Source organism: Solanum lycopersicum, chromosome 5, assembly GCF_036512215.1.
Source record: "Solanum lycopersicum chromosome 5, SLM_r2.1".
Lineage (NCBI taxonomy): Eukaryota > Viridiplantae > Streptophyta > Magnoliopsida > Solanales > Solanaceae > Solanum > Solanum lycopersicum.
Window position 1 is genome coordinate 51969968 of NC_090804.1, and position 72089 is coordinate 52042056.

Consider the following 72089-nt stretch of genomic DNA (forward strand, 5'->3'; position numbering starts at 1 on the left):
AATTCACCTGAAACTACTAATTTCATTGTTACAATAGTGAATTATGTTATATAAATCAAGAAAAAATATGTTTACAAACAGTCCAAGGTCTTACACCATAAAATCTTCATAAGCTATTTTGTCACCTTAGGATGAATTAAAACCCTTCCCTAAGGCCACAAGTATTGACTCCAAGACCTAAGAATCAAAGTACCTAAGTAGGGGGATCAAATTGCTCACCTTTACAATTTTTTTTTGATGAAAAATTGTTAAAGTTCTCCCTAGGTCGCTCTTTCTTTTCCCTAAAACGTTCTTGGTTGATTATGGGCGATTTTGATGAACTTTTGTACATTTAATGCGACTAACATTGCTATAGTGGCACGATGTAAACAAGTTTTCAAGCATCGCCCAAGTACACTACTTTAATAATTTTCACATCACGATCTTCCCCAAAATAGACTTTCAACCTTTAGTCATTGACCTTGAATTTGATACTTAGCATCTTAAATTTCAATCTCCCCATTACCATACACTCTAGTTACCTTATATATACCAGTCCACTTTGATTTTAACTTTCATGAGAAAAATTTCAACCTAGAATTGAAGAGTAAAACTTGTTCACATTCCCAAAACTCTTCGTGTAGGATTTTAGCATCATGGGATCATTTGATTTTTTCTTTGTAGAGTGTGGAACACTCATATGACTTTAAGAAAAACTCACCCAATTCAAATTGTTTGTCAATGCAGTTCCTTGAGCAATTTCCCAATTCAAATTTACCTTCTTCAATGCCTATAATTCTTTGTGCTCCAATTCAATGAACAAGTGATATGCTTTTCCAAATACTAATTGGTATTGAGACATTCCAATAGGAGACTTGAAGGTTGTCTGATAAATCCAAAGTGCATCATCAAGCTTGCTAGACCAATCAGTGCGGTTAATATTCTCTATTTTTTCCAATACATTCTTGATTCCCCTGTTAGACACCCCAAATTGTCCACTGGTTTGCGGGTGGTACGGTGTAACACCTTGTGATTTACACCATACTTAGAGACAAAGGTGTTTCAAATTGAATATAACAGAAAGAGAACCATCAGTACTTATAATAGACCTTGGTGTCCAAACCTTGTGAAAATGTACCTCTTTAGGAACTTAGTGATACTCATCCCTTCGTTGTTAGGGAAAGTCATGACTTCCACCTTCCTTGAGACATAATCAACAACCACTAGAATGTATTTGTTACTGAAGGAGCTAATTAATATTCTCATGAAGTCAATTCCCCCTACATCAAAAAGTTCAACTTCAAGAATTTGTGAAAGAGGAAGCCCATGCTTCATTGAGATACCATTGCATTTGGCATTGTACACACATTTTTCAAATAACATGTGTATCCCGATATAATGTACGCCAAAAATATTCACCTTGAAACACCTTTGATGTGGTACAGGTTCCAACATAATGTATATCTTAGGGTGACACATGAAAAGCCTCAAGGATATATTTTACCTGAATTTATGGAATACAAACCCTGATGACGTGATCAGTGCACTCTCATAAGAGATAAGATTCATCTCAAACATATTTCTTAACATTTAATAGGAACCTCCTCTTCTAATAGTTGTTCAATCCCCCAAGCATTAATTCACATACTACGAAATTTGCATAATCAACATATCATGACATAAAGGCTTAAGAGATCATCATCACGAACTCATCAAAAAAGTATCATCGATGTCCATTTTCTTATCCAATGCAACACTTGGCTCCATCCTTGATAGATGGTTAGACACTTGACTTTTACAACCTTTCCTATATTTCACTTCAAAGTCATACTTTTGGAGAAGAACTACCCATCGAATCAATGTAGGCTTGGCTTCCTTCTATGCTATCAAATATACGAGAGTTGCATGATCAGTATGCACTACAACTTTGTTACTCAACAAGTACGCTCTAAATTTCTTAGAGACACACACAATGACTAGAAATTCTTGCTTTGTTAGTGTGTAATTTTTTGTGCGTAATTCAATGTCTTGCTAGTATAGTATATGGGATGAAAGAAGTTATTCTTGCGATGCCCAAGAACAACACCTAGTGTAACTCCACATGCATTACCCATCATTTTGAATGGAAGACTCCTATTGGGTGCAATTATAATTGGGGGTGAGAATAACTTGTCTTTCAAGCTCTAAAACTCTTTCCTACAATTTGCTTCAAAATCAAACACACTTTTTTTTCCAAGAAACCCACACAAAGGAACAACCACCTTAGAGAAATCCTTAAGGAATCATTAATATAACCCAACATTGCCTAGGAAGCTCCTTACACCTTTCACCAAAATTGGAGGCTACTTAGCAATAATGCCAATCTTAGCTCGGTCAACCTCAATTCCTTTTCTAGAAATTTTATGCCCGAGGACTATCCCTTTCTTTACCATGAAGTGGCACTTTTATTGATTGACATCAAATTTGATTCAACACATCATTGTAATACTTTTGCCAAATAGTACAAGTATTCTTCAAACAAGTCTCTAACAATGGAGAAATCATCCATGAAAACTACCATAGATTCCTCTACCATATCAGAAAATATAGACGATATACCTCTCTTCTGAGGACACATTGAACTAAACTTATACTGATTAGTTGTCCGTAATAAGAAAGATCACACTTGTATCCAACCATTTTATGATTTCTTTCTTCACTACTTCTTGCACCGGAGATTTAACCTTCGTTGGTGCTCTATGTTTGGCCTACAACCTCGAGTCTGACGAATTTTATAAGTAAAAACTCCAGGAAAATCCCCACTTAGATCAACCCAAAGCTCTAATATGTTTCTTCAAACGTTGATCAATACATTCACTTGCCATTCTTCTAAGTCATTTACAATTATTAACAATAATGTATTATCAACCCCCAAGAAGATATATTGAGGATGTGGATAAAACACTTTCAACTCTGATTTTGGAAGTTCTATTATAGATGGCTTTACCGGTGTCGCTTCTCGATTTGACAAATCAATGTATAGCTTCTTTAGATTAAATGTGAAAGATCCCATACCAACAAAGGAAACAACCACCTCATCATAGTCACTTATCTCTTCTTCGTCATTATTAAGTAATACCATATCCAATTATTCTCCACTATAAGTCGCTTCACTGATACTTTCTACGACTTCATCAATTTGGTCCAGGTGAGAGACTACATGCATATCACTTGGGTACTTGATAGACTTAGAAATGTTGAAGTTGACTTCTTCTACGTTTACCCGAATTTTTAGCTCTCCCCCTTGACATCAACTAAAGCTTTTCCGATAGCCAAGAATGGCCTACCAAGTATAATGGGGTACATCAACATCAACATTAATTTCACAATCCAAAACCCTGAAATCAGCTGGTGATACAAACCCATCTACCTTTACTAGAACGTCAAACACCACCCATACTAGTCTTTTGATTGACCAGTAGGTTTTGGTTCTCCAAGCCTAGGTTTATTGAATACCTTCAAAGGATTCTTTCTCCAAGGTCACATAAAGACTTGAAAAAATTGATGCATTCTGATGATGGATGGTATGGTGAAAGACCTCATATCATCGTTCTTCATGATTACATTATTGTTCATGATAGCAGTATAAGTTTGACAGAACTCAATAGTTTCAAACTCTATCAATTACTTTTTTGTGACCAATTCCTTTATAAACTTTACATAATTGAGAATTTCAAGCAATGCATCTATTAAAGGTGTATTTGACGACAAATTCTTGACTACCCCAAGAACTTTAGAAACTTGGTGCTATTGTCTTTCTTCCTGAATCATTGAGGAAAAAAGAGTTATTTTGATTGGTATTACATTACCATCTCTATCATTTGCTCTTAGATTATTTTTAACATCCTCCAAGGATGGTTCATCCTCTTGTTTTGGTGGTTTGTGATTGGAAACGACATTTCTGTAGCCAAGTTTGTAAATCAATGACTCATTGTGCAACACCTTCCCACTTTGAGTTACTATAGTCGACACTTGGGTGTCAATTGTTGGATCAATAGTCACATAATGAGACAATACTTCATTTGAACTTGAACACACAATAATGGTAAGTTGGCCCATTTTTTCTTCAGTTGCTTAATTGATTGTGAATGAAAAGTGATTGTATTTGTCAATGATGATAAATCACTCATCATCTCACGTGATACCATATCGGATCTCTCCACCTTATCAAGATTCTTGGCTATCAACTCTTTGGTCCAATCACTCTCCAAGTTGGCTTGTGTTCTCTTTGTTTTGGTTAAGTTATGAAGTGACACATACCTTCCTTTTATTACATTCACTTCATTCCCAAGTTTCACCTTTATCATACCAATCAATATCTTCTGAACTACCCTCACTACTTCCATACCAACCTTGATTTCTGTTTAGCTTTTAATACCTTAATTATACGAAAACCCCTCATTGGGTCACTTCTCGATTGAATGCCCTCATTACATGTGCTCCCAAACTTAGCATCCCATAATTTAGCCCTCAACTTATATCAAGTGCATTTAAAAATTTAGTATAATCCCCTATAACATATGTTGATGACACTTCAATTTGAGTTAGGTGACCTATAAACTAAAAAATTAAAGGTATATAAGTCTTCTTTTCAATGCCACCAAATTTGCGCTAATTAGAATTTCGAGTAAGGACTTATGCTAGTTTTGTTGATGCCCTGGCAGTCACAATTTCACAACCAGCATGACAAGCCTTGGATTATTTCACGAACCATGCAACCTTCAATGAAGGGGCTGCTGCGATTTTTTCTCCTAAGATTTCATGCACGTGTTTCAAGGGTTATTTTTGTCCTTTTCCAAGCTTCTTAGCGCTATTCTAAGTCATTTTCTTTTGGTAATTTTTCCTCTCATAATCATCAATTTATACATTCAAGTCTCCATAGAATTCTCTCAAAACTCACGCAGGGTTCCTCTTATCCATCAAGAACCTTAAATATTTCAAGTAAAAAAATTCAAGAATAAGAAGCCTTCCTTTAAGGTTTTCACAAGTTCTTCCACTCTAAGAACTTCAAAAAAGAATTTCTTTACTTAAGATATCCAGCACCAAAATTCCAAGACCAAAGACTTCCTACAAGAAAGCTAATGTTCTTCTCCGTGCTAAAAAAAAACAAGTCGCCACCAAAGTTTTTAGTCTAATAGATTTATGATCAGGTATGTAAGGCTTCAATGAGAATATTCCTTTACTTTCATTCCTAAAGATTTTAATTTCAATGATTTTGTGAAATGTGTAGATAAAAGTTATGATTTTCATATGGACTACAATTTTCCTCACAAGCTTATATTTCCTTTAGTTTATTTTAACATGATATACTTAGTCATTCAAATCCTTATGACTTTTAACCGTGAAAAGTTGCATGATATGAACTTCAACCTCAATACGTGTTATTTTAAATATGACTTTTGAGTTAAGTTTCACATATGATTTAGATATATAGATGTTTTTCATACATATGCGCATTATTTATATATATGTTATTCTGGGAGGACCATTTAACCTCAAGAGGATGTGAGTTTGGAAAACTTAAGTCCCATAACTACGTGCCACCATAGGTTTATGTTTCACTACTTTTTTGACAGTTGACCATTTAGCCCTGAGAGACTCAACACAGAGATAGATATGGTTCTATACCCTAGCAAGGTATATGGTAGCCCGTCTAACTAGGATTATAAGTTGGACATCATGAACTCACATGGTGTATGTCAATTATATTATATGAAACTCCCCAATTTATGCATCTTTTATTATATACTCTTACTTTATTTGATTAATTTTTTAGTATACTATTTACATATATGATTATGCAAGGCTACTGATAGATTTTATAAGTTTTTGAAAGAAAATTTTGAATGTCTTTTAGGTATGAACTCCAACTTTCTTCTCTTCAAAGTTCTCAATAGACATGTATATAATTTTTGGACACCTTATTTTCACAACCCTCATTATGTCATTTTCATGATTAAATCTGTGTTCCTTACTTAGTACATTTTATGTACTGACGCATACTTCCTCGATGGTGCATCGTTTTATAATGTAGATTCGACGCCCGTTCTAAAACTTGTTGCTAGTGAGATTGCTAACATTTCCAATTAGCATATGGTGAACCTTAGTTCTTCTAGGGCAGATTTATTTAGAGTTCACAATTTATGTTATTTTTTACTAGTTGCTCAGAGTAGCTTTAGTATTAGTAGAGGCTTTATAGATATTTAGTCAAAAATTTGTATTTAATTTCCAAAATGGTAATTTCGTCACAGTACCTTTTAAATATTTGTTTATGCTATACGAGTTCGTCCTTTGTACTAGTTTTCTCATTTCCTTTCAATTTGAGTCGTATGTTTCATGTTAGACCTAGAATTAGCTCGGGAGGGCTCGTGGTTTCAAATATAGTATTACATCTACGGTGTAGACTCGGACGTGATGCCTCCTTAGTAAATTTGTCCTTGGTGATAATATTTTTCTTTTGTTGGTATAGTTTTCATTCTTCAATTCAACAAGATACATGTATACATATATTCCACGTCTAAAATAGCTAATTACACGTACTTGTAGTTTTATTCTTTATTTTGGCATTTTCTTTTATTACTATTGTCCTCTCAATGCAAAATAATTAATACGTTTTATATTGACCCAATTTTTTATTTTTGATGGAAGTAATAGTAATGATAGGGTGGGGGTGTCGAAATGTGAAAGATGACATCATCTTCAAAGAAATGTGTAACAATATGTTGAACTTCCCATGAAAGGAACTTGTTTGATTTATTAAATTTCTGTTTACATAATGTTGCAACTATTTTTTTTCATCTTAAACATTAATCCCTATTTTTTATCGATCGATGTCATAAAATTCACATATCTAATAGTATATAATTGACAATTTGTAATGACCTGTTTAGTCGTTTTGAGCAGCAGACTTTGATTCTGGAAAAACTGGCAGAGACAACGGACCCCACGACGAACCGTCATGGGCACGACGGACCGTCGAGGGGGTCTCGTTTCAAAACACTTAGAAATTCTGAAAAATGGGCACTGAAATCGACTCTCTGAACTTCGTAACGGAATGGCAGGACGGACCGTCACAGGCGTGACGGACCGTCACAGACTCTTCAGAGAATTGAGTCTCTGAACTCTGTGACGGAGCAGCAGGACGGACCATCGCAGGCACGACGGGCCGTCACAGGCTGCGTAATCCAAGGCTGAGTCGGATTTCTTTAAGTATTTTAAGGGGCGTTTTTGACTATTCTTGCTTTAATTATAAAGTTAGTGGGTTAATGTTAATAAGTCTAATTACTTGGGGGTTAAAAGAGGTAACCTTAAGTTAATTAGTGGGTTACTATTGCTATCTTTTATACTTAATTATATGCTAATTAGGGTAAAAGAAAGAAGGGTTTGAATAAGAAAAATAGAAAGAACAAGGAGAGGGAAAGAGAAATGATCGAGAGAAGAGGGAAACGAAGAAGAACAAAGCCTTGGGAATTTGCTTGCTTAATCACTAATCTTCGGTGGAGGTAGGTTATGGTTTTTATACAATTCGTAGTAAACTCTTAATAGCGAATGATATGTATGGGTAGTATTGTAAACCCTTCTATATGCTTGATTGTATGCTTGCATGAATGTCATTATGTAATTGTGATAAAATAAGCATGATGAAGCTATTGAATCCTAAATCTTGAGAAACCCTAATCTACTTTGTTAATGATGATGCCTTAGTGTAAAAGAAGGCTTGATGAACGAAAGTAGTGAGATTAGGGGATCGGGTGCCACGTTCCGGTACCAGGATAGTATATGAGGATCGGAGTGTCACGTTCCGACACCAGGATAGTATATGGATCGGGTGCCACGTTCCGGTACCAGGATAGTATATGAGGATCGGAGTGTCACGTTCCGACACCAGGATAGTATATGGATAGGGTGCCACGTTCCGGTACCAGGATAGTATATGAGGATCGGAGTGTCACGTTCCGACACCAGGATAGTATATGGATCGGGTGCCACGTTCTGGTACCAGGATAGAATATGGATCGGGTGTCACGTTCCGACACCAGGATAGAATGAGGATCGGAGTGTCACGTTCCGACACCAAGATAGTATATGAGGAGCGGAGTGTCACGTACCGACACGAGAGGAATAAAGATAATGAATCTTGAAAGATGTTAATATACTCAATCTAATGAACCTAATTCCCAAATGAGTATGATGAGGAGGCGTGAGTCCTCATTGATGTGCTTGGTGTTGTAACCAAGGGTTATGGTAATTGTAAAGGCTGCATGCTAAGGATATTAGTTGATTTTATGATGTTATATGATATATAACTGTTTTCTATTTTGAGCTGGCCGATGATACCTACTCAGTACTTGTGTTTGTACTGACCCCTACTTGTATTTGTTTTCTTTGTAAATTTTGGAGTGCAGCAAACGTACCGTCGTCTTCAACTCAACCGCAACTCTAGCCAGTCTTTATTTACTCCGAATATCAGGGTGAGCTAATGCTTCTAGCTTGGACGGGATCCTCCTTTTCATGTCTTGATGCCTTGAAGTTCCGGCATGGACTAGCTGTTTATGTATTTTAGCTTCTTAGATACTCTTAGATTTAGTAATTTGAAGTAGATGTTCTTGTGATGATGAATCTGAGGATGCTTACGATTTTCTGGTTGAATGTCACGAGCTACTACACAAGGTGGGTATAGTAGAACGGTTTGGTGTTGAGTTTGTGACTTATCAGTTTCAAGGGAACGCCAAAATGTGGTGGCGGTCACATGTTGAGTGTCAACCAACAGAGGCACCACCTATGACTTGGGCATCATTCTCTAGCTTGTTTATGGAAAAGTATATCCCCCGGACTTTGAGGGATAGGAAAAGAGATGAGTTCTTGAGCCTAGAGCAAGGTAGGATGTCGGTTACTGCATATGAGGCTAAGTTTCGTGCATTATCCATGTATGCCACCCAACTTTGTTTCAGTCCACAAGAGCGGATTCACCATTTTGTGAAGGGGTTGAGATCAGAGTTGCGAATTTCAGCCTTACAGGTAGCGGCTACAGCGAAATCTTTTCAAGAAGTGGTAGACTTCGTGATAGAGGTAGAGGGAGTGAAGCCATATTACTTCACCATGGCATCGACATCAAAAAGGTTTCGAAAGGGAGGTGAGTTTAATGGTTCTTACTCTAGAGGACAGGGTTCAGGAGGTTACTCAGTTCGACCAACTCAGTCTTCACTACAGACTGTAGTTGGGGGTCCACCTCAGACCGGTCAACACTTCTCTGAGAGACCTATGCTTGAATTCAGAGAGTGTTATGGATGTGGGGAGACTGGACACATTAAGAGGTATTGTCCAAAACAAAGTCACAGACCTCCAATAGTTAGAGGTAGAGGTGGTCATGGAAGAGGCCTCTATTCTGGAGGACGAGGTGGCCGAGGTAATGGTGGTCACCAAAACGGCCGGGGTGATGGGAAAAATGGAGCCACTACAGCACAACATGGTAGGGGCAACGGGCAGACAAATGATAGGGCCCATTGTTACGCCTTCCCTGGGCGGTCTGAAGCGGAGACATCGGATGCTGTTATCACAGGTAATCTTTTGATTTGTGATTGCATTGCTTCTGTATTATTTGATCCTGGCTCCACATTTTCATATGTATCTTCCTCATTTGCTAATGGTCTTAATTTACATTGTGAATTGCTTGACATGCCTATTCGTGTTTCTACTCCGGTGGGTGAGTCTGTGATAGTTGAAAAAGTATATAGGTCTTGTTTGGTGACTTTTGTGGGGAGCAATACTTATGTAGACTTGGTTATCTTAGAAATGGTTGATTTTGACGTAATTCTGGGTATGACTTGGCTTTCTCCGAATTTTGCGATCTTGGATTGTAATGCTAAAACAGTGACGTTAGCCAAGCCTGGGACAGATCCGTTAGTGTGGGAGGGAGACTACACTTCCAATCCGGTTCGTATCGTCTCCTTTCTTCATGCTAAGAAAATGGTTAGTAAGGGTTGTCTAGCTTTCTTGCACACCTCAGGGATGATACTACCCAAGTACCTCCAATTGAGTCGGTTTCGATAGTTCACGAGTTTTTAGATGTGTTTCCTGCAGACCTTCCTGGTATGCCACCGGGTAGAGGTATTGACTTCTGCATTGATCTTGAACCGGGTACTCGCCCCATTTCTATACCCCCTTATAGAATGGCTCCCACGGAGTTAAGAGAGTTAAAGGCCCAAATTTAAGAGTTGTTGAGCAAAGGCTTCATTAGACCAAGTGCATCTCCTTGGGGTGCTCCGGTACTATTTGTGAAGAAAAAGGATGGGAGTTTTCGGATGTGCATAGACTACAGACAGTTGAACAAGGTAACTATTAAGAACAAGTATCCCATTCCTCGCATTGATGACTTGTTCGATCAGTTACAAGATGCTTGTGTCTTCTCTAAGATTGACTTGAGATCCGGTTATCATCAATTGAAAATACGAGCAACGGATATGCCAAAGACTGCTTTTCGGACCAGGTATGGGCATTACGAATTTGTAGTGATGTCTTTTGGTCTTACGAATGCCCCTGCTGCTTTCATGAGCTTGATGAACGGGATTTTTAAGCCATATTTGAATCTCTTTGTGATCATATTTATTGATGATATACTGATATACTCAAAGATCAAGAAAGAACATGAGGAGCATTTGAGAATGGCACTGGAAATGTTGAGGGAGAAGAAGCTCTATGCCAAATTCTCCAAGTGTGAGTTTTGGCTAGATTCAGTGTCCTTCTTGGGGCACGTGGTGTCTAAGGAGGGCGTGATGGTGGATCCTTCTAAGATTGAGACAGTGAAGAATTGGGTAAGACCTACTAATGTGGCAGAAATAAGGAGCTTTGTTGGTTTTGCTAGCTATTACCGTCGATTTGTCAAGGGATTCTCTTCCATTGCTTCCCAATTGACGAACTTGACTAAGCAGAATGTTCCATTTGTATGGTCGGACGAGTGTGAAGAAAGATTTCAGAAGCTCAAGACTTTGTTGACCACTGCACCAATTCTTACCTTGCCCGTGGAAGGTAAGAACTTCATTATTTATTGTGATGCATCCTATTCTGGTTTGGGTGCAGTACTAATGCAAGAGAAGAATGTAATTGCTTATGCTTCAAGGCAATTGAAGGTGCACGAACGTAATTACCCGATTCATGATTCGGAATTGGCTGCGGTAGTGTTTGCATTAAAGCAATGGAGACATTATTTATATGGGGTTAAGTGTGAGGTCTATACGGATCATCGTAGCCTACAGTACGTATTTACTCAAAAAGATTTGAATTTGAGACAGAGGAGATGGATGGAACTATTGAAGGACTACGATATCATTATCTTGTATCATCCGGAAAAGGCTAATGTTGTGGCAGACGCCTTTAAGTCTAGCTCACTTTCAAGTTTCTAGATGTCCATTGGCTAGAGAGGTTCAGACTCTAGCTAACGACTTGATGAGGTTAGAAGTAAATGAGAAGGGATGATTGTTGGCTTGTGTGGAGGCAAGATCTTCTTTTCTTGACAAGATTAAGGGAAAATAGTTTGAGGATGAGAAACTAAGCAGAATCCAAGATAAAGTATTGCGAGGAGAGGCTAAGGAAGCACAAATCGATGAGGAAGGTGTTTTGAGAATCAAGGGAAGGGTATGTGTACCCCGCGTCGATGATTTGATCAACACTATTCTTACAGAGACTCATAGTTCAAGGTATTCTATACATCCTGGTGCAACCAAGATGTATCGTGACCTAAAGCAACACTTTTGGTGGAGTAGAATGAAGCGTGATATTGTTGATTTTATTGCCAAATGTCCAAACTGTCAGCAAGTAAAGTATGAACACCACAAGCCCGGAGGAACACTTTAGAGAATGCCCATTCATGAATGGAAGTGGGAAAGGATTGCAATGGATTTCGTGGTTGGTCTTCCAAAGACAATGGGTAAGTATGACTCTATTTGGGTGATTGTTGATAGGTTAACTAAGTCTGCTCATTTCATTCCGGTCAAGGTGACTTACAATGCAGAGAAGTTAGCCAAAATCTATATCTCAGAAATTGTTCGGTTGCATGGGGTTCCACTCTCCATCATATCAGATAGAGGTACGCAGTTTACTTCTAAGTTTTGGAAAACATTGCATGTGGAATTGGGTACTAGGTTGGACCTTAGTACTGCGTTCCATCCTCAGACCGATGGTCAGTCTGAGCGAACGATTCAAGTGTTGGAGGATATGCTTCGTGCATGTGTGATAGAATTTGATGGTCATTGGGATAGCTTCATACCCTTAGCAGAGTTCTCCTACAACAATAGCTATCACTCAAGCATTGATATGGCCTCATTTGAGGCACTATATGGGAGAAGATGTAGGTCTCCCATTGGGTGGTTTGATGCATTTGAGGTTAGACCTTGGGGTACTGACCTTCTGAGAGAATCGTTAGATAAAGTGAAATCTATTCAAGAAAATTTGTTTGCGGCGCAAAGTAGGAAAAAGGAATATGTAAATCGAAAGGTTAGAGACTTGGAGTTCATGGAGGGTGAACAAGTCTTGCTGAAGGTTTCGCCCATGAAAGGGGTAATGCGGTTTGGTAAGCGAGGTAAACTTAGCCCAAGGTATATTGGTCCATTTGAAGTTATGAAGCGCGTAGGGGAGGTGGCTTATGAGTTAGCCTTGCCTCCAGGGCTATCCGGAGTGCATCCGGTATTTCATGTGTCTATGTTGAAAAGATACCATGGGGATGGAAACTACATTATCCGTTGGGATTCAGTTCTGCTTGATGAGAATTTGTCTTATGAGGAGGAACCTGTTGCTATTCTAGATAGAGAAGTCCGCAGGTTGAGGTCAAGGGAGATTGCATCCATCAAGGTTCAATGGAAGAATCGACCAGTCGAAGAAGCCACTTGGGAGAAAGAGGCTGATATGCAAGAAAGATATCCACACCTCTTTACAGATTCAGGTACTTCTTTTCGCCCTTGTTTTTCTTCTTATGATCGTTCGAGGACGAACGATGGGTAAATTGGTATCTATTGTAACGACCTGTTTAGTCGTTTTGAGCAGCAGACTTTGATTCTGGAAAAACTGGCAGAGACAACGGACCCCACGACGGACCGTCATGGGCACGACGGACCGTCGAGGAGGTCTCGTTTCAAAACACTTAGAAATTCTGAAAAATTGGCACTGAAATCGACTCTCTGAACTTCGTAACGGAATGGCAGGACGGACCGTCACAGGCGTGACGGACCGTCACAGGCGTGACGGACCGTCACAGGCGCGACGGACCGTCACAGACTCTTCAGAGAATTGAGTCTCTGAACTCTGTGACGGAGCAGCAGGACGGACCGTCGCAGGCACGACGGGCCGTCACAGGCTGCGTAATCCCAGGCTGAGTCGAATTTCTTTAAGTATTTTAAGGGGCGTTTTTGACTATTCCTGCTTTAATTATAAAGTTAGTGGGTTAATGTTAATAAGTCTAATTACTTGGGGGTTAAAAGAGGTAACCTTAAGTTAATTAGTGGGTTACTATTGCCATCTTTTATACTTAATTATATGCTAATTAGGGTAAAAGAAAGAAGGGTTTGAATAAGAAAGATAGAAAGAACAAGGAGAGGGAAAGAGAAACGATCGAGAGAACAGGGAAACGAAGAAGAACAAAGCCTTGGGAATTTGCTTGCTTGATCACTAATCTTCGGTGGAGGTAGGTTATGGTTTTTATACTATTCGTAGTAAACTCTTAATAGCGAATGATATGTATGGGTAGTATTGTAAACCCTTCTATATGCTTAATTGTATGCTTGCATGAATGTGATTATGTAATTGTGATAAAATAAGCATGATGAAGCTATTGAATCCTAAATCTTGAGAAACCCTAATCTACTTTGTTAATGATGATGCCTTAGTGTAAAAGAAGGCTTGATGAATGAAAGTAGTGAGATTAGGGGATCGGGTGTCACGTTCCGGTACCAGGATAGTATATGAGGATCAGAGTGTCACGTTCCGACGCCAGGATAGTATATGGATCGGGTTCCACGTTTCGGTACCAGGATAGTATATGAGGATCAGAGTGTCACGTTCCGACACCAGGATAGTATATGGATCGGGTGCAACGTTCCGGTACCAGGATAGTATATGAGGATCGGAGTGTCACGTTCCGACACCAGGATAGTATATGGATCGGGTGCCACGTTTTGGTACCAGGATAGAATATGGATCGGGTGTCACGTTCCGACACCAGGATAGAATGAGGATCAGAGTGTCACGTTCCGACACCAGGATAGTATATGAGGAGCGGAGTGTCACGTACCGACACGAGAGGAATAAAGATAATGAATCTTGAAAGATGTTAATATACTCAATCTAATGAACCTAATTCCCAAATGAGTATGATGAGGAGGCGTGAGTCCTCATTGATGTGCTTGGTGTTGTAACCAAGGGTTATGGTAATTGTAAAGGCTGCATGCTAAGGATATTAGTTGATTTTATGATGTTATCTGATATATAATTATTTTCTATTTTGAGTTGGCCGATGATACCTACTCAGTACTTGTGTCTGTACTGACCCGTACTTGTATTTGTTTTCTTTGTAAATTGTGGAGTGCAGCAAACGTACCGTCGTCTTCAACTCAACCGCAACTCTAGCCAGTCTTCATTTACTCCGAATATCAGGGTGAGCTAATGCTTCTAGCTTGGACTGGATCCTCCTCTTCATGTCTTGATGCCTTGAAGTTCCGGCATGGACTAGCTATTTATGTATTTTAGCTTCTTAGATACTCTTAGATTTAGTAATTTGAAGTAGATGTTCTTGTGATGATGACTTCCAGATTTTGGGGATAATAATAGTTGTTGAATATTTAGAAGTATTGAATTGGTTTTTATTAATGAGTTTAAGTCTTCCGCATTACTTTCTGTTGATATTATATTGAAATGTTAAGGTTTAGATTGGTTGGTTCGCTCACATAGGAGGGTACGAGTGGGTGTCAGTCGCGACCCGATTTGGGTCGTGACACAATTAAGACTGGCAAACGGACAGGACCGGGTCAACAGGACCGGTTTTATCGGTAACCGGACCGGTACCGGTTTTTTCTTACCGGATTTTCTTATCGGTACCGGATTTTACCGGACCGGTTTTACCAGAAAAGTCTCCCTGTTCCGCCCGGTCCGTTAGTAACCGGTTTGGAACCGGGTTGGACCGGTTTGGAACCGGGTCTTACCGGTTTTTCCATTTTTTTTAATTATTTTAATTATTATATAATATTATACATTTATATTAAAACTTCAATTAAAAACTTTAAAGTTTATAATAAGTTTGAAATTAAATTTATACTTTAAAGTTTATATTGAATTTAAAGTTTTATATTGAATTTAAAGTTTTATATTGAATTTAAAGTTTTTTAAACTTTATATTGGATTTAAAGTTTGAAATTACATTTAAACTTTAAAGTTTATATTGAATTTAAAGTTTTAATATAAAATTTTATTAAAATAATTAAAAATTAAATTTATAAAAAGACATGAATAAAATAGAAGAGACTATTATAAAAGAAAAAATCAAGGCGAATAGCCGTATATTTATTCAAATAAATAAATTATACAATACAAATATTAGAAAGAGAATAAGAGTACATAATTTAAGAGGAATTGAATAGTAAATTAGTAATTATTATACTAACAATTCCAATTTTTTTAAAATTCTTTTTGTAAATTTTGTATCATTTGAAAAGAAAGATTTTTTGAAATTGGCATTTGTCGTTCTTCGTCCATTGCTTCCATGCCATCATCACTATTCTCACCAAATATTTCATCTATTTGGTCTTCTATATGGCTACTTAATAGTGGTAGTCCGGTGTTTCTTCTTTCGGCATTGACCCAATCTCGAAACAATACCGATATTTCCAAACTGTCCTTTGCTAATGAATATCGATGATCTCCAATCATAAATCTCGCTGCACTAAAGGCTTGCTCCGAAGCGACCGATGATGCTTGAATCGCTAGCACATCTCGAACAATCCTAGAAAGTGTCGGAAATTGTTTTTCACGATTCTTCCACCAATTTAATATTCGAGGTTGAAGTTCTCCTTCGTCACGCCTAATCTTTTCCCGTGCCTGGTTGAAATATAAATCAAAATCATTATTAGTTTCATCACTTTCAAGCTCAAGATATTCATCCATGATATCATCCGTATCATCACTTTTAGGCTTAGAAGATGAAGGTTCAACTATTGGAATATTTTTTTCCGTAACTTTATATGCATTATATAAATCTTTAACTTTTGTATAAATGCTACTTATACATTGTTTAACACTAGGAGTTTCATCATCTTTAATTTCTAAATTTTTATAAATCTTTCAACCATTCTTTCAACACCTCTTAATTTATAATTTGGGTTGAAAGTAGTAGCAGTCAAATAGATTTGAGGAATAGGAAAAAAATATTTTTTGAATTTTTCAATCATAAAAGCAACTGAATCTTTAAAATGTTCTTTTCCTTTATATTTAGCAAATTCAATTGAAATAGCACAAATATTTACTAAAACAGAAGAAATAGTAGGATAGTATTGACCAGAACATTCATTTGTTGCTTTATAAAAAACTTTTAAAAAATCAATCAGTTCTTCAACATTTTGCCAATCTTCAAAGCCAATTCTTAAATTCGGATCCGCATTATGAGCATTAAAAACTAATTGTAGCGGTTCTTGATAAACATAAGCAACTTGAAGCATTTCAAATAAAGAATTCCATCTAGTGCATATTTCTTTTAGAATTTTTCTATATGCAAGTCCACATTCATTACAACGATTTTTAAATTCAGTAATTCTAGCTTTTACTTTAGCTTTAAAAATCCAATTACAAGCAAGTCTAATTTTTTCACAAGAAACTCCAAATTGAGAAATACCATCTTTTACTATTAAATTATAAACATGTGCGGCACACTTAATATGAAAACAACCATTATCAATTGGACAAAGTCTAATTTTTAAATAATCAACGGCACTTAAATTATTAGAAGCATTATCTAAAGTGACACTCATTATTTTATCACATATTCCATAATATTGTAAAATAGAGCCTACTTTTGATGCTATATAAGAATCGGTTTTATTTTCTTCAACATATTTATATGCTAATATTCGTTTTTGCATGTTCCATTCATGGTCAATCCAATGGACAGTAAGTGTAAAATAATCGTTACCATTAGGACTACGTCCCATATCAGAAGTAATAGATAACCTACCATCATAATAAGCAAATAAACAACAAAGAAAATGAGAATATTCTTTTTGATTTTTAAAAAGATCACTTTTAATTGTATTTCTTGGAATACCTTCATAATCTGGGTTATATAATTCTCGAATATAATGAACAAAATCAGGATGAGAAGGAAATGAAAAAGGTAAACCACAAACAGCAACCATTTTAGCTAATTCTCTACGATCTTTTTCTTTATTATACGTGCGGCGTGTGCTTCGACTAGCCGGGTTAGACATATTTAATACACCTTGAACCATATTAGAACCTCCAACACCCATAGAACTTTCGGGTATGAGTGTTCCATTTCTATTAGCTCTTTCTATATCATCTAGGCGAGCAAATTCTTTATTACACCTTCGTAAATGTGTTCTTAGTCGTCCCGTTCCCCCTTGCGTACCCGTAGTTACATGTTTCATTACCAATTTATATTTAGTGCACGTAACAGTAGTTTTCTCCTCATTTTGTATCAAAAATTTCCATACTAACGATCTTTTAACACGTACGACGGCGACATTTGAAAAAGTAGGTAAAGAGGGGACTTCGGTAACCGGACTAGTCGGGGTAGGGGTCTCTTCATCTTCCTCATTTATTTTTACTTCTTCTTCTAATTCTTCTTCAAAATTAGTATAATGTCTATTTAAAGACTCATGATCTACTTCATTTTCAGAATTAAATTCAATTGGTCTTGGTGACGTAAAAAAAGTTTCATTAACACAAGTATAATCATTAGTATTAACTAAATATCTAGGTGGCAAATTTTTAGAACAAGAACTACTTACTCCTCCCTTTTTATTTTTTAATTCCGACATTGGTCTTTTACCACTATTTCTTTCCGAATTCATGTTAAAATTTAAAACAATTAAATATTAAGAGAAAAACAAGCAAAATAATATAATAAAAGAGATAAAACAACTAAATTAATAAAAAAATAACAATTAAAGTTAATAGTTGGAACGAATGTACCAAACGTCTACGTAAATGTAGACGTATAACGAAAGCCGGATTTGATAGATGCCGATTGTAGCTTCCGAAATTCAAACTTCAACTCAATATCACAATATAATAATTAATAATTTATGAGAGATTTATAATTGAGAGTTTGAGACTTTGAGAGATTGTATAAGATTGTATAAGTATTGAATTTGTGATTTAAAATGGAAAAAAAATGGTATATTTATAGTGTAAATGGGTTAGAAGGGGGTGGGGGGGGGGTCATATTTGACCGTTTTGGGCCCCAGCCCAACGGCTAGAAGGGCCCAACGGTCATATAAAATGGTAACATTAAAAATATAAAAAAAATAATAAAAAACCCGGCTAAACCGGTCCTTACCGGATTGGACCGGACCGGAACCGGTTCTTACCGAACCGGTTTAACCGGATAAAAAACCAGGAACCGATCCGGCACCCGGTCCTGTATACTAAAAGACCGGTTCCTTACCGGTTCAACCGGTACCGGACGGACCGGTACGGAAACCGGATTGGAATCGGACCGGACCGGCCAAAAACCGATCCGTTTGCCAGCCTTATTGACAATTGATATACGTTGATATCATAAAAAATACTCATATATAGGAAGTAATTTTCAATCCCAAAGATAAAGAAATAGAATAGCTAAGACACAACACCTTAGGCAATCAAATTCAAAGGGATGTGCCATTGAACCAATTCCAAGCTTCATCCACTTTAAGATTCTATTTGGATGCATGTTGAATTTTTGTAGCACATAACTAGTAGTTATCAAACATTAAACACTCAATATAAGTATCAAATTAAGAAGTGTCAAGGTGAATTGTAGAAGTAAATAAGAATTTCTTATTTATGATAATAATATGAAATTTTTTGATATATGTCCTATTAATTTTGAATTTCAATAAAAATGAATTAACAGTATCTTTTTTCCTTTATACCTTATGATCATTTTAGTCATGGCATTGCACCACCAAGGAAAAAATAAATAAAAGATTCTCAAATAATTGAATACAAGTATATTTAACACAAAATAATTATAATTTAAATTTTAATATTCTTCTAAAAATACCAATAAGGCAATAATTAATGCCAAAGTGGCAGACAAATTTGAACCTTTCAAATAAGGTTTCCACTATCTAAACCAAACAAAAAATGTTATCTCCAAAAATATTAAGATTTTCATGTTTTTTATTTTAAGAATATTGTCTTTATTAAAAAATGAAATTAAAATTTTAAAAATGTTTAATTAACATCCATAAACAATATTCCATTTTTTTTGACATACTTCATTTATTGATCATAAATTTAAATAATAATTAAATCAGATTTAGAGTAAATTTACTTTATAAAGTATTAAAATTTAAAACTCCATCATTAATATATTAAAAATTCACCTAATTTGTACATTGAAAAGCAAAAAGTGTTAAAATATTTAGGAGGGGTGAGAAATTAATATTCTACTCATAATATTAACTTTAGCTTTACTTTCCTCTGAAATCATTCCATTATCTATATTTGTATTTATTTATTATTCATTTTTAACTACACCATACAGTATCTTTGAAAGTTTAGTTGCAATAGTAAGTAACCTATACTTTTCCGACGGCTTCTTCCGCCGTAGCTCCGCCGTCAACTTCCAACAACCACCCTCTGAAAAATCCCATTTTTCTTATTTTCAACTTCCCTCTTTTGTTCAATTTAACTTTTTTTTACTTCACATGTGCTTGCTCAGCAGAATGTGTGACTTGGTCAAGATTCAAGATCTGAAGCAAATTTAGGGATCAACAACTGTTTTTCTGATCTGGGTCTTCTCTGTTTCTCAGTTTGATTCTAGTATCTGTAAGTTCAGCTTGAATCTTGACTTTTGGTACTTAACTCTTTTTAGATCTTGTATAAGATATTTTAGTTAAAAGTATTGATTTTTTTTAATCTTTAGCTTAGATCTTATTGATGTATGGAAGATTATGCTGGATATCTTGGTGATTTCGATCTTTCTTGCTGAAGGGTTTTTTTCTTTTTCTTTTTTGTTAAATTTGAATAAGAGTTGAAAGTTGTTGACTTGAATTTGAGCATATTCCAAGAGTTAGTGTCCTTGATTCTTGCAAAGTTAATAACTTTAGCTCATTTTTTCATTTATGTTTTTGTTATATTGAATTTTTTGTGTCCAGAGAAAATGTAGAAGACTTGGAGTGTTGGAGAGTAGTTAATTTGAGTACTTCAATGAAACTGGTTTGAATTTATATGGGGATACCTTGTTGTTGTTGTTGTGGCTGCTGCTGGTTAATATTGTTGTTGTTGTGTTGTCTATTGTACACATTAATAAATTGTGACAGTAGTTCTTTTGTTGGTATAGAGTAAGTATGTCGGATAGTTAGATCCTATGTTGCTCAGACTCTCCAAAAATGTTGTCTCACTCATGTCGGATTCTCCAAAAATGTAGTACTTTTGTAGTGTCCGATATGCACCCGTCAACATTTTCAAAGAGTCCGAGCAGCATAGGTCAGATCTAAATCTTATTTCATATTGTCCTCTGAAAAGGTTGATAGATATGATCTGTTGATTTTGTGAATTATATTCTTGATTTTTTGAAGTTGGTTCTGATTTTAATTTTGCTTAGTCCTGGATTGTTGAAAAACAGAATTTTTAATATAGGCAATGCTTGTGTAATTGCAGGTGCATAAGAATGTTCCAACTGTAATTCGCTGTGAGATTCCTAAAGATTTGTTGGTGGATAAAGTTGTGGTTTTTGAGATGGAGAAAAATGTAGAGGAAGCACTACAAGCTAAAGCAAATGCCGAAAGGAAATTTGCGGAGAGAGATTTTGTGAGTGCAAAAAATTATGCTTTAAGAGCTCAGATGCTGTGTCCTCAGTTGGATGGCATATCACAAATGGTAGCGACATTTGGTGTTCACAGTGCTGCGGAGATAAAGGTTAATGGAGAACTTGATTTCTACACGATACTGGGTATGGATCCATCTGCAAACAGGGCTAAGCTGAAGAAACAATATAAGAGGATGGCTGTGTTACTCCATCCTGATAAGAACAAAAATGTAGGAGCTGATGGTGCGTTTAAGTTTATTTCTGAAGCATGGACTGTTTTGTCTGATCGTGCTAAAAGAAGCGCTTATGATCAGAGGAGAAATTTATTTACTCTGCATACTTCTGGTGTTGGCAACTATGCTAATTACTCCAACACTCCAGCTTCTCATGGAAGGCTCGATACATTTTGGACTGTTTGTACCTCTTGTCAGGTTCAATATGAATATCATAGGAAATATGTGAACAAAAGGCTGTCTTGTAAGAACTGTCGTGGGGTTTTCATAGCTGTTGAAACTGGATTGGCCCCTGTAAATGGTTCCTATGCATTTAGCCCTTGGCCTTATGTGCCTGAGAATGGATACAAAAGCCATGGTTGTGGGGTTACGTATGTTCCAACATCGCCTGCTTATTCTGCAAATAGTAGGGTCACAGGACATCATTCTAAGCATGGTTCGGAGCATGCTTCCAATTTATCCTTTCAGTGGAGCTCCTTCCCTGGAACTTCTGCCGGAGTTGTAGATCCAAATGGTTCATCCACTGGCTTCAGTTTTATCCAGCAGACAAATACGAAAGCCTCTGGAAAAAAAGCTAATGGGAAGCAAGAACTAACCAAAACAGTTGCTGATGGGTCTGTGGGTAGTGATCAACTGCCCCGCAGGCCTGGTAGGCCTCCTAAGAAGAGAAAAATTGATTTGGAGAGTACAAATGGTTATGGTAATGGTGATGTGGCTTCAAACGCTGCTGCAGAAGTCATAATGGCAGATGGAAACGGGAGTGAGAGTTTGAAAAGAAATGCTAAGCTTCCTACTCCGGAAGTTCCAATCCGAAGATGGCCTACGGCTCCTGCATTTGATCCAAGACCGTTGTTAATTGACAAGGCAAGAACAGATATCCGCAAGAAACTGGAAGAGATCAGGTTGGCTGCTGTAGAGTCCGAGAAAAAGAGAAAGGCACATGCTCAATTTGGTGAATCGAGTGAAAGACCTAAAAGAGAAGGTCTTGGTCTTACTGCTCATCAATCGGATATGAGGAAAACTGGGTCCATGAGTTTGACTGTCCCAGACTCTGACTTCCATGATTTTGACAAGGATAGATCAGAGGATTGCTTCATGCCAAAGCAGATATGGGCTTTATATGATGAGGAAGATGGTATGCCTCGCTTGTATTGTCTGATCCGCCAAGTTATCTCGGTGCAGCCCTTCAAGGTTCATATCAGCTACTTAAGTTCAAAAACAGATAGTGAATTTGGGATAGTCAATTGGTTGGATTCTGGTTTTACCAAGTCATGTGGAAAATTTAGGGCCTTTAACTCTGAAGTTATTGAACAAGTCAACATATTTTCTCACCTTCTAGGTGGGGAGAAGGCTGGAAGAGGAGGGTGTGTTCAGATTTACCCAAAAAGGGGAGACATTTGGGCCATTTATCGAAATTGGTCGCCAGATTGGAACAGGAAAACCCCAGATGAAGTGAGGCACCAGTATGAAATGGTGGAGGTCCTTGGTGATTATTCTGAAGATTTTGGTGTTTGCATTGCTCCTTTGGTCAAATTAGATGGATTCAAGACAATATACCGACGAAACACGAATCAGGATGCCATTCGGAAGATTCCCAGAAGAGAAATGTTGCGATTTTCACATCAAGTGCCATCTTGTTTACTGAAAAGAGAAACAATGAACTTGCCGGAGGGGTGCTGGGAGCTCGACCCTGCTGCTACTCCAGATGATTTGCTTCAAGGGGTACATGACGTACAGGAGGAAAGACCTATTCAAACTAAAAGGTCTTCGGGAGTTGATCTAGACGAGATGTCTCAGGCTGAAACCAGAATATTGGCTGAACAAGATCTTAGACAACGAGAGTACTCTGCTGTTCCTGATATGTTCGATGAGGCTACACCTGGCTTGGAGATTCAAGAAAACTCGAATGAACATCAAACTCTGTTCAGACCATCCACCGAGCTTCCTCAATCTGCAAGGCAAGCTCATTCTTTTGAGGAACCCAGCAAAATGCACAATCACAGTGCTACAACACCAGGTGAGCATCCGCGAGCTGTGATGAATGAATAGGTTAATGAAATAAAAAAGGAAATTTGGTTCCGAGGTCCTTTTTTTTCATAATCATTCTAACAGTATTGAGATTCAGATTGTATAGAGAATTATACACACAACGAAGGATGATTCTCAAAATATTAGATAGCTGGCAGGATCCGAAGTGATCTGTAACACTTGTACTCAATTGTTTCTAAGTTGCTATAGGTTAATGAGCGACTTGTACTGATAACTCTGATTTATATCCTTTACAGAAGTTTTCGGATTCATATCGTTTACACATGTTCTTATGTATTTGCTATCTTCAGAAATGCTGCATCAGTCAGCGAGGTACCTGTAAAGGGTCACATTTTGCATTCCCGATATGAATGTTATGGCAATACCTCCTTTAACAGCAATGCTTTGGAATTTTCTTATTCAAACCGAAGTACTTAAATCTGGAAACTAGTAATCCATGATGCATTCCATTATACTCCTAATGGCAAGAGTACGTATGACCTGTAAGGAAAGAAGACAAAATGTGAAGGAACGTTAACTAATGTTCTTTTATTTGGATAGAACCGTGAAGAATGTAAAAACAACAAAATGTTATTAAATAGGAAAAATTACCTATCTAAGGGTGTGTCTGTACGAAGTAAAATTTAGACTCATATTGTTAGAGGTGAGGATGGGTGGTAGGGGTGTTAGATCGTGGGATGAGGGTTATGGGGGACAGGGATAAAGGTAAGGTGTGTTGAGAGTGAGAAAGGCATAATCAATATAGAATGTCACTAGTAAAGAAGTAACTTAATTTCTATAGTAGACATCCTATCCATATATAATGCATTGCACAACACCCCATTGGAGGTCCACCGTCCATATGTGAAGTGCCTAGAAAAAAAAGGTACATATCAACTGTTGCCTAGTTTAAAACCTCAGTGGAACCAAATTTGTCTAAGAAAAAAAAAATATAAAAAAATAATATAAATATATATATACATATATATATATATATATATATATATATACATACACACACACACACATGCGCGTATTCTTCTCCTGATCTAAACATCATTCAGGCCTCATTTGTTTGCACTTAATAGAGGTCTGAATCTTAATAATTTAGATTCAGCCCATTAAGTATGTTTGGTTTTCAGGGCTGAATCTGAATCATTCAAATTTAGCCCATTAAGTTCATTTGTTTTATTTTTTAAAAAACATCTTAATAGTCTGAAGAGGTCTGAACGAATCAGATCTATAGGAGAGTGCTAACAATATTCAGACTCATATGATAAGTTATCAAATACTAAATCACAACTTTTCTGCTTTGGGCGTGCCTTTTTATTTCAAAACTAAAAACTTTCTTTCTCACTTTTCTCAATCAAACATCATTTTTCCTTACTGGTAAGTTTTCATAAATACTTTCAAGTACTTTTTTTTTATATATTAATACTTTTCTTGTATTGATGTGTGTCAAGAACACTGTTGCAATAATATTTTTGGTGCATTGTTATTTATCAAAGTTTTTGAATGAAAAAATAGTACTCCAAATTATGATTATTAGAAAGAAATTTAAAAAATTCTTTATCAAAAGTGATATATTTTGTTGAAATGAAAATTTTATAATATTTTATCAATATAGTGTTGAATTTCACTTCCACATTAAGATACTGAAAATAAACAACATTAATTATTTAGTGTGCAGATTTAGAGACCACATCTTAATATTCAGAAGTGTATTCAGATCAAAACACTTAGATCTTAATGCAAATCTTAATATTCAAATATGTATTCAGCTTCAGACCTCTTAATCTTAATAAAACAAATGGGGTCTTAATCTTATAGATGATACATTTTAACTGTGTGCACCATCTTTTTAAAAATGTTATTATTGACGGTATTGTTTTGAAGTCATACATAGAATATGACTTTGAGATATGTTGAGTCTTTGAGCTTAGTCAAATATATTTTTGCATATCACTTTATTTGTGACCTCATTATCGCAGAAAGATTACTCATTCGACTTGTTTGTAACAACAATCAAGTGACATACATTTTTACAAAAGAGACTTCTCTTGAGTCATGATCTTTCCAATTTCTCCGAATGTTATTTTGTATAGTTGACGTGTGTTCATTTAATTTTTAATGGACTTGATTAATTTTCTTGATCAAATATCATTAACCATGGTTATATTATTACTATTTATCTCTCCTCTCTCATCTCTCTCTTTCTTTTTTACTTTAATGTGCAACAAATCTTTTCTCAATCAACAAAGAATTTGCTATGTTAACAAAAACAAATCACTTTTTCTTTTCATTATTTTCACACTGTAATAAAAGAAGACAAAATTCAAAGGATGAACTTGGGCTATAAAATTTAAAAAATTCAACCCATGAGATGACTTCTTTGAAGATTGGTTCGATCAAAGGCTGAACTTGGGCTTAAATTTTTGCTAATTTTAGGATGTAACTGAACATACTGTTTGTAAGAAATTTAAAGTGACAAAAGAAATTACAAGCACAAATAAAATATGAAGAAACATAACTTTATTCGTCAAAATTGTGGGTACAATTATGTTCCTCCCTTGATTCTCCTCTCATATGATTTATCCATGATTTGAGGGTCGTCAGTGGTGTATTTCTTGAACAAGAATAATTTGGACTTAATCTACATAATTTGAAGGTTGTTAGTGGCGTATTTCTCTAATTAATATGATTTGGACTTGATCTACATAATTTGAGGGTTGTTAGTGACGTATTTTCTCAAACTAAGATGACTTGGACTTGATCTACATACTTCGAGGGCCGTTAGGCGTATTTCTCAAATTACTACGATTTGGATTTGACCTCTTCATGAATATTCCATCAATTTGTGGGATACTCAACATCTTGATCTCTAAATGAAATTTTCGAAATGTCTTTTGACTTGATTTAGTTTCCTTTATATAGTCATTAGGGTTTAGGGTTGAGTAGCATCTAAGAGGTCGTTTGGTACAAAGATGCATAATTAGTTATTACTAATGCATGGATTAGAAATGCAAGGATTAGTAATGTAGGATTTAGTCGTGTTTGGTTTGTTGTTTCCCATTTAATCTTATGTTTGGTTCAAAATTCTAGAAAAAGTTTCTTTCCTATTATACTCTTGAGTTATTATGAGATTTTATATTTTGATTTAGTTTGTCAAGTTAAATACTAAAATATATTTTAAAAAATTATTATTAATTTTGGGGTGTGATATGTCACCACAGAGATTCTGATAGCACGATATATTTTTAATTTTTTTTGTTGATCAAATATACCTGAAACTTAACATTGATATAAGGTTACTTAAATTGTTCAAATACACAAAGCTTATTAAAAAAAAGATATTTCAAGTGGTCAATCGACGATTTATATTTTTTAAAAAAAATTAAAAAATCAACCCAATATAACAAATCAAACATGGAGAAAAAATATTAATTTGTGAAATCATCAAATTACGTTGAATGAACTTGGAGAATTTAAAAGAATATTTATAGATATTCTCATATAAATTAAAAAAGAGCATTATATTACAAAAAAAAAATTAGGAAAAGGATTTGGGGATAGTTTAGTCATTTATGGGTCTTATCCAAGGATTGTTAAACTTTGGCTTAGTTATCCCTCCCCTTTTTAAGAATTAGATAAGACCTTATATGAGGTATAACTTATCCATATATTAGGTTACATAAAGTAACCAAACAATGTTTTTGTTGGACTAAATTTTAATCCATAGAATATTTTGATTATTACCTCCTACCAAACGGGTCCTAAGAATTCTAAGTGAAACTGAACACACCTTCTAAAGTCCCTATTCGAATTCACGTCTTGTAGAGTCCTACAAAATTTCAATGTCTTCAAATGCCTCCTGCTTCAAGTTTTGTCGGAGTGTAGACTCGATGAAACTCAAAGATGAGGCTTGAAGTACTCATCTTTCCACCTTTACAACTTCGGATTTTCAGATTTGATTTATGAAAAAAGAGATGAAGGGCAGATGTGGTCCTACTGAGCGTGTCAATTTGTTTGCAACAAATTTTAAAGTGACAAAAAAAAATTACAATTACAAATAAAATATAAAAAAATATATATAATTTTATTCATCAAGATTGCGGGTACAATTCTGTCCCTCACTAGATTCTCCTCTCATAAGATTTTCGGAAAAGGGTCTAAAATACCCTCAAAGTATTGAAAATGGTACAAAATTACCCTCCATCCACCTATTTGCTCCAAAATACCCTTCCCACCCACCTATTGGGTCCAAAATACCCTTGTCATCCACCTTTTGGTTCAAAATTGACCACTTATTTAACGGTTTTATATTTAAACTATTTAAATATTTTTTTAAATACGTGGAGCTCAACTATTTGTTATAATTTAACTTATTAGTATAATTTATAACTCAATCTACTAACCATCCATTACTAATTAAACCCTTCAAATTAATAAATCACTCAGATTATTAATGCAACAATAGAAAAGACTGCCAATTGAGTGTTTTTTAAAATTTGAGACGAAAATATCTATAGAAGTTAATTATCATACATTCAAGTGTCTAAATAAAAATTACCAATAAACTTAAAAGTCTAACTATGTTCATCTTAATTATTCTTACGTCCCAATTATGTGATGTTACTTCATAGGTAACTTTTTTTCAAAATAATAAATTAAAAGTTTTAAAACAAATCATAAATATTAATAAAATTATATTTTAAAAAAGTGCATGAATTAATTCGGGGTGTATTACTTCTTTACCTTTAATCATAAATTTCTAATTCAATCTTGAAAGAGAATCAAATTGAAAGTGTCCTCCTAAATAAGCGGCTTAACATAAATTTAATTGGGGCTTCGATTCGGACTCGAATAATTTTGGATATCATTTTCATTAATCTATAATTTCATCGTGTTTTAGTAGTGTTTATGACGATTTTAATATTATAGTTGAATTATTAATTGGGTGGAGTTTAGTTAGTAATGGGTGGGTAGTGGGTTGGTTTATAAATAATACAAATAAATTAAATTATAACCAATAGTTGAACATCAAGTATTTTAAAAATATTAAAATAGTTTAAATTTAAAATCATTAAATAAGTGGTCAATTTTGAACTCAAAGGTGGATGACAAGGGTATTTTGGAGCCAATAGGTGGATGAAAAGGGCATTTCGGAGCCAATAGGTGGATGAAGGGTAATTTTGTACCATTTTCAATACTTCAAGGGCATTTCGGAGCCAATAGGTGGATGAAAAGGGCATTTTCCATGATTTGAGCGTTATTAGTGGCGTATTTCTCGAACTAGAATGATATATACTTGATCTACATAATCTGATGGCAGTTAGTCACGTATTTCTCGAATTAATATGATTAGGAATTGATCAACATAATTTAAGGTTTTTAGTGACGTATTTTCTAAAACTAAGTTGATTTGGATTTGATGAACATAATTCGAGGGTAGTTAGTGACATATTTCTAGAATTAATATGATTTGAATTTTACTTCGGTCAATTTGCGAGATATTCGAGATGCCTTTTAACTTGATTTAGTTACCTTTATATGGAGCCATCCCATATTTTTGGTCAAATTTTGTTTTTTAATTACTACAAGTAATTTTTAAAAAAGAATAGTAATTAGAATTGAAAATAAATGATTTTGTGGTAGGAAATTAGTAAAAATTGCAACCCTTTTTGACTTTGATATATTTAACTGTCATTAGTGACATAGGCATGATTTTCTCCTTCTATAAATAGAGCATTCTTGCTCATTTGTAGAACACACCATGTTAACGAGAAAAAAAATCATTTTGGGAGCAAAGTGAGGTATTCCATAGACTATATAAGAAAAAGTTTTGAAGAAAAATAGAGTGTGAGCGATATATTAGTGAGGAGGAAACCAAAAGAGTATTGTCCCTTTTGAGTGTGTAGTAGTCACTTTGAATATTGTATTCATGACTACACAGTGTAAAATTCCTTACTATAATATTATCAGTTGATCCTCTTGGACCGTGGTTTTCCCCTTATTTAGAAGAGTTTTTACGTAAAATTCTTGGTGTGATTATTTTTTCATTTTATTTTCATTACTTTTATCATATATATTTTTGTGTTTATCCGCATTTTTCAAAAAAAAAAAACTAGTATGAGAGCCAAGGTTTTATCTAAATATGCTATGTCATTGCAGCACAGTCTGAACTTCCACATCAGAAAAATTTACTTTAATTTGCGATAACAATATTTTTTGGGAAAAAATGATGGAAGCCAAAACAAGTAGAATGATTACTTTGAATGGTGTTAATTATGTCATTTAGAAGGGGAAAATGGAAGATCTGCTTTATGTTAAGAATTTTTACAGACCAGTATTTACCACTGTAAATCTTGACAATAAAATACATAAAAAGTAGAATTTGTTGCATAGACAGGTTTGTGGATTCATTAGGCAATGGTTCGACGATAATGTGTTGAACCCTATTTCTGGAAAAACACATGCTCAAACCCTATGGGAGCATCTTGAAAGTTTGTATGTTCGGAAGACTTGCAACAACAAAATGTTCTTAATAAAGTAGATGTGGAGTTTAAAGTATCATGATGGATTTCCGATGACATACCATCTAAATAATTTTCGGGGATCATAAACCAATTATCTTCTATGGGCATTAAATTTGATGAAATTCAAGGCTTACTTCTAGTTGGTTCCCTACCAGACTCTTGGGGAACATTTAGAACTTCATTTTCATATTCTGCTTCGGATGGTGTGAACTCTATGGATTCTGCCAAGCGTAGTGTCTTGAACGAAGAGATGAGAACAAAAACTCAAGGTTCATCTCTGTTGGATGCCTTGATAACTAACCTCAGGGGGAGAAACAAAACTCATGGTTCTCAGTATAGAGAACAAAATAGGAGCAAATCGAGAAGTAGACTTAAGGATATTGAGTGCTATCATTGTCGCATGAAAGGGCACACAAAGAAGTTTTTAGGAAGCTGAAGAGGGAGAACAAAAACAAAGAGGAAACTAAAGAAGATTGCAATGAAGATTGCCTAGCCACCGTCACCACTGAAGATCCTCTTGTCGTTCTTGATGCTGATATGATAAATATTGCTTGTGATGAGTCAAGTTGGGTTGTAAACACTGGTGCCGCATCTCATGTGACATCAAGAAAATATTTTTTCTCTTCATATACTCCTGGTGATTTTGGAACATTGACTATGGGTAATGAGATCGTTTCTAGGGTGGTTGGTATTGATACAATTTGTTTGGAAACTAGTATTGGAACTAAACTAGTTTTGAACAATGTGAAACATGCTCCTGATGTTCGTCTGCACTTAATTTCTATTGGCATTTTAGATGATAAAGGATATGCTAGTACCAACGATGATGGAAAATGAAAGCTCATTAAGGGTTCCTTAGTTGTGGCTCGTGGTAATAAACATCGTGGTCTATACTAGACTATGGCATCTTCTTGTGTTGATATGGTGAATGCAGTTGAGAGTGATATCTCTTCAACGGTATGACACAACAGACTTAGCCACATCAGCGAGAAAGGACTTAATGTTCTAGCCAAGAAAAAATTATTGTCAAATTTCAAAAGTACTTAATTAGAAAAGTGTGAGCACTGCTTGGCTGGTAAAAAATAGAGTTTCATTAAAGTCCTACCCCCCTTCGAGAAACACAGAGTTGCTTGAGTTGGTGCACTCTGATTTATGTGGTCCAATGAAGACAAAAACATTGGGTGGTGCACTTTACTTTGTCACTTTCATTGATGATTGCTCGAGAAAACTTTGGATCTATGTCTTGAAGACTAAAGACACTACTAGAAATTTGGTCTATTGCCACGGTTCACCATTCGTTGCAATTGACGTTACTACCGTAGCCATAGGTCTAAGGCTACGGTTACACCAACCGCTACAACAGATCGCGTAGCAATAGAGCTGTTGCTATGGTTCTGTGCGACAGTTCATATAACCGTAGCCATACGTTGACCTATTGCCACGGTTATCATTTGAATTAATTGCCAACGGTTATGTACGTATTGGTACAGTTTTTAACCATCGTAATAGAGGTTTATGCATCAGTTCTGTCAAGGCTATGGCTACAGTGTTTTTCGATTCAACACACCATTTCACTCAATTGCGACGGTTGTTATAGGGATATTGCAACACTTTTAAACAATTGTAGAACTGTTGCTTAATGCCTATTGCAACGGTTATTACCAGCTATTTGCAACAATTCTAATGCAATATTAGTAAGCTATATATACCTGCTATATACTAAATCATTAATGAGAATAAATTTTATAACATAAAAATACACATAAATCGTTAACGAGAATAAATGTTCATTACCTTAATTAGAATTCAAGATCCGTGATTCTAATATCAATTAAAGCAAAATATACAAATCATTTTATAGCATTCAAAAAAGGTGAAACACATGCCATAAAATTTTCAATCTTCAAAAATATATGATTTCTAGAACATCAATAAAGTTTACATCAATATATACTTCAGCTCCTATGTCAAGTCTTCACTATTGCTTTCATTGCCTTCTTCGATTTCGTCACCTACATACAATCAGAAAAAAATATAAATAATTTAGGAAACCTCAAATCTTGGAAATTAACAAGTATACATGTAGTTACAAGCAGGCATTAGCTTTTAGAATTGTTCAACCCTAAAACTTGGAAATCAAGTACATGCCAATAACATTCAACTGCTAGCTGCGCGCATTCAAACTTCTACAAGTAGCAGCAGAAACAAGAGACCAGACTACATGCAGTAATTAGCTACTACGTTGGCTCGACTAAACATAATCGTGAAGCTAGGATTCAACACTATGTATAATGCTGCAAGAAACCAGCAGCAGAAACAAGAGAGCAGCTGCAGAAACAAGATAGACCAGCAGCAGAAACAAGAGAGCAGCTGCACAAACAAGATAGACCAGCAGCAAAAACAAGAGAGCAGCTGCAGAAACAAGATAGACCAGCAGCAGAAACAAGAGTCTAGACTACAAGCAGTGAAAACAACACTATCATGCTACAAGAGACATGTTTAATTAACATAAACAAGAAACCAGACTACATGCAGTAATTAGCTACTACGTTGATTGGCTTCCAAAAGGTATCAATAAGTTATATAGAAATGGTTGGAACCACTGCAACTCGTCAAAAGGCTCTTAAAGAACAGTACCTTTTCTCCTGCACTTGCATTCACTGCATCAAGTTGGTATGTCCATTATGTAGTCTAACTAGTGCTCAGTAATAAGATTTCTCTGCTCACAAACTTATAACCTACTGTAAGGGACAAAATGATGATATCCAAGAAAGTGCAATTCCGGAGGGTTATAGATGCAAGGACAAGAGATGCACTGGTTTCCTGCTTCGTGACTCTGGTAATAAAGGATTCACATGCCAATTATGTGGACTTGTTAGGGACAAGGAAGAAATAAAGAATACTGTTCATGAAATCCAATCACTGTCTGAAAAGGCTTCGTTTTCACTTCCATGTGGACGTATCCTCTAAATTTAGCACTAAGAATGTCTAATCTATGTTACTATCTGTAAACTCTATATAATAGTCATATATATATATTCTACTAATGTTAGAATAATCATCATGTTAATACTACTTCTAACAATGTGTTGAGCTAATATTTTCCCCTCTAAGTCAGCACAAGCTATATTATGCCATAAGAGGAGGCACTAGTCCTCTACTAGGCTACAAGCAACACCAGAAAACTCATGAACCAGACTACAAGCAGCAACTCAGACATTAAACTATCAGAGAACAAGCAGCAACTCAGACATTAAACTCATGAATCAGGCATTTACTGATCCTCTGCCTAACTTTTCCGCAACTTCCTTAGATCAATAGCATACTATTCCATTCTAATCCTATAGCAAGTAGCAACAACAAATACCAATCAAAATATAGAATTAGCGACACCAACCTTGTTTAGCCCCTTGAACAGAAGTAGATTCTCTTGGTGAAGGAGTCAACAATGCTGCCAATATGTTAGGATCAATTAATCCCGCATGCTTAAGTTGTGCAATAACATCTGCAATAACTTCTTGTCGCACAATTTTCTTTTGTTCCTCCATTTGTTTCTCCATTTTCTGCATCCTCTCTTGCATTTGCTGCATTCCATCAGTTGTTGCACTTAAAGTTGATTCCCAATTGCCAACTTTTTTTTTCAAAGTAGTCTTTGTAACTCCTGCGCCATATAGTCTTAGACGTCCCGGATGTTCAGGACCCATGACGCTTGAAAATGCATCAACATACTCACCATTTATGCTTATTTGTTTTTCAATTTGCTCCATTTCAGCCTACCAAAGTATATCCAACAAATACAATCTTATGAAATAAATAATTGATCTCAACAAAAAAAATTAAAATAGACAGGCACATACAATTTTACTAGTAGTATCTTCATTTGAGGCCTTGTACGATCGCCCAGGTTTTCTTGTTCTTGTAACCACAAAGAGATCCTTCGATGATACTGTCTCCTTATCTTTCTCCTAGTCGAATTGAAATATATATAAAAACTAAACTCACATTGGAAGAGATCCAAAAGAAAATTTCATTAAAAAATAATATATCAGAGAACTCACCAGCTTATTACGAACTAAAGCGAAACTCTTTTTGCCAGCAGTGTGTGGATTCATCAGTTTTTTTTCGATTCTTTGCATTTGTTTCAGACATTTTCTGCAAAGAAATGAATCAGTAATGTTAATTGAAGGTATATTAGTGTTATATAGTGTACTAGACGAGGTCAATATTAGTCTGTCTTTCCTTTATAACAGTCTATTTTTCCTTTATAACAATCTGTCAATATTAGTCATTATATAGTGTTAAGGTGTCTTGTAAAATGCATGTGACTATCACAATAAATGAAGCTGCAAAATATTACAATAGAGAAGAGAGTAAAAGAAAAAATAAAGAAGAATATATACTATTATCACACTACTTTAGACACCAAAGTACAACCAAGCCTCAGGTAAAGCAGAATCAATACTATTATGTCAGCAACACCGATATCACACTATGGACAATTATGTCATAGCAGTCAGTATTGGCACTTTATCCAGATGCTTTAGTACCTATACTATTCAGATGGTGACTATATGTTTTGATTTACTTTTGTAGCAGTCAGAGAGAAGGTTATGCAGACTGGTCCGTATACAAACCATAATAATGCTAGAGGTATGAACTACAAATAGAAATGAATCATATTTCATTGCAATTGACATTGACATTTCTCAAACTTAAGTGGAGATAGTTACACTTGCTGCTCCTTATGGGTCTTTCTAGTAAGGTCTGAATTACAGATACAAGCCAAAATGTTGCTCTAATTGCTTTAAGTTTGGGCATGATAATGATCCACTTGCTGATTAAAAAGACACCTATGAGAAAGAAGAGTCAGGAGGAAGCATAGAAGCTGGGAAGGGAGGTACTATTTTTTCTAACAGCTTTGAAGTGTTGGGGGTCACTAGGTGGGAAGAAGCTGGGAAGGGAGCAAAAATCAGGAGCTATAATACAAATGCTACTTATTAAAAAAAATTGATATTCTGAACTACATTTTTACCTTGAATTTTTCAGAATTCCAATATTTGAGTAGCTCTCTAAATTGACATTCTGGAATATGACCAGGCTTTTTTTCCATTCGAACTGCATCATTTTCATATGGATCGTAATAATTAAGCTTCAAATCACTTCTATGTCTTCTCCAAGCATCTCGAATTGTTACCATAGCCCAATGGTATGCAACTTCAGGAATAATATATTTCCCCTATAATTTTATGTCATTCAATTAGCCAATAGAAGTAAAATACTTTTACAAATAATTTATTACTGTAAACTACAAACCTTGGTATAATCCCACAAATCCTTTTTAGTGTCCATGCTCCTCCAATCCAATATATCAAATGGGCGAAGAGTCGCATTTCTAGCCAATGTTCCTAGGAAGCTACTTAGCTCTATGACAACATCATCTGTAGGACCAACAGGTTGATTTTGACTATTCAATATGATCAACTTACGTTCTTTCAGGCATGAACATCATGCATTTGCATTCTACCTCTTTTATTTGGACTGGAAACATCTCCAGCTATAAGAAAATAAAAGAAATATAATTAAAAATTATGAATACATTTAATAGGTTTGTAATCTTATATGTTACCTTGTTCTTCAGGTTGATCATTTGTTTGAGGAGTGACAGACTTCATTTGCACTTGATCCTCAAAAGGAAAATCTTTGCCATGCTGCTCAAGAGGCAGCTCCTGGACAGGCTGCTCAAGAGGCAGCTCCTCGACAGGGTGCACAACAGGCAGCTCCTCGACAGGCTGATTTTCAAAAGGCAACTCCTCGGCAGATTGTCTTTTTGCTTCAGATTGTGGTGCTACTGATTGTTGTCCTCCAATTAATTTGAGCAGATGTCCTTTCTCGCACTCTATTTCTTTAATAATTTCATTTATTGTCAATAACCGTCATTTCTTATTTGCCAAGAATGATAACGATCCCGGTTTAGCAAATGTCTTCTTTTTGGCTTTTTTGGTTCTTTTTGAAGTTTCTTGTTGACTCATAGCTATGACTATTCTGACCTGTGTGAAAATAGAAGAAATTAAAAAGTTACAAAGATATTACAAAGAGCTGAATCACATCCAGTAGGTCTGTTACTTTCCACAATCACACACAAGATTTAGAGTGTTTTTAGGAAGCCAATTTGTGGAATTATAAGAGCAGCAAGTATGTTACTGTCCACAATCACACATAGTACGTTTGTTACTGTCCACAATTAAATTTTCTGCACTCAATCACATTCATAGAATGTACATTAAGTACTCAAAGATAGATATAGCGAAGAAGTGTTCAAAGAATCATAAAAACGAGATACGAACATGGAGTGTTGGACCTTAATAAAGAGATAAGAACCTACTGATTTGCTGGTCCACTAATATATTGAAATTGCTCAGAGAAACTGCAAAAAGAAGAAGAATGAAAATGATCAATAAGAGAGAAAAAAGACTTACCATAACATGAAAAAAATATATAGAAACAAAAAGAAGAGATAGCAAATACAGTTCACTCAACATTCATAATCTATATGATGCAACTCAAATGATAATCATTACTTACTATAAGAAAAAAAAACATAATGTATTCGAACAAGTCCACAAGATCCTTTGTCAATCATCAACTTCCATCCAATCCCAATCAGTATCATCAAAGTCATCCTCCTCTTCGATGTTTCCATAGCTTCATCTTGTGAATGTTGTGCAATGGAAGGAGCATCGATGATATCAACAGGAAGATCTTCTCTAGACCATCTAACATCTACATCAACTAATCTTTTTGATGAACCAATATCATCATTAGGCTCTCTCCAAAATGTTTCTTCAATATTAGGACAATTCTCTTCCTCCAAATCATACAAATCCACAGGGACTTTGTTTCTTGCATAATAAACATTTTTCTCAACCGGGTCTTCCACATAAAAAACTTGATGCACTTGAGATGCTAGTACAAAAGGATCATTTGTACTACATTTTTTGTTGAAATATACCTGAGTCAATCCATATTCATCGACTTCATTATGAAACCAATCACAATTAAAAAGTACAACACTAAAGCAACCCCAATAATCAATCTCAATGATATCCTGAATTATTCCGTAATAGAGAACCATTCCATCAACAAGATTTTGGTCCCTAGCACTAGCAAAACTATCCGTTGTGGCTGACAAAGTCACTCCACTATTCTGAGTTTTACAAGGGGCATCCCGTGTCTTCGTATGAAATCGATATCCATTTATGAAATATCCAGTATATCTTTTTGCCACAAAGTTAGGCCCTTTAGCTAGCCATTTTAAATGATTGGACACTTCAATATTTTTAACTTTTTCACTAAACCAATCACCAAATTCTCTACTATGGACCTGTGCTTTTACCCATGCATTGCCTCTAGTTCGATTATCAGTTAAGCTCTTATGTTCCCTGTAACCATGTAATGTAATTTAATCAATGTGTATTTATAAATGAAATGAAATTTTAAATACATTATCATAACATCTAAATGAAGTTTAAAAACAAACGAGTATTTTATCTTACTTGATAAATGCCTCTACTTGTTCATCTCCTGTATTGAACAAAGTATATCGATGTGCTTCAAACAACTCATGCTTCTCCATGTTAAAAATCTTGCCTTTCCTTATATTCTCACTTCCAATTGGATGACCTGTCTTAGGAAATAAATGTGAAACACCACCTTCCTCTGTTTGAATGTACTCATCATCCTCTATTTCACACCTACTTAATTTTGTCTTCACCGTATTAGGTAGGTATATGGAAATAAAGTTCAAACAATCTACAACTGAAAAACCTTCTACTATTGATCCTTCAGGATTTTTTCGATTACGAACAAGCCCCTTGAAGTCACACATAGTTCTCTCTGTAGAATACATCCAACACAAATGAGTTGGGCCTCCAAGCTTAATTTCATCTACTAAATGGATAGGTAAATGTGTCATTATATTAAAAAAAGATGGAGGAAAAATCTTTCAAGCTCACATTCAATATCTATGATTTCTGCTTTCATCTTATCAAGATCGCTTCTTCTTATAACCTTGCTACATATGGCTGTAAAATAATTCCCCAATCTAATCAAGACCATAGCTACATTCTTGGGTAACACTTTTCTGACTGCAACCTGGAGCAAGTATTGCATTATGAAATGAGCATCGTGACTTTTGTATCCTGATACTTTCATCTCTTCAATTTGCACACGACTTGATATATTAGAAGCACACCATTTTGGTAATTTGGCATCTTTTAAGACAGTGCAAAATAACTTTTTCTCATCTGGTGTCATAGAGAAACAAGCTTTAGCTAGATGGATATTTCCTGTATCACAATCTTTTAGAGGTTGGATCTCTTTACATATCCCCATTTCATACAAGTCATAGCGAGAATTTATATGATCTTTGGACTTTACAAGTATATCCAATAAAGTCCCAAGCACACTGTCACAAATATTCTTCTCTATGTGCATCACATCAAGATTGTGCCTCAATTTGTTTGTTGCCCAATACGGCAACTCAAAAAATATGGATTTTTTGTTCCATGGACCATCATTCTTTCGTTTTCTTTTCTTTTTGTTCTTTCCAAATACATTATTGAATTTTCGAAGCTTTTCAAGAATTTGTGCACCTGATAATGGAGTAGGTGCAACTTTATGCTCCTCTTTACCATTAAATGATATTTTATCTCTTCTGAATGGATGATCAGGAGGTAAAAACGTACGATGACCCAAGTAACACATCTTGCGACTATGTTTGAGATATTGGTAACAAGTATGATGGTTACAAGTGGGGCATGCCCAGCTCCCCTTGGTGCTCCATCCAGAAAGCATTGCTAAAGCTGGAAAATCACTAATTGTCCACAATAAAGCTGCATGCATTAGAAATGTTTGATTAGTTACAGCATCATATGTTTCAACTCCCACTTCCCATAGTTCCTTCAACTCCGCAATCAGTGGTTGCAAGTATACATCTATATCATTTCCCGGAGACGATGGACCTGGAATAATCATTGATAACATAATATTCTCCGACTTCATGCAAGTCCATGGAGATAAATTATAGTTCATAAACATAACTGGACATGTGCTATGGGAAATGCTCATAGTTCTGAATGGATTGAAACCATCACTTGAAAGACCCAATCTAACATTACGAGCATCATTAGCAAAGTTAGGATGCAATGAATCAAAATCCTTCCAAGCTTCACCATCTACAGGATGTCTTAAATTTCCATCTTTAAGTCGTTCAGTATCATGCTATCTCATAGCTACAGATGTTTCAGAACACATGAATATCCTCTGAAGCCTAGGCTTTAAAGGAAAGTACCTTAAAACCTTCACTGGGATTTTCGTAACCTTATTATTTAAGTCATTCCGAACATTCTTCCATCTTGAAGCTCCACACACAGAGCAATTATCTAACTTTGCATTGTCATTCCAAAATAATATGCAATCATTAGTGCAAGCATGTATTTTCTCATAATGAAGATCCAAATCTTTTATGACCTTTTTTGCCTTGTAAAACGAGTCGGGTATCTGAGCTAATGGAAATGCCTCTCTTATCAAGTCCAACAAATCTGAAAAGGCCACATCAGTCAACTTGTGAATGCATTTAAACAAGTATAGCCGGATGGTAAAACTCAACTTAGAAAAATTCTTACACCTTGGATACAACTCTTCTTTCCCTTCCTCCACTAATTTAAAAAATCTCTTTGCATATTCATGTGGCCCCTCCTTCACTCCTTCATCTCTCTGATCATCTAAAATATTTCTAAAAGTATCATGAAGTAATCTATCAATGTCATCATGCCTGTTAGAAGTTTCTTCTTCATCGGTTGGATGTGGCGTATTTCTTGAGGAAAATCCTTCACCATGAAAAACCCATTTGGTGTATGCATGAACAAATCCGTGGCAAATCAAATGATCCTCTACCATATTTCAGCAATGCCAATTACGATTAAAGCACTTCTTACAAGGACACAGTATTTCATTTCCTTGGGAAGCTCGTTCAAATGCTTTATCAAGAAAATCATTAACTCCATGAATATATTCATTGGTGGATCTTCGGAGATTCATCCAACTTTTATCTCCAAAATCCATTGAATATTTATCCTACATGACATGTGCAAAACATTAAAGCCAAAAAATTCATGTGTACAAATAATATCGAAAGAACTTAACAACTCAAACTTTTAGATTAATCGAATCTCAAACCTTTACATCAATTCAACAACAAACATTTACAACACTAATAGTAGAACCAAAAAATATTGACAAGTTAAGTTATTAGCAGCTTCCACCATTTAATAAACTTTATACAAATGAATGACTAAAGGCACACACAAACACATTTCAAAGCAATAAGGACAAACCTAGATTAGAGTAAATAACATACATTATAGCAATAGGCTACAACAAGCAAACAAAATAACTATCAATACATTAGTTTTGATTCTAGCAAAAAAGTTCATGTATTTGTAAAATAATAACAGAGTATTCACATGGAAAAAGTAGTTCAAACAAACTATAACAACTCATATTCTCTTTATAAAAATACACTAGGGAGTTAGCTGGTCAATCTAACAACTACCATATAGCAGAAAATTTCTATTACTTTAAATTTCTTACCAATCAGCCTTCTCAGGTTCCAAGCGAACTACTTCAAAAATCCTCAAGTGTTACCTTTGGGTCTGTTTCAGCCAAGCCTATAAATAACATAATCACACAATATTAGTAGGAAACCAAGCCAAAGAGAGGAAAAAATATAAGATATACAAGTCCAAGATAAGTAGCTTAGCATAGAAAACTCCATAAAAAAAATCCTTTTTTTTAATCACACATACAAAAAAAAACCAGTGGCACAATGACTCTATTGTTACTAAAATCAAGAAAATTGATTTATTTGAAACCCAAGATTGAATTTTTATCTTCTGTTTATCATCATCATACAAATATCACCAAATATAAGAACCCCACTTCGAATTCTTGGTTTAAATCAACCCCACTTTGCTTATTTTCTTTTTGACTCAACCAAATCTCAAACAATGTTAAATCCAATGCAAAGTATTCATAATGATTCTCAGGTCCTCGATTTCCCTGGAGGCGAGGTCAAATTCATCTCACACTTGAACTATATTCCTTAAACAAAAGAGGAGAGAGTACACTGTTACAGGGTCCTTGACGATGATGGTTACTCAATAACTATTGATTTTGCAGCAATTGAAAAGGAAGTTGCACTGAAAATATACACTGATATAGTCAAACTTCAAACAATGGATACAATATTTTATGAAGCACAAAGACAAGGACTATATTTTTTCTATGTTACACTGTTGAATCAAACAAATATCGTCAACTTTTAGATTAATCGAATCTCAAACCTTTACATCAATTCAACAAAAAAACATTTACAACACTAATAGTAGAACAAAAAAATATTGACAAGTTAAGTTATTAGCAGCTTCCACCATTTAATAAACTTTATACAAATGAATGACTAAAGGCACAAGCAAACACATTTCAAAGCAATAGACTGCAACAAGCAAACAAAATAACTATCATTACATTAGTTTTGATTCTAGCAAAAAAGTTCATGTATTTGTGAAATAATAACAGAGTATTCACATGGAAAAAGTAGTTCAAACTATAACAACTCATATTCTCTTTTTAAAAATACACAAGGGAGTTAGCTGGTCAATCTAACAAATACCATACAGCAGAAAATTTCTATTCCTTTCAATTTCTTACAAATCAGCCTTCTCGGGTTCCAAACGAACTACTTCAAAAATCCTCAAGTGTTACCTTTGGGTCTGTTTCAGCCAAGCCTATAAATAACATAATCGCACAATATTAGTAGGAAACCAAGCCAAAGAGAGGAAAAAATATAAGAGATACAAGTCCAAGATAAGTAGCTTAGCTTAGAAAACTCCATCAAAAAAATCCTTTTTTTTAATCACACATACAAAAAAAACAGTGGCACATGACTCTATTGTTACTAAAATCAAGAAAATTGATTTATTTGAAACCCAAGATTGAACTTTTATCTTCTGTTTATCATCATCATACAAATATCACCAAATATAAGAACCCCACTTCGAATTCTTGGTTTAAATCAACCCCACTTTGCTTATTTTCTTTTTGACTCAACCAAAGCTCAAACAATGTTAAATCCAATGCAAAATTCATAATGACTCCCAGGTCCTCGATTTCCCTGGAGGCGAGGTCAAATTCATCTCACACTTGAACTATATTCCTTAAATAAAAGAGGAGAGAGTACACTGTTACAGGGTCCTTGACGATGATGGTTACTCAATAACTATTGATTTTGCAGCAATTGATAAGGAAGTTGCACTGAAAATATACACTGATATAGTCACACTTCAAACAATGGATACAATATTTTATGAAGCACAAAGACAAGGACTATATTCTTTCTATGTTACACTGTTGAATCAAACAAATATCGTCTAGCTAAGTAAATCAAATGGTGGAGAAGAGAAAGAGACTCTGTAAGCAGATTTAGGGAATGGATTGAAAGAGAAGAGTGTTTGAGCTCTCAGTTTGAATCAGAACTTCGCAGTAATATCAGCAAGGAGTTATTGCAGGCCATTCAAGTTGCAAAAAAGCAAGAGAAGCCCCCAAATTGCAGCATATCATGAAGCTCATACAAGCCATAGTTATATGGAAACTTTGGAAGAGAAGGAATGCTTAAAGACATGTTAAAGAGGTCTCTTTTTAATAAAATGTACATTCACTGTCAATATAATATGAATTGTGCAAGCAGTTAAAAACTTGAAAAACAAATTCAAGTTCCACACATTTCTATTAATGACACACAAATTCTTAAGACTAACACAATTATAGCCAGTTTAAATTATAGACACTGCATCCAAATAAAACACAACGAACATGTAAAGTGAGAAGTAAATCATACAAAGCAAATCAATTTGTGCTTCGTGAATGATCAAAACAATATCGCAAAATGCACAAATCCACACAATTTCATTAACTTTAACAAATAAATAGGGCATTATGTGTCACAGTTTATGCCGGCAGTGACTCATAAGGGAAGATAACATTCAATCGAACAAGCAAAAGACATAGACAATATCAGAATCCGAATGTATTTCAAAGTAAAACGACAGTGATACTCAAGTTTAAACATCTCTTAATAATCAAAAACAAAATTGAAGATAACTAAGCCTTAATCCGAAACAAGTTGAGATCAACAATATTAATACAAAAAAATAGATGAGAGAACACAGGGTCAAACAACTACAATATTTACATCAAGGTTTGTAGTCAGTCAAAGGACAAGAGAGTTTTTCAAAAACGAACTAGCTTAAGCTATATCAGTCAACAAAAAGTGAAACAAATACCAGTAGGAAGTAATTTGGGAGTAATTTTTGTCCACATTCACATCAAATGGGGAATATTAAGGAAGAATTCAGCTGAAACAAAAAAATATGCAGAAAGGAATACTTACAGATCCACAAACTTGGAGCACTAGATTTTGACTCTCTTATATATCACAGAATCAAACAGGGGAAGTTTATACACTAACTATATTGGAGCAAATAACATAGGTTTAAGACTAACCCATATATTATTCTTTAACATTTTTCAAAATTAATTCAATGGGGACTTAGAAATCATGAACTAGCATAGAAAGCTTAAACATTATTAACCTTTAAGATGAATTCGTAGTCGAACCTCAAAAACATCACCAAAAAGAATGAGCTGGTTGTTTTCCCCGACGAGCTTCAGCAACAGCTTCACAATTGAGCTTCAACAACGAGCTTCAGCAACAGCTTCACCTACGAGCTTCACCAACAACTTCACCGACAACTCTTCACCAACGAGCTTCACCAACGAGCTTCACCAACAAATTTTGTTTTTCTCACCAAAATCTTCAGAAATTCCTTTCACATGCAGCTTCACCCACAAAAAGCCTCTCTCACATTGCTTTGATGAAATTTCTGAAAAATAAGGGTTTCTAAATAATTTCATTCTTTTTCTTTACATTTTCTAAAAAGTTAATAAATCAGAATTATTTTTTTAGGAGGGACTAATTATATTGGAGGGAAATATATTTTTTTAGGAGGAAAAAATATTTAGGGCTAAAAAATCAAAATTATTTTTCTAAAAAACCGTTGCCATAGAGTTGTCTATAGCAACAGTTTTAAAACTTGTTGCTATACCTTCTCTATAGGGACGGTTATAGGGATTATGCAACAGTTTATTTTAAGAATTATTCTATTAGATTCAAGGATATTTGGCCACGGTTATAACTGTTGTAATAGGTTAGCTATTGCTACGATGGTATAATCGTTGCTAAATAAGCGTTGCAGTAAGTCAAATTTCTAGTAGTGAGACCAAGTGTTAGGTGTCGTCAAGCAGTTTCAGGCTTCATTTGAAAGAGAAACTGGAAAGAAACTGAAATGTATTCGTACTGATAATGGTGGTGAATATTGTGGACCATTTGATGGATACTACAATCATCAAGGTATTAGACACCAGAAGACTCCTCCCAAGACTCCTCAACTAAATGAATTGACTGAGAGGATCAACAAGACCTTGATGGAAAGAGTTAGATGTTTGCTTTTCGAAGCAAAATTGTCGAACTCATTTTGGGGTTAGGCTTTATTGACTGATGCACATGTTATTAATCTATCTCCTACTGTTGCTTTGCAAAGTGATGTACCAAATAGTGTTTGGTACGAAAATAATGTTTCCTATGACCATTTGAGAGTATTTGGTTGCAATTGCTTTTGTACATGTGCCGAAAGATGAGAGGTCAAAGTTAGATGCCAAGACAAGGTAGTGCATCTTCATTGAATATGAACTTGATGAATTTGGTTACGGGCTATATGATCCGATTGAAAAGAAACTTGTGAGAAATCGTGATATTATTTCATGGAGAATCAAACAACTGAAGATATTGATAAAGCGGAGAAGGTAGAATCTTTAAGTTTTGATGGTATAGTTTATCATGATAAAGTTCCTCACACAAGTGTGCATGATGTTTTTGGACTTGATGATCATGGTGACACTCATAATCATGCATCAAGATCAACATGTTGATGTTGATAATAACAATTATATTGTTATTGATGATCCTTCTGCTCATGAAATTGTGGACGAATTAAATATTATGCTTTGAAGGTCCACAAGAAAGCGGTTTCCTTCCTCTCGTTATTCACCTAATGAGTATGTGTTACTCACTGACGGGGGAGAACCTGAATAATATAAGGAGGCCATAGAAGATGAGCACAAGGATCAATGGATTGAAGTAATGCAAGATGAGATAAAGTCTCTGCATGATAACCACACTTATGTGTTGGTAAAATTTCCCAAGGGCATGAGAGTTTTGAAGAACAAGTGAGTGTTCAAAGTTAAAGTCGAAGAACACAAATTGAAACCCAGGTACAAAAGGTAGATTGATTGTTAAGGGATTTGGTCAAAGAAAGGGTATTGACTTTGACAAAATATTTTCTCCTGGTGTGAAAATGTCCTCGATTTGCACAGTTCTAGGTTTGGCTGCTAGTCTTTATTTTGAGATTGAGAATATGAATGTGAAGACAAATTTCCTTTATAGTGACCTAGAAAAAGAAATTTATATGGAACAACCTGAGGGCTTCAAAGTATAAGGTAAAGAAAATTTTGTGTGCAAACTCAAAAAGAGTCTCTATGGCCTAAAACAAGCTCCTAGACAGTGGTACAAGAAGTTTGAATTATGGGAAATCAAGGCTCTAAGAAGACTTCTTCAGATTATTGTGTATTTGTACAACAAAATTCTGACGATGATTTTATCATACTCTTGCTGTATGGGGATGATATGTTGATTGTGGGCAAGAATACTTCCAAGATTGATGAGCTGAAGAAAGAGTTGTGTAAGTCTTTTTTTATGAAAGACTTAGGCCATTCCAAGCAAATTTTGGGCATGAGAATTACTCGTCTAAGAGATAAAAGAAAGATTTATTTGTCGCAAAAAAGTACATTGAACGTTTACTAGAGCGCTTCAATATGAAGAATACTAAGCTTGTTAGTACACCTCTTGTTGGTCATATGAAGTTGAGCAAGAAGATGTGTCCTACAACTAGGGAGGAAAAAAAGAACATGGCCAAAGTTTCATATTCCTCTATCGTTGAAGTCTAATGTATGCAATGGTGTGTACTAGACCTGATATTGCTCACGCAGTTGGTGTTGTCAGCAGATTTCTCGACAATCTAGGAAAAGTGCATTAGGAAGTTGTGAAGTGGCTACTCAGATATCTTAGAGGAAGCTTAGATGACTGCTTGTATTTTGGAGCATCAAATCTAATCTTGAAGAGATATACAGATGTTGATATGATAGGTTACCTTGATAACGAAAAACCAACAACTGGATATTTGTTTACTCTTTTAGGGGGAGCTATATCATGGCAGTCGAAGTTGCAGAAGTGTGTTGCACTATCTACAGCTGAAGCTGAGTATATTGCGGCTACTGAAGCCGCCAAGGAGATGATATGGCTAAAGTAATTTCTTCAAGAGCTTAGTTTGAATCAGATGGAGTATATTATCTATTTTGACAATCATAGTGCAATAGACTTGATTAAGAACTCCATGTACCATGCAAGAACAAAACACATCGACGTCAAATATCACTGGATTCATGACAAAGTGGAAAGTGAATCATTTCACGTAAAAAAAGATCGAGACAAGTGAAATTACTGCAAATATGCTGACCAAGACGATACCGAAAGACAAGTTCGAGTTATGCAAAGAACTTGTAGGTATGAACTCTATCTAAAGATGAAGATACATCCTTCCAATGAATGGAACTGGAGGGGAGATTTGTGGAGTCCATCCCATATTTTTGGTCAACTTTTGCTATTCAATTGCTATAAGTAATTGTTAAAAGGGATTAGTAATTAGAGTTGAAAAAAAATAAATTTGTAATTGGCAAATTGGTAAGATTTGCAATCTCTTTGACAAACTATGTAGGCATGATTTTATCCTTCTATAAATAGAGTATTGTTTCTCATTTGAAGAACAGACCAAGTTAGAGAGAAAAAACATTTTGAGAGCAAAGTGAAGTATTTCATAAACTATATAAGAAAAATAGTCTGTGATGAAAAATAGATATGAGCCATAAATCAAAAGAGTGTTGTTCTTTTTGAGTGTGTAATTGTCACTTTAAATACTGTATTTGTGACTACACAGTGTAAAATTCCTTACTTTAGTGATATCATTTGATCCTCTTGGACCGTCGTTTTCTCCTTATTTAGAAGGATTTCCACGTAAAATTCTTTGTGTGATTATTTTTCAATTTTATTTCCATTACTTTTACCCTATATATTTTTATGTTTATCCACGTTTTCCCAACACTTTATATATATTTAGGATTGAGTAGCTTCTAAAAATTCTAATTGAAACTGAAGACATGTTCTAAAGTCCCAATTTAATTAAATACGTCTTGTAGAGGCTCACATAATTTCAATGTGTACACACATAACTCTATCATTTTTTGAATTTGTTAAAATCATTTTGATTTCAAGGTTAATGTTCTTCCTGTTCAATTTTATAGTGTATCATCAATTATATCTTCAGCTGAGAAAATAGACAATTCCAAGAGTACATAGAAAAGTACAAAGCTTTGGCGAGTTTTTTTTTATAGCTTATGTAATATTCACATTCTGCTTTGGTAGTTGATGAATGAAATTTCATTAAAATAAACTTACATAATGAATATAGTTCATCTTCTTATAATTTAATTAAGTTAAACAAAAATCAAATAAATTCAAATTTAATCGAAACAAACAATTAATAATCACGATTAAATAATTTAGGAGAGCAAGGGAGAAACTGAATTTGGGCCTTTCTTGGGCCTAATTCGCTGCTGATTTTGGTTTTAGGCTCAACTCCCGTTTCTGTATAGATCTATTATAAATTAGTGTATACAGTTCATATATGAGCTACGTTTCTTGCATTCGGAACACCTATATTTTGCCTCAGCCTTGTATTTTCTATTTTTGACCTGTATATTTATGTATACTGAACGTATACAACTGTATACATCTGGTATACAACCCTTTTTGGGTTTTCCGAAGGCTTGCAATCACTTTGGCTGACTCGATGATAGAGTGTCGGATTCCAGCCGAACTCAAGATGAAAGGGAAGAGCCTCGTGGACTCAATCCAAGCGAGTTCATGCAAGAAAAGGAGGATAATGATTAATGTTCATGGCAATGCATAAAAAATGTACAATATGACATTTTAAAATTATGACAACATCAAAAGAGAATGATTAGCAGTGATGGTATTCAAGAAATGAAAGAATATTTTTTATTTTGAGGAAACACTTACAACATGCTTGCATATATAATTGAACAAAGTCGATGTTGATCAATTCATCCATGGCCAAAATAAAAGAGATGAATAACTAACTATGTATCAAACAAACAATTACGGTTTATTTAAATTTTATCACTACAAAGAAACTTAGCATGGAGGGCTTTAAAACATGGATTGAAAAGATGAAATTCTTTTACTAAACTATCAAAAGTCTAAGCCTAGAGAAACTCAAGACACACATATATATATATACATATAAAAAATAAAACAAATGGCAAGCTCAAGTAAAAAACTAATTATAAAATTGCATATTCTTAAAAAAAAAAAAAAAAAAAAAATCGGATACAGATAGTTCAAGTAAAGCTCAAACACATGTAGTTTTGATAGTCTTAACGAGTTGAAGCTAATTATAATGGCAAGCGATTACGATCAGTCCGAAATTTCAAGATTTAGCTTAACAAGGCAATATCTTAGAGATGAAATCAATAGTGTCAGAATCAACAAGATCAAAGATAAAAAAAAAAATTAAAAAAAAGAGTCCAAAACAGACAGGGGGAGGGATGAACGGACTCATCGAGACTTCCAACAAACAACCAAACAGTCAACATTAAAAGTAGGCCAATCACATGATTGATTTGCAGTTGAAACAATCTGAATCAACATTTAAATGTCTCATACAATAAAGTCATATGACCAGCGCATCATGAAACTAAAGATAAGAACAGAAATGAGTATTACCTTTTGGAGTGAAGCGATCTTGAGAGTATATCGATTCTTCCACCACAAAATCCAAATACGCACATCAAACCAAGGAAATCTAAGCAGCTACTGCCTTGAAACTTAGAAACAGAGAGTTCAAATAGAATTTTAAGCTTAAAACCACGATTACTAAGAGAACTCCGACTCAAAAACAAAACCTTTTGTAAGCTATTTTTTCATATATGACCTCAAAATCTCAATCTTAAAGAGGGGGGGGGGGGGGGGGGGGGAGATTTCAAAAGAAAATTATATTAGGATTATTTCAAATACGATTTTTTCAAATTGTTTGAAATTGAAGAAACTCGATAGTTAACTCAAATTGCATAGAGTCAAAAGGGGTGTCAACAATCTCAATTCCTAAACTTCTATTGTTGGAAGTTTGATGTATGTTCAAAATTGCACAAAACCGTATATTAGCTTTGTGGTCGGTATGCTATGAAGATATTAAAGTATCCCTGGAATTGATCACTGAAAACCTGCAAATAAATTTTATCGCATGTTATGAAGCCACAATTCATACATCTTGGTTGCGAAACTTTATTTCAGGACTTGGGGTTGTCAACACCATTACCAAGCCACTAAAAATTTATTGTGATAATGTTGCAACAGTATTCTTCTCTAAGAATGATAAGTACTCCAAATGTGCCAAACATATGAAATTACAGTACTTTACTGTCAAAGAAGAAATTCGAAAACAAAAAGTGTTACTTAAGAATAATAGAATTAATCTCATGATTATAGATCTATTAACAAAAGGCTTACAACCAAATACATTTAAAAATCATGTTCAAGAATGGGTCTTGGTTGTACTTATGATTGATACATCTATGATGTTTTTACACCCTGAGCTCAAATTATGTGTTTCTGATATACATTAATGAATATCTTGTTTCTCATAATGGTGCACACTTTATTTTTTTGAAAAATTACAAGATGAGTCTCTATGAGACATTATTGTGGACCATAATATAATATGTTTTTATAACTTATGAACCTAGTATGATAAGTTGTTAATGTTGTAGTATAAGGAAGGAAGTATGTAGCTTAAAATTTATGTACAACCGTCATAACTTACATTAGTAGTTTGTTATATTGTGATATGTATGATGTATAATAAGAGATTTATTATACGCGCAACTAATGTTTATTAAATACTAATGTTATATGGTCATTGGGCCAAGTGGGAGAATGCAATAATTATTATTGTTATTTATTTATTTATGACCCAAGTTTACTTGTAACTCAAGTAATACCACAAATAATATTTAATAAGGAATAGATCTCAACTGTACATTGATTACTTGATGGACGTACCAGATTAAGTCATAACCTCTATAAATTGGTCCTCCCTCCATCTATTAGCGTTATCACATATTCTCCACAATATTTTCATCGCTGACGGTTGTGATAACATAGACTTAGGATAAGGAGGCAGAAACAAATTTACGACTAACGCTTCCATTTTTCTCTGTGATGATGTCTTCCTCATTAGGTGTGTACCCCCTAAAGATTTCTATGTAAAATTATCATGTTCAAGATCCTGATATTATGTTATAAAGTATTTAATCTTACATAATTCACTTCTATGTACCCCCTTGGTTGGTTAACTAGAAAAAAGAAATAGTGTTTACCGACGGACGAAAATCGTAGCTAAATACCTTATTCTGTCGCTATTTTGGTCTAACGACGGAATGACGACAGAAAGTCATTCGTCGGTATTATGCGTGTAGCTAACCATTTAGCGAGGAAAAATCAAATTTGTCATAAATTTAGCGACGAATGCACGACAGATACCTTCCGTTGTTAAAACTAACGACAAAAAAAATCGTCGTTATTTATTTGTACTTATGGTTGCTAACTCTATAAGCTATTTCATCGTGTCATCGTATTTATGAACAAAAATGTATCATTAAGTCCGTCGCTATTACTTTCTATACATTTCTACCTTTCTCAAATATTTTCACAAATTCATCGTTAATGCGTCACCCTTATATTTTATAAATTTCGATCTTTTTATAGCGACGAAAACATTGTTACAAATTCGTCGCAAAATTTCTTTCCCATTGCTTTTTTAATACATTAGTGACAAAAATATTATTGAAAATACTATTCAAACATATGATATAAAGTTGCAAAAGTAACTTAATTCACACAAACTAATATTGTACAAGATCCAAAACACATACCAAACTACAAAGTGTATAACCAACTTTATAGCAACCCTAACCAAATTTTTAAGAAAAAAGAACTTACAATATTTGCAAAAAAAATAATATCTAGCCAACAAAACTAACTAAGAGAGATTGGAGAACCAGAATCTTCATCTGAAACTCGTGCATGAGCCTCATCAACATTAGTTGGAGTAGGAGTTTGTTTGGATGAGATGAGGTTGAAGAAATCAATCCACATACCCGCTCAACAAGTACATGTAGTATTTGATTAGTTAGTGGAGGAATCAATCGTGTCATTAAGTCATCCAAATATTTTGTTGCTATTGTTTAAGCATCCGTACATGGTATTGAGGATGAAGCATCAATTCCAGAAGTTGAGGCACAAAGAGTCGTCCCATAAAATAATTTTGCTTGTGCTCTAAGTCCATATATCCTTCTTTTCTTTTTTCCTCATGCGGCTTGATAATATGCTTGGAATTGATAAATATCAGATTGAGTTTGTGCTTGATTCAATATTTCTAGATACTTTTCTTGTAAAAGACAAAGATAATTAGTGAAATTCATTTATAACAAGCTTCCAACATTCGTACCAAGGAGAAGACAAAGTAGATCAGTTAGGAACAACCAACACTTTCAGCCAACAGGGAAGCAATTGATATGGCCAAAACGATAGAAATTGAATCCAAAAATTACTACGGGATTACAAAATAGATAACACCTATGAAAGAGTGCAACAGTTGGGAGTTGCACAACATGTTGGGTTTTGTTTGCCCTGATTTTCTTACCATAAATAGGTTTTCCTTTTAGGAAAAGGTTTTAGATTGACTAATCCTTTTGTTGTAGGAAAAGGTTTAGGACTCTATAAATAGAGGAATATTCCTTTAAACTTAATCAGCATTCACAATGTAGTCTTACGGGCTTTGAGAGTTTTGGTTAGGGGGAGAATTTATGGGTCACAAGTTTTATACGTTATCACTTGTGTGAACCTCCCATGTATTCCGAGTGAATTGGTTGAGGTCGTTTCTCTCTATATTTTATACTCTCATATTTATAGTGGATTGCTCATCTCCATTGTGGACGTAGGTCGACTGACCGAACCACGTTAAATCTTTGTGTCTTTTGATATATTTCTCGTTATCTTCTTACTCGTGGTCTTTTGAGGGTTGCATTGCTAGCTTCCGCATTTACACCTGCTCATTTCCGGTCCTAACAAGTGGTATCAGAGCCAAATTCAATGATGAAGTCAGGTTTAGTGGTTCGATAATCGATGATTGAACCAGGTTAGAAAGAGGTGTTCATTTTGACGGATGTAGTTCTAGCCGCAACCTTTTTTACAGTAATGAAGATTTTGTTGGAGAAATTGTTTCAGAGAGGTTCTTTGTGTTGAGACATAAATTTTTCAAAGGAGATTATGGAGAGGAGAAACAAGTTGTTGAAGATTAAGTAAAGAAGGTGGACAAATTTATTTTGTCAGAAATTTAGGCCAAGGGGGAGATTTGTTGGGTTTTGTTTGCCCTGATTTTCTTACCATAAATAGGTTTTCCTTTTAGGAAAAGGTTTTGGATTGACTAATCCTTTTCTTGTAAGAAAAGGTTTATGACTCTATAAATAGATGAATGTTCCTTTAAACTTAATCAGCATTCACAATGTAGTCTTACGGGCTTTGAGAGTTTTGGTTAGGGGGAGAATTTATGGGTCACAAGTTTTATACGTTATCACTTGTGTGAACCTCCCATGTATTCCGAGTGAATTGGTTGAGGTCGTTTCTCTCTGTATTTTGTACTCTCATATTTATAGTGGATTGCTCATCTCCTTTGTGGACGTAGGTCGACTGACCGAACCACGTTAAATCTTTGTGTCTTTTGATATATTTCTCGTTGTCTTCATACTCGTGGTCTTTTGAGGGTTGCATTGCTAGCTTCCGCATTTACACCTGCTTATTTCCGATCCTAACAAGTGGTATCAGAGCAAGATTCAATGATGGAGTTAGGTTTAGTGGTTTGATAATCGATGATTGAACCAGGTTCGAAAGAGGTGTTCATCTTGACGGATGTAGTTCTAGCCGCAACCTTTTTGACAGTAATGAAGATTTTGTTGGAGAAATTGTTTCAGAGAGGTTCTCTGTGTTGAGACATAAATTTTGCAAAGGAGATTATGGAGAGGAGAAGCAAGTTGTTGAAGATTAAGTAAAGAAGGTGGACAAATTTATTTCGTCAGAAATTCAGGTCAAAGGGGAGATTTGTTGGGTTTTGTTTGCCCTGATTTTCTTACCATAAATAGGTTTTCCTTTTAGGAAAAGGTTTTGGATTGACTAATCCTTTTCTTGTAGGAAAATTTTTAGGACTCTATAAATAGAGGAATGTTCCTTTAAACTTAATCAGCATTTACAATGTAGTCTTACGGGCTTTGAGAGTTTTTGTTAGGGGGAGAATTTATGGGTCACAAGTTTGATACGTTATCACTTGTGTGAACCTCCCATGTATTCCGAGTGAATTGGTTGAGGTTGTTTCACTCTGTATTTTGTACTCTCACATTATAGGTGATTGATCATCTATTTTGTGGACGTAGGTCGACTGACCGAACCGCGTTAAATCTTTGTGTATTTTGATATATTTCTCGTTGTCTTCTTACTCGTAGTCTTTCGAGGTTTGCATTGCTAGATTCCGCATTTACACCTGCTTATTTTCGGTCCTAACACAACAATCATAATTTGAATGTCCAAACACTTTTCAAGTGCTTCACAATACCACATCAACCATTAATTACAAGCAACTACAAAACGGAGTTGATTGCTCGAAACTAAAATAAAAGGCAAGAAGACTTATAATATTGCCAATAAGTTGTTGTGAGATGGTCGTATGTCACTAACATGAAATCTCAATATAATGGTAGAATATAGGTATTTTGGAGGCTAGATTACACAGTGAATCTGATTGAGCAGACTGCTCAGGATATTACTTGTGTTGTCAAATATATTCAATTGCAACTTGAATTCGTCGTGTATGCTTACAACACTAGATAGGGTAGACGAGAGTTATGGAATACACTAGAGAATTGTAGCATGGTATGTATGCCAATGACCATGGTCAGTCGTTGGTGATTTTAACTCGACATAGAAGGCATACGATAAAATTTGAGGAAATCCTGTTTCCTGGCAAAGGTGTCTGAATTTCATCAATGTGTGGAGGCATGTGGGTTAATAGTTTTCTCAATAAAGACAAAGACAAATTTGAATTGATAAGTAGTGGTGAACAGAGGATATATTGAAAAATCGAGAAAGAGATTGTTTAGTAAAAAAAAATAATTACACAATTTTCCACCAAAGAATATATAAAGTAAATGTAATCATAGAAATTGTACTTACATGTACAATTTGAGCTCATTAACCAACAAAAGATTTTACATCATGACCATGTACATGGACATGCAAATGTAACCCACTTGGTGTTGGATCTCGACTTTTTTCAATAGTCTATACAACGAGTTTTTTTAAAATCTGAAAATATGAAAGAATTATAAGGGGTAATATATGATAGTATAAAAAAGAGTTTCTACAAACACATTCTAGAAAATATAGCAGTCAACCCTTCTTTTCTCAATAAAAGTGGCCTGCAATGCAACTTTAAAAATTTAGCATCCTAAAGGTTTAATGTTAAACATACAAGGTTTTATTCTTTTCTGATAATACGATGCTTCAGGCTCATTTTCATGCCATGACTATATGATGGAGAAGCAATTTTCATACAAGAATGATTGTGATTATTTACTTGTGTTTCTATTTATCGTAAGTTCTCTATTTTCCATAACCTAGTTTTCTGACTATCATAATACCCCTTTTGAGTTAAGGTTCAGAAAAGGAATTCACATCTTTTTGAATCATAGATTCATGTCCCAGTGAAAGCAAACTCATCACCGCAAGTGTATATGATAGAATATATGCCTTCACTTAACAATTAATGGACCAGGTCCCTTACTATACTAATGAATGAAACAGGAAAGTAAAATACAGTAAAATCAGCACGATGATTTTACGTGGAAACCTCCTTGATTAAGGGAGTAAAACCACGACCCGTCTCACAGGATTTTCAATCGTTTTCACTAATCTTATAAAGCAAAAGTAAAACATGATTACAACAAAAGTGAGAAAAAGCTTTTAATCTCACGTTTAAGCAATAGTCCCTATTGCTTAACAAGCCTAAGTAGAAAACAATCTACCCACTAAGCTATCCCGCTTGGACAACCTAGACTTTTAACACTACACAACAATTCCTTTATAGATTCAGGAATAGTTTACAGTTTAAGAACAAGAGAATGTATTCCTAAACAACTACACGAAAAGCTTCAGAGATTGTTGTTGCTCTTGGAATAATTCTTCCTTTGCTTGGTAGTATCCTTTGCAAGAGTTCTTGAAAAGTTTTTATCAAGTTGCAAAAACTACCAAAGATGCTTAGGAAAGTTCCTTTTATATGGACAAGTCACTTTCCCTAAACTCTTTGCCATTGGTTGGAGAAGTCTCACTTTCTGACGCCATTGGGAAGTATGCACCTTCTTTCTGTACCGTCTCCAGCTGTCAACCAACAGGCTCGTGACCATGAGAGCCTGGTACCTCTACAAGGTCCCTGGTTTTGTTTCATCTGCAATATTCAAGAAAGAAACCTGGTACCTTTACAAGTCCCTAAGTTTGTCAAATCATCAAAACTACAAATAACATTTTCCCCCTTTTTGATCATGACAAACAATGATCTCAGATCTTCTCCAACTTTGTTCCACCTTACTATATTCCCCCTTACTGTATATTCCCCCTTACTGTATATTCCTCCTCATTGTATTATTTAGCTACTTACAGTTTTACTTCCCCCTTTGGAATCATAAAAAAGATATGCAGTAAACCAATGATGTCAATAGAAATATTGAACAAGATCAAAGCTAAAGAGCAATCAATCAGTAAGGGAAAATCATGCACAAAATAAGATATCAGAACAGCAAAGGAATAAGTTAACCAGCATGCCATCATAACATTAATACAGTAAAAACAAACTGAATATCCATCAACACAATGATAAGCCACACAAAAAAAGGATAACACAGGGGATGATTGTTTAACAGGTTAGGAAGAGGGAGGAGGATGAGACGGGGACTAGATAACAAGAGTGAGTCGTGCATTGGCAGCATCACTATCTTTGATGGCCTTTTCCTGCAAGGCAATGATCTTCGCCTTCAACTCAGCATTCTCTTTCTCCAGAGCTTGTACCACTGAAGAACCAGGTCCCTCACTCTATGCAGTAAGTAGTTCTGCTTTGAGTATAGCAATCTCTGCCTCTTTACCACTCAACCGCACAATGAGCTCCTCAACCTCGTGCTTAAGCTGATCCTGATCTTCAATAAGTTGAGTCATTTTGCTCTTTGGATAGCCTCTTACTTCAATGCACTCGCACTCAACCAAGGTACTTTAGGAGATAGTCTTCTTAACCGTCCCAACTTTTCCAACACTGAGAGAAATTTGAAAATTCTTGAATACCTCCGTGAGAAAGTATCCGTAACCCATTCCGTGAATACCTTTCCTCTCAATGACAGTTTTGTGGATATGCTCAAGCATTAGACCAGGGAGGTTCAGGGCTTCGAAGTTGAACAACATCTCTATCACAAACAAATCAGCAGCAGTTGCTACTGTCCTCTTTTCAGTGCGAGGAAGGAGAACTTTGTTGATGAACTCAAAGACCAACTGGTACTCACTCTTCATGATTTTTTTATAAGTCCCAGCAACCTTGGTTGTGGGTGTCTTAGAAATCACAGAAGCAAACTCAGAAGAGCAAGTTCTGCCGAGTACAGACCGAGTCCCCTCTCTAGGCACCCTGAGAATTTTGCTCAACACACCCTCATCTAAACATACAACAACATTATTTACCCATGTGAGGATGCTTCCATCGTCCTTGAATTGAATATTATAGTAAAATTCGCGCACTTCTTCTTCATGAAGGATGTGGGATTTCCTGTTGAACAAGTGTAACCAAGATTAGATCTCTACCATATCGTGAAGAGAATCCATGCCAGGAAGAGTTATGATCCCCATATAAAAAATTCTTCCTGCCAAGACGGCTTGGTTTCTCAGGATGTCAACAACTTCCTGCATGTTGACACCTTCATCTCGCCTGGCTTGGGTACCAGGTCCCTGTGATCTCTTCATTTTTCCCTAAGAACTCTTCTTTTTTGACTTTGTGTTTTCAACCTTCTTTGAAACCTTTTACTTTTTCTTCTCTGACCTCTTTTTCTTAGTTTTCTTTTCCACTTCCTCACCAGACAACTCAACCACATTAGTCTCAGGTATTCTAAAATTTGATACCTTGAAGGTTCTTACACTTTTAACTACAGCAGTAGAACATACACTAGCCTTCAAAGCATCAGCCATCAACTTTTGAGCGGCAGACCTAGTAGTAGGTCGTCTCCTAGGGGCCTCCTCTACAACCTTCTCCTTCCCTTTTCTAGATTTCTCCCCTTCTCTTCTCTCAACTTTTCATTTTAAAGGTTCCTCCTCGCTTTCAGAGTCAGAGGAAGAGGAAGAAGAGTACCTTCCTATATCAGGGGTTTTATCAACAATAGGTTGAGTGGTTCTTACCTCTTCCCTCTCTAAGACTTCAGTTTGCTCCGCCATTGCTTCTTCCCGCATCATAGCCAAGCTTTCAATCACCAATTCTTCACTTGCTGCCAATATGTTGGACTCAAAAGCCTTATGATTGGGTAGATCTCCTTCAAAGAGATTGTCAGGCAACATGTCTTGAAACGGACCAGGTCCGGTAGGCACGACTAAACTGTTTAGATCTATGGCATAGAAGGGATTATCAGGAGTGTCTTGTCGAGAACTGGAAGAGGGATTGAGTCTAGCCCGTGTAGTAGTCGGAGAGTAGAAAGAAAGAGGCTCTATTTCACTAAGATCATCTAGCATCTTTTTGGAGGAAGATGAAGGAGAAGACATGTTTTTCATACGGAAAAAAATGGTTTCTTTGAACAGTGAAGAGAAGAAGAAGAAAACAAATTTTTGCCTTTTTAGCTTTTGCTAAAACCCTTCGTGAACAAGAAGAAAGTTAAGAGAAAGATGAGGATTTCAAAAGAAGTAAATGGGATTTTTAAAAGGCGTGAAAAGGTGCCAGGTCCGTGATTAGATGTTTCATTTGAGAGAGAAACGATGGGACAAACGGTCAGAGTGACCGATGACTGACACGTGGCATTATCAACGGTCATAATTTCCAGTTTCAATTTAATGTATAAATGCTAACCTGGACAGGCACCAGATACCATAGCACAGTTAAAATTCATTTCTCAGTTGTTCTAGTTGCTTCCCTTGATAAGCAGGTCCTTATTGAGAGTATACCTACAAAAGGTAAAAAAAGGATCTTTGTTCAAATATTTAAATATTCACACAAAGGATACCTGCACTGTAGTTTTAGCCATCAAGGGAGTTCAGCTGTTGGAAGCTAAAAGCATCACTTGGAGATCAACATGCCCAACTTCAACCGATTTCTCTCAAATTGATCCTTGCTGAGATCCTTGGTGAAGATGTCTGCAATTTGCTCCTCCGATGGACAATATGTGAGCACAATATTTTTCCCTTCTCAACATTATCTCTCAAAAAGTAATGTCTGACATCAATATGCTTTGTTCTCTTATGGTGGACTGGATTCTTTCCCATACTAACAGCACTAGTACATAAGAGGAATTGCTTTGATGTGAATCCCAAAATCTTCCAAGTGTTGCCTGATCCACAACAACTGAGAACAACAGGCTGCAGCGGCTACATATTCAGCTTCAGCAGTTGAAAGAGCCACAAAGTTCTCCTTCTTGGTACCCCAAGAGATAAGTGATGATCCAAGGAAATGAGCCATTCTAGAGGTACTCTTCCTGTCAACTTGATAACCAGCAAAATCAACATCTGCAAAACCAACCAGATCAAAAGTATCACCTGCAGGATAGGAGAGAACCAGGTCCCCTATATTCTTCAAGTATCTGAGAATACATTTTGCAGCCTTCAAGTGTGAATCACGAGGACATGCTTGAAACCTGGCACACATTCCAAGACTATACACAATATCAGGCCTGCTAGCAGTCAGATATAACAAGGATCCAATGATTCCCCTCTACATTGTCTGATTCACAAGAGGATAAGATTCTTCTATTATCATCTTGGAATTTGTTCCCATAGGAGTATTAATAGGTTTAGAATCAAACATATTGAATTTCTTCAGCAGCTCCTTAATGTACTTCTCCTGACATATTGAAATCCCATTTGATGATTGCTTGATTTGCAGACCCAGGAAGAATGTCAATTCACCCATCATGCTCATTTCAAACTCCTTTCCCATTAATGATGAGAATTCTTCACACAAAGCTCCAAAAATTATGTCATCCACATAAACTTGAATAATAAGCAATTCTTGTTCTCTTTTTAATAAGAACAAAGTATTGTCTATCTTGCCTCTTTTGAAACCATTCTTCAGCAGAAACTTTGACAGTCTTTCATACCATGCTCTCGGAGCTTGCTTCAGACCATATAGTGCCTTATTCAATCTGAAAACATGATCTGGTAGCTCTGCATCTTCAAAACCAAGAGGTTGCTTGACAAACACCTCCTCTTTGAGATCTCCATTCATAAATGCACTCTTCACATCCATTTGATACAGCTTGAACCCCATAAATGCAGCAAAAGCTATTAAAATTCTAATAGCTTCCATTCTGGCAACAAGTGCAAAAGTCTCATCATAGTCTATTCCCTCTTCTTGATTGTATCCTTGCACCACCAACCTGGATTTATTTCTGGTAATCACTCCATTTTCGTCAAGCTTATTTCTAAAAACCCATCTAGTTCCTATTACTGTTCTGCCTTCAGGTCGAGGAACCAGGTACCATACCTTGCTTCTTTCAAACTGATGAAGTTGTTCTAGCATAGAATTGATCCACTCTGCATCACCTAATGCTTTTTTCACATTCTTGGGCTCAATAGATGATATGAATGCTGAGAATGCAACTAGATTTCTTGTTTTTGATCTAGTATGAATTCCAGAATTCAAAGGAGAAATGAGATTATCAAGAGGATGTGATGAACTATGCTTCCATCCTGATCTTGGAGAAGACTGATTGAGCTGATCAGCATGTTCTTCTTCATCAAGAGTGACATCATTTTCTGGGGAGTCTGATGTACTCTGGCTGGAATTTTGAGTAGTACCAAGTACCATATCATCCTTTTCAACCTCAACCGCCTCTTCAGGTAGACTATGATTCTGATCATTACTGTCATTTTTCATTTGTTGATCTGCATCAGCTTCACCTCCTTCAGTCTTCTTCGATTTGAACAATTTCATCACATCATCATCATCATTTGATCCATCATTCTTAAAGCTTCTATCTTCATCAAATACAACATGAATGCTTTCTTCAATGCATTGAGTTCGTTTTTTGAATATTTTGTAAGTAGTGCTGGATGATGAATATCCAACAAACACTCCTTCATCACTTCTAGGATCAAATTTTCCCAGATCATTCTTTCCATTATTCAGCATAAAACATCTGCATCCAAAGGCTCTAAGATAGCTCAGCATGTGCTTTCTGTTGTTGAGCAGCTCATAGGGGGTCTTATTCAAAACAACTCTAATTAGACACCTATTGGTAACATGACATGCTGTGTTAAAAACTTCAGCCCAGAAATTTTGAGGAAGATTTGATTCAATTTGGTTTGAATCATTTTGAAAAATACCACCAACTCTTCAGCTGTGTCTGCCTTTGATCTCAAGAATCTTGTCCAAGTGTATCTCGAATAATCATCAACAATCACCAAAATATACTTTTTCGCATTTCTGCTTTGAACCTTCAAGGGTCCACACAAGTCCATATGAAGCAACTCTAGTGTTCTTGATAATGTTACTTGCTTCTTGGGCTTAAAAGATGATCTGATTTGTTTTCCTTTAACACAAGCTTCACAGATTTTATTTTCAGCAAACTTCAACTTTGGCAGACCTCGGACCAGGTCCTTAGAAATTAGTTTGTTCAATAAAGATGAGCTTACATGCCCCAGCCTACGATGCCAAAGATCAGCATTCTTATTCTAAGAACTGAGACATGTTAGGTCATCTCCATGAGACGTTTCTAAGTTGGCCACATACATATTTTTACTTTTGTGTGCAGTGAGAATTACCTTGTTTGTAGTTAGACTCACCACAGTGCACTTCTCAGAAGTAAACTTTACTTCATTTCCTTTGTCACAGATTTGAGACACACTCAACAGGCTGTACTTCAATCCATCCACATGATACACATTGTCAATTGAATCTTCAAGAGATCTAACTTTGTCAACTCCCAAAATGTACCCCTTCTTTCCGTCACCAAAAGAGACACCTCCTCCTTGAAGTGACTTGAGTGAAAGGAAGTTTTGTACATCACCAGTCATGTGCTTAAGGCATCCACTGTCCATATACCAACACTGACTGCTGCTCCTCTCACTCACCTGCATGAATAATCACTTGTTTAGCTTGGGAACCCATTTCAATTTGAGTTCCCAGAAGGAAGACAAAGGAGTGATTAGATTGTATTAAGTCCAATAGGGTAGATTTTGAAGCCTTCTAACAAAGGACATGGGAGGAGGGACAGATTTTTTCTTTGAAAATATGTGAGTTGAAACATGCTTTGGAGGACCAGGTCTCTCTTTTGGTAAATTTTGCCTTTCATCATAATTAGAGAGCCTTTCTTAGGAGTTTCTCCATCTAGCACACTCACCCTTCAAATGTCCATTCTTACCACAGTGAAGACATAGCAAATTCTCAGACACAAAACACATACTTACTGTGAGGATTATAAGGAGGAGTGATTTTCAAACTTCCTAGTCCTTTCTTATTGAAGTTACTCTGATTTTTTGCATTTGACGGTAACTTTGAGGATTTTTTCCACTTAAGGTATTTTTCAAGTTCTTCATTAAGTTTGACAATATCCTGTTCTAATTTGTTACTCTTTTCCAACGACAGACTGTTGACACCAAATTTTGACCCCTCCACGATAGGAGTTAACTTTCTAGCTTCTAAAATTTCAAACGATTCAAAATAATTGACTTTATAAAATTCAAATATTTTCTCAAGTTATTTTAAATGGTTTAGTCACTTTATACGATTTTTAAATGATATGTATGCTTAGTATATCTTATAACTATCCAAAATCAACTCATGAAGATTTTCATTGTTTTAGTAAGTATTTTGTTAAATTAGTTTAGTTAAATTATGGTTATAATTTTTGAATCATAAGTTTACGTTCAAACTAATTATTTTATTTTGTTAAAATTAAGAAGCTCGTAAGTTAATTATATCAATTCGTCTTACTTAATCACTAGTCAAGCTTATCTATGATCAACTTGGCTACATTTTTAATTTCTAATTGATTAATTTAAATATATATGGTCGAAACCTAGTTAAATTGTAGACAACTTTATGTTTGGGGACATTTATCCCATTTTATTTGGCCTTTTCCAGTAGCCCAAATCTGAACCGGCCCAAACTCTCTAATTCTCATACAATACCATCAACAAACTCATTCCAATACAATTGGACTAACCCAATATTCCCAATCCATTTGTTTCAATTACCAGAAGCCCATCAGCCCACAATTCAATAACCCAACAAATATCCAATACAATCCAACCCCTTCTCCTTCTTCAGCAAAACGACTCACAAGCAACGCGACAAAACCAAAAATCGCGCAACTCCAACTCGCATCAGACGCGAAATCAGCAAACATCGCGTGCTCTCCTTATCCTCTCGTACAGGCGTACTCGAAAAGAGCAGGTGTCTCAATCCTGTTGCTCGCTCGTCCTTACTCATAATCGGACGGCCTTGGTTCTGAATCCGTTGAGAATTCGTACGAATTCCAGCTCCCTCGACCTTATCCATTAAGAGTTCTGAATTGTGAGGCATTCCCACATCGTTTACCCCCTCAATTTCAACCTAGAAGTTGCCCTATATAAACCCTCTTCATTCAAAGTTTAGGGGGGTATTTTCCTGGAAAAAAGAGTACCCAAAAGATTTTGGGAATTCTTGGTTCCTTACTTTAAAATTTTGTGGCTTTTGTCGCTGTTCGAGTTTAGAGCGGTGGTGGAATCTCCTTAAACTCGTCATCCGGTTCGCTGCCCAAAACCAGGTAATAGTTTTTTCTTTCCATATAAACTCCGTTTAGAGTAATTTTGAGTAATATGTTAGCATAGTTAGATTTTCTTCCTGCTCGTTTTAGCCGAGTTTTCTTGAATCTGCAACACATGTACTTAGTTTGTTTAGTGTATTATTGGCATCTGCCTTTTAAATTCACAACGTACAATTGTTAATGTTTCTTCGTTCTTGTTGTCCTCTTCAGACACTCATAACTCGAGACGCAATTCATGTATTCTTCTATATCGAGAATATGATCTAAAAATATTTTATCAAATCTAAAGTCTTCAATATTTTGTATTATGAAGTGCATTTTTTCCTTTTTTTTGTTGAAATGTCACTCCTGCTCTCTGTTTCCTTGTTTGCTTTTCTGATGATCTCGTGAAAAATGACTTAAGATTTAGATCAAGTTAAGTTTAAACGTATTTTTATCCTTAAGCTAGACAGGAATTTGTTATGAATTTTTTTGGAGTTTGGTTAAAGGTTGCATTTTTTAATGGGAGGTTAGCTGATAGCAAATGGGTTTAGTTACTGATGTGTAATTTTGATAGCGAATGGGTTTAGTTACTGTTATTGATTTATACTAGTTGTGAATTTCTTATTGTTTATGGTAGATCATAAGTAGATTTGTTCATTACTTTATCCTTTATTCAATTAGTTTCGGCATTTACTTATGTTCTCATCTTTATTAGTATGGTCTTTTGTTGAATAAAGATGAGATAATGACATATTTATTGACATTTAACTTTAGATTCTGTAAGGATATGTGTTTGTCCTTAAAACCGGATCTATACTAATTTGTGTGATTTTATCTCTTCTCCTTTTTGACCTTTACTGTTGCTTCTTACTTTTATATATATATATATATATATATAAGAGATAAAATCACACAAATTAGTATAGATCCAGTTTTAAGGACAAACACATATCCTTACAGAATCTAAAGTTAAATGTCAATAAATATGTCATTATCTCATCTTTATTCAACAAAAGACCATACTAATAAAGATTAGAACATAAGTACTTTTATATATATATATATATATATATATATATTCAACAAAAGACCATACTAATAAAGATTAGAACATAAGTACTTTTATATATATATATATATATATATATATATTTCGTAACCTCGAGAGTTATATTTTGTATCTTGTTTAAGTTGGATGTTTAGCAATTATGGGAGTCCAGTTAATTGATTTGTTTAGTCAGATATCTGATCCATTTATAAACCTTCGACGAGTTGATATTGTTGCATATTGTAATTAATGCCATAGATCATTTCCATCTATCAACTTGCTAATTATTTTTCTTATTTATTTTCTGCACGAACTCATCAATTTGAGTCCATCCGGACTCCCTTCTCTTGCATTATTCCTCTTCTTGAGTCAACCTTCTTCGGAGTCGTGAAAGGGAGTCATGTTTTTGGGTTAAACACCCAAAAATCAGTAGCAACAACAGCTCCAAAGACCTCCAATGAGGAGCAAAAATGGGGGTTAAAATCCGCAATTAAAAGCAGTTGCAGTAGCCTTGTAAAGGCCGAAAGTTTATGGTTTTGGACCCTCAAATGTTCACTAAGTGCAGCAGATTTGTAACAGCCTCAAAGGGCCAGAAGAGTAGCATTTCTTGGACTTACAAAGTCTAAGAATAGCACAGCAGGAACGGAAAGTATTTTGGGCCAAAAGGCCTAAAATCAAAGCGGCAAAAGGCGTTATTTTCAGCCACGAAGTGACCACTTATGGGCTGAAAGTTTCTTATTTATTTTATTTATTGTTTATGTTTATCCACTTTGTTATTTTTGTGACTGTTGATTTTTCTTTAAACTTAGATGAATCCTTTGGAGGTTTTCGAATGGCTATTCCATTTCGTTACTTGTTTACTTTAAGTTTTCGAAGCTTTTTTTTTTAAGTTAGACAATTTAAGCCTATGAGAATAACTTGAGAACCCTTTATGTTCTTTCATAGTTATTGAAAAGCTTTGGATCCATGTTTATGAATTTGAACTAACTATATAGCTCAAGTTTTTTAATAGGAAAAAGAAATTGTCAAGTTCCTTAAAATAAATTAGTTGCTTTTATTTTAATTTAGAGCTTTGTATGAATGACTTGAGGATCGTTAATATCCTTTCATAGTTGTTTTAAACAAGGTCTTTCAATACACGTTTATGTGTTGAAGCATTTGTGTGGTTCAAAATATGACTATGGACAAGAATTTGAGATAAATCTTAAGATTTTTAGAAGTATCAAAATACTTTTATATGAGTATCAACCAAGATTTTTATAATTAACTTTTTTATATATTTAAAATTAGCCAAATTTTTTTAAATCCGTCGGTCAACCGCGTCTTAGCGGATTCTCTAAGGTGCCTAAGCCCTTCCTTAGAGATTCATTTGAACCCTTACCCATAACTCTGATTTTATGTTTTCTTTTAAACTTTCCTTTTTTATTTGTTTGGTTTTCTTTTCTTTTTTCCTAATAGATTAAGTGGCGACTTCCTAAGATTAAACATTTCGCAAAATTGGCCAAAGTTGCGAAATTGGCTTCGAAACCCTTCGTTTTCGATCGTAACTGAAATGGCGACTCCGCTGGGGATTCATCTAGGTTCTAACCGAAAGGATTTTATTGTTTGGCTAATTATTATTGAATTAACTGTTATTTGATGCAATATTGTATTTAAATTTTGTTTGTTAATTGTTTGTTTGCATTCATGACATATCATCAAATTCTGTCAAATGACATTTATTTCATTTCCACTAAAAGGACGATTATGCGGGTTCACAGTCGTTCGTTAACCAAATTTTCTCCGGACACCCTGACGAGTGTAGTTGGCTACTTGATAGTCAACAATCGTTAACTGTCACAGCCCAAGTAGTCCGCTTGGGTTACCCTTTCCACTTCAAATACAACCCACTCTTAGTCAAACTAAGATAGAGCAAAACCCTGTTTAGGTGCATTAACCTAAGATGATCCAATACCCAAGGTGTATTGGATCCCTTAGAAGACCACCTTGAGTCTAATTGACCGCCGGTCAATATAAGACGATCATCCAATTATTTGTTAAATTTGAAGGATATGTATGTTGATTTGTAAGTACCGTTGTCCTTTTGGGTTGGGTTTTATTTTTATTTTTATTTTATTAGGTAGTTTCTTTGTTTAAGTCAAGTGAAGATACTCCTCATCAAGAAGTAATTCAAAAGCATCAAGAAGTTCGGGAATGAAGGTTCATATGGAAGCTTAACTTAGTTATCATTGTACCCCAACGTGGGACTAATATTTATTTCTCTTTCCTCTATTGTGTATCCCTATTTATTTTATTTATAAGTTTTGTATAAATATTTTTGGGCAATGAACGATTTACAAATGATATACATATCCTTCAAACGTTAGGCTTACCTTTGGCTTAAAAGGTCACATGTATGTTAGGAGGCGTTATATATTGTTTGTGTTAATTGTTACAAATATTGTTTCATTTGTGCTTGTTTGACCTATGTGTTTATATACACATGTTTTTGCTTTAAGCATAATTGGTCCATTATTCTACTCCAATGTTTTAGAACATCAATCCAATTTTCAAACCTTCCAAAATACTATAACTCCATTACCAAAATACGTTCAAAATTACTCTAGAATTTTAAAAAAAAATTATTAGGTCATCATTCAAATTCACGTTGACCTCGTTATTTCTTGAAAATTATTTTCCACACCTACTAGCCAGCGTTACTAAACATTCCTTCAATTTCAAGCAAATATCAAGACGCTTTTGTTTCTACGAAAGAGAATTCCAATTGAACCAAACCCTTTTTCTTTCGTTTAAATTTCAGTTCACAATAAACAATTTTTTCCTTTGATCATTTTCTAGAAACTCATCTTCATCGAATTTTGGACTAGTTTGTTTAAAACAAAACACATGTTATTTGTTTTATGTGTTACTTTGGTTGATTATTATGATTAATGGACTAACTTTCTTACTTTTGAGTTGTTTCAGAAGGAGAGACTGATTTGTGTTGGTAACCAAACTTTCTCACTTCACCAAAGTATCCGCTGGCAGAACATTCATATTTTACACGGTCTAAGGTCAAGGGAATCTCTACAGACTCTTCATTTCGTACTTGGACTACTAAAAGGACTTGTTCAAAAAGGGATCCCACTATTCACAGTGTTGCTTCGTCCGAAATGATCCCTACTCCATCGATCGCGGCCGATCCTAGTTCCTCGGTAGCAGCGGAATCACCTATGGAGGTCATTGCTCGTCTAGAGCGACAAATTGGCACGCTGAATCTCTTGGTAGCTCAATACCAAACTGCTTCTCTGAATCAACCATCTGATGCTCGCGAAAGGGGGCCCATGCCACCCGTATATCCTACTTCGAGTGAGTTTCATCAAGGAGATCACTTTGCCACCTTTCAACAAACTCAAAGCGCCTCACTCACTAATTCAACGCAGGATACTCCTCTTGTATACATATTTGCTCCCCCAAAAGGTCTAACGGTAACATCTCACACTCCGCCAGTGTACACTTATGTCACTGCTCCACCTGTTACCAAGGCTCCAGATTTTCACCGCCCAGATGTTAATCACTATATTGAAGTTGAGGGGGACGGAAAATCAATTGATGCTGAAATAACAAATAAGAAGATGAAAAGTTTGGAGGATGCTATGAGAGGTCTTCGTGGGTTCGATAGTAGCCAGAGTGTTAGATACGAAGAATTGTGCACATTTCCTGAGGTTGAGTTGCCACCCGGTTACAAGATTCCAAAGTTTGAGAAGTTCAGTGGATCAGGAAATTCATTCTTTCACTTGAAAATTTACTATGAAAAGTTGATTGGCGTTGGAAACAACGAAGGGATAAGAATCAAGTTATTCAATCAAAGCCTAACTGGAAAAGCATTGGAGTGGTACTCTAAGAAACATGTGACCAAATGGCGTACTTGGGATGATCTGGCGAATGCTTTTGTGGATCACTACAAGTTTCATGTTGAAATTGCTCCCGATAGAATTTCTATTACCAAGCTGAAACCCAAGTCGACTGAATGCTTTCGAGAATATGCCATTCGTTGGAGAGAAGAAGCTGCCAGAGTGCACCCACCTATGGAGGAATCAGAAATGATCACTTACTTCATTCAAGCTCAAGAATCGGAATATTATGAGCGAATGGTGACTATAGGTTGAAAGACATTTGCTGAAGTTATTAAGGCTGGAAAAATGATCGAAGACGGTCTCAAAACTGGTAGAATAAGGAGTTACGCCTCATCTCAATTTGCTAATAGAACCTATCAAACTGGTTCTTTTGGAAAGAAAAAGGATAAAGAAGTTATGATGATAACGACCCGAGGAGATGCATCATATAACCGTCAACCACCTCCAGGCTATCCTAATTCACAATACTATGTTTGCAACAATCAAGCAATATTTCGTTCTCCACGACCAATGCAAAATCCCCGAAACAATGCACCTCATTCTAATTTTGAGAATAAACCTGCTAGAGTCTTCACTCAATTTAGCGAGACAAGGAGTCAACTTTTTGAGAGACTGAAACAGGCGGGAATATTTCATCCAGTGGAAGCCAAGACTGTGAATACTTCAGCCGAGTGGTATGACCCAAGTAAGCGTTGTGCTTATCATTCAGGGGTTGTTGGTCATGATACCGAAAAGTGTATCACTCTCAAACACAAAATTCAAGATCTAATTGACAATGAGGTGGTAAAACTCGCTCAAGCTCCATCGAATGTGAATACCAATCCGTTACCCAAGCATAAGGAGTAGTGGTTGACATGACCAGTTGCAAAGAAGAAGCAAGTTTCCTAAAGGTCGCACTTTTGGCAGCTTTTAGTCTTGCATTTAGAGTTTGTTATTTTACTTCTCTGTAATCGCACTTTTATCGCTTTATTACTTTGTAATCGTTTGTTTGGTTTATATTTCCCTTTTAAGTATCTTTCACTTGTAATGAACTACGTCTGACCTGAATTCTCAAGAATGAGATACGTAGGCGGCCTATGTTGGCCTCGGTCATTTTTCTTAGTCAAATTTTTTCTAGTTCTGTTAATCCTCGAGAGTTGGAACTACGTTTGACCTGATTCCTGCTCAACGGGATACGTAGTCGCCGCACCGGCTCGGTCATGTTCCCCGTAAGTTTTTCATTTCTCTTTATAATGAAAACTGGGGCAGATTTTGAGAGGATCTCAAAATTCATCAGAAAGAGAATTCTGTTTAGTTCGAAATCAAGGATCACTTCAGAGTTGCAACTGGAGAAGAATTTTTGAGATTCACTCAAAAATTTAACTGAAAACTACCAAAATTTCTAAATTTATGTTATGTTTTAAACCGGGGCAGAATTTTTGAGGAGGTCCTCGAAAATTCCATCAAGTGGCATTTCAAGACCAAACAAGTTTGTAATCCAGAAGGCAAAAGAGCATCAGGATGGCGAGACAAAGACAACACGAATCAGTCTCTCAAAACTAAGAATTTTTCTTTGGATGCAGGAATTATAAAGTTACAACACAGCATTAGACCCACGGTGGCCTCATCATGACTCAGATGATTTCTACTCTTGATCATCTTTTAAAATTTTCATTTTTATTCACTGTGACTTACACATTTTATATTTTTACAAGATGGTATAGCTTGGCGCAAGGGTGATGATCATAAAACGTTATTCAAACCAAAATAAGCTGAAAAAAACTTCATTTGAGAACTTATCTTTTACTTTGATAATTTTTGCTACTAATTATATCTGAGCTTTCCAGGTGTCATCAAAGTTGGAGTCGAAATTTCAAGAGATCCTTTCAATTTTTAAAAGATCTGCCCAGACATTCACCAGACAAAGGACACACACTAGTCCTTATCCAAGAACTTTATTATGAAGGATTCCTGACACCAAGGAACCAATCAAAACTGATTTTATCCTCTATTTTATCTGAAGAGTTTTATTTCTTCATTTTTCAAATCTATCGTCCCTTTTAAAGGCAATTTTTTTTTTCATTCTTTAAAAAAAAATTCCTTTAAGTTTTAGGTTCGAACTATGTCAGACCTGATTTTTTGTTCCAGCAAGATACGTAGGCAATCCTATATAAGGATTCGGTCTTCCAAATGTTTCAAATTACAGTCCCTAGAGAAAACTGGGGCATGTTTTTGAATTAGTCATTCTTGTGTCTTACAATTTATTTCAATTAAGTACCCTTGGACTAGAAAACGGGGGCAACTTTTGAAATAGTTCAAAATTATCCAAATCTTCGTTCAACTTCAATTTTTAAAGGTGACCTTTTTCAACCCAATCTTCTCTTTACATGAAATTCCAGATTCAAAGTTGGGACACATCTCGCGTGAGATCCCTAGTTTGTCTTTAAAGTCTCCTTTCAAAAGTTTAAAGTTATCGATTTGTTCTTCCAGAATCTCTCATTCTCTATGGATGCCAGATTGTCGTGACTCATTTAAAGTCCTGACATTTATTAATTTTTCTGTTCTTGTCTAACAAAATTTTTATGAGCGCAACGACGATAGAGTTGTAATCACATCTAAAGAATACCAACTTCACAAACTACAAAAGTTGCTCAGATTACTCTGTTACAACTTGATTCTCTGATTTTGAAGCGTCACTTCATTCAACATGACACATTACTTATTATTGGAGCGTCACTTCCTTCAACGTGACACATTATTTATTATTGGAGAGTCACTCCCTTCAACATGACATATTATTTATTATTGATGCGTCACTTCCTTCAACGTGACATGTTAAATTACTATTGGAGAGTCACTTCCTTCAACATGACATGTTCAATTATTATTGGAGAGTCACTTCCTTCAACGTGACACGTTAAATTATTATTGGAGAGTCACTTCCTTGAATGTGACACATTAATTATTATTGGAGCGTCACTTCCTTCAACGTGACACGTTAATTTATTATTGGAGCGTCACTTCCTTCAACGTGACATGTTAAATTATTATTGGAGAGTCACTTCCTTCAACGTGACATGTTAAATTATTATTGGAGAGTCACTTCCTTCAACGTGACATGTTAATTTACTATTGGAGCGTCACTTCCTTCAACGTGACACATTAATTATTATTGGAGAGTCACTTCCTTCAACGTGACACATTATATAATATTATTGAATCACCACATAGTTCAAACTGACATGCTATTTTGAACGGTCACCTCCTTCAAGAGAATTACACCTGAAAATTGGACCGTCATCTCTTTCAGTATGACATGTTTTACCAGGACGCTGCACAACGTGGAACTTTTTCTTAGCAGTGAACTGAGGCATAGTCCAAGAGGAATATCAAACTCTTAGGACGCGAGTTGAGGAACGACTTTCACCACAATCAAACCACACCCCTATCCTAAGGCATGTGGGTATTTTCTTGGGTTTATTAGTTTCAGTTTCACAGTGAAAATTTGAACTCTCACCCAAGGCAATTTTTTCAAATTCGGGTGACAATACACCTAGAGATTCGGAAATTATGTCCATGTAAATTCTTACCTATGGGTGCGAATGGCTTCGCATTCACAGCTGAGATGGTTGCAAGCCTCTTTTCGAAGCTCAATTATTTTGTCACTTATCCTTAAGCTAAAGGTTAAATCCGCATAAGAGATTTCCTTTTCAATCGATTGAGTTGAACTACAAGCAGTCTGATTCCCTAAGTTTAGGGATATGTAGGCAAAATTAATGATGAAAATTCGACTGTACTCGAACAATTTTGTCATCACTCTATTCTCAAGCTTTTTCATCCCTCCATACTTCGATACGAAATAGCTTTTGCATTCCTTTGAAATCATGCGTCAAATCAAACGTATCG

At 35.3% G+C, this 72089-nt stretch overlaps 2 protein-coding genes across 3 annotated transcripts; one reads left to right on the forward strand and one right to left on the reverse strand.

The window, feature by feature from the left end:
- The first annotated feature begins 19648 nt into the window (after nucleotides 1–19648).
- LOC101257967 (uncharacterized) lies at nucleotides 19649–23573 on the forward strand. The gene is made up of 2 exons (XM_004240125.5): nucleotides 19649–20049; nucleotides 20884–23573. The coding sequence occupies exon 2, from the start codon at nucleotides 20962–20964 to the stop codon at nucleotides 23311–23313; it is 2352 nt and encodes a 783-aa protein (XP_004240173.2). The 5' UTR covers nucleotides 19649–20049; nucleotides 20884–20961; the 3' UTR covers nucleotides 23314–23573.
- An 8025-nt stretch (nucleotides 23574–31598) lies between these two features.
- Nucleotides 31599–35241, reverse strand: LOC104647656 (uncharacterized). Of its 2 annotated transcripts, none has more exons than XM_026030985.2 (6): nucleotides 35142–35241; nucleotides 34861–35064; nucleotides 33887–33980; nucleotides 33686–33793; nucleotides 33226–33412; nucleotides 31599–31840 (listed from the first exon to the last, which is right to left on the reverse strand). In XM_026030985.2, the coding sequence occupies exons 2-6, from the start codon at nucleotides 34956–34958 to the stop codon at nucleotides 31791–31793; spliced, it is 537 nt and encodes a 178-aa protein (XP_025886770.2). In that variant the 5' UTR covers nucleotides 34959–35064; nucleotides 35142–35241; the 3' UTR covers nucleotides 31599–31790. The 2 variants fall into 2 exon arrangements, with proteins under 2 accessions (XP_025886770.2, XP_025886769.2); XM_026030984.2 differs by having other exon boundaries at nucleotides 33226–33601; nucleotides 35142–35240.
- Nucleotides 35242–72089: the final 36848 nt, after the last annotated feature.

What these genes read in the sequence shown, in the direction of transcription:
- LOC104647656 (XM_026030984.2), bottom strand. Translation starts at nt 34,958, where the DNA reads ATGAAAATGATGCAGTTCGAATGGAAAAAAAGCCTGGTCATATTCCAG. An exon ending in CTTTAGTTCGTAATAAGCTG is followed by an intron (nt 33,794 to 33,886) that starts GTGAGTTCTCTG and finishes CAATTCGACTAG; the next exon opens with GAGAAAGATAAGGAGACAGT. An exon ending in AAGATACTACTAGTAAAATT is followed by an intron (nt 33,602 to 33,685) that starts GTATGTGCCTGT and finishes ATACTTTGGTAG; the next exon opens with GCTGAAATGGAGCAAATTGA.
- LOC101257967 (XM_004240125.5), top strand. Translation starts at nt 20,962, where the DNA reads ATGGAGAAAAATGTAGAGGAAGCACTACAAGCTAAAGCAAATGCCGAA.